At 44.3% G+C, this 72,089-nt stretch overlaps 1 long non-coding RNA gene across 1 annotated transcript; it reads right to left on the bottom strand.

Annotated features, from left to right (window-relative positions):
• Positions 1–18,509: 18,509 nt before the first annotated feature.
• Positions 18,510–63,140, bottom strand: LOC141198554 (uncharacterized). Its single transcript, XR_012270487.1, has 4 exons — positions 63,067–63,140; positions 60,994–61,061; positions 20,586–20,655; positions 18,510–18,581 (listed from the first exon to the last, which is right to left on the bottom strand). It is a non-coding gene; the product is annotated as an uncharacterized lncRNA (long non-coding RNA).
• Positions 63,141–72,089: the final 8,949 nt, after the last annotated feature.

The raw sequence follows: 72,089 nt of genomic DNA, 5'->3' as shown, positions 1-72,089 counted from the left end.
TTCGAATTCTGACAATCTGAGGGTCATGTTGCAGGTAGTGCAGCAAGAAGGCACCCATGTGTCTTGCGCATCTAGGAGCCCCAAAATTATTTTCCGGGCTAGATGCAGCTAAAAATTATTATTAATTTGAAAGCTGGTGGAGCTTAGTATAGATGGCCTAATAGAATCAGTACTGCAAACTGCTATAAAGCAAAAATAATTTTACAGTGAAGATAGAGATAAACATGATTAGTAATAATTTGAAATCTGGTGGAGCTTAGTATAGATGGCCTAATAGAATCAGTACTCCACACTGCTACTATGCCCAAAATTATTTTCAAGGCAAGATACAGATAAAAATGATAATTAATTTGAAAGCTTAAAACGGTTGGTGAGGTGATTTTACCAAATCCTCAAGCTTTTACTCTCCCCAGGATGACACAGGGCTAGAAAAGTCCTTGCTGATGCATGATGTGTTCATCTTTATGAACCTGAGTCTGTCTACATTGTCAGCGGACAGCAGTGTGCGCTTATCTGTCAGCACAACACCAGCAGCGCTGAACACATGTTCAGAGAGAACAAAAATTATTATTTATTTGAAATCTGGTGGAGCTTAGTATAGATGGCCTAATAGAATCAGTACTGCAAACTGCTACAAGGCCAAAATTATTTTACAGGCAAGATGCAGATAAACATGATTATTAATAACACTGGTGTACAAAAAAAAAAAAATTCTGGCATGGACTTTAAGAACAGTTTTAGACTAATTTGAGGGTGCTGAATTCAAATCTGATCTTATAATTTCTCTATCACATCACGTTTTTGCGCTATAGGTATATAGCCCATTTTCAATAATTCCAAGAAAAATAATAAGTAGTGTATGAAAAGTGCCGTTTTATACGGTTCACTAAGGTAAATTTAGTTTTCATTTAGTCTCCCAATAAATGTGAGAATATCTTTGCTTTCTTTGAACATGCATAATTCCCATTTGTTATGATAATAAAGTAAAAAAACAGTTTTCAAACACCCTTGTTTTCTGTGCTACTGGGACAGTAGAGCTACAGCAGAGCATTGGGTGAAAACTGAATGGCCTCACCGACAGAGTTTGGCACCTGGCGATAAGAATGTCATCCATGATTCACTAGTGGATAGAAAGAACATTGTCTTTCCTCCCTTGCACATAAAACTTGGATTGATGAAGCAGTTCGTCAAAGCTCTCAATCACAGTGGAGAATGCTTTAACTATATATGTTCAACTTTTCCAGGTCTTAGTGAAGAGAAGAAAAAGGCTGGAATATTGTATAATAAGAACACTTATGAGAGACCCAAACTTTATCACATCAATGAATGAGACAGAAGAAAGAGCTCGGAATGCATTTTGTAATGTGGTGCAGAATTTTCTAGGGAATAAGAAAGCAGACAACTATGAAGAGATTGTGGAAGAGCTACTAATGAGTCTGCAAAATCTTGGATGTAGAATGAGTACCAAGATTCACTATTTAAACAGCCATTTGGACTTTTTTCCAGAGAACCTTGGGGATGTGAGCGAGGAACAAGGGGAGCGTTTTCATCAGGACATTAAAACAATGGAAGAACGGTATCAAGGCCGGTGGGACTCACATATGATGGCTGACTATTGCTGGAGCTTGATGAGAGACAACCCAGAAGCTGTACATCACAGATCAGCCAAGAAAAGAAAGTTCAAATAACTGCCATTTTCCATTCATCTGTGTGCCATATATATGTGTTTTTATATTTTGTAATTTAATTTTGTAAGTATATTTGATTTGCTGTACACAGACTTTGTAATTTGTTATTCCTTGATTAAAAATATACAAAATGTAGTAACGAAAATCATGAGGTTTTTATCAAGAAACATTCGATAGGATTAATTTCCATCAAAAATATCTCGAAATCCTGATGTGATAGCCAAAAACGGAGTTCGTATTAGTAATCAGCAGCCAAAATTGACTTAAAATATGTTTTAAAACCTTTTGACAGAAAAACTGCATTGACCAGTGTAATTTTAAATCTGGTGGAGTTTAGTATAGATGGCCTAATAGAATCAGTACTGCACAGTGCTACAAGGCCAAAATTATTATACAGGCAAGATACAGATAAACATGATTAGTAATTTGAAATCTGGTGGAGTTTAGTATAGATGGCCTAATAGAATCAGTACTGCACAGTGCTACAAGGCCAAAATTATTATACAGGCAAGATACAGATAAACATGATTAGTAATTTGAAATCTTAAAACAGTTGGTGAGGTGATATTAACAAATCATCAAGCTTTTACTCTCCCCAGGATGACACAGGGGTAGAAAAGTCCTTTCGGATCCATGATTTGTACATCTTTATGAACGTGAATCTGTCTACATTATCAGTGGAGAGCCGCGTGCGCTTATCTGTCAGCACACCACCAGCAGCGCTGAACACACGTTCAGACAGAACGCTGGCTGCGGGGCATGACAAGATCTCCAAGGCATAAGTGGCGAGCTCCGGCCATTTATCCAGATTGGAAGCCCAAAAAGAGCAAGGGTCCAGTGACACAGTCATGGCTTCAATGTTTACTTGGAGATACTCCTGTACCATCGTCTCTAGGAGTTGACTATGTGTCAGACTTCTTGTCTCCTGTGGCCTTGCAAAGGATGGGCTAAAAAAGTGGTGAAATGATTCCGCAAAATTGATGTTACCAGCAGATACTGTGTTTCTGTTACATTTTGAGTGCTGAACACTCGACGGTCCCACAGTTGGCAAGTTGGAACTGTGAGATTCACTACGTGCACCACTGGTGTTTTGTGGAAAAGCACATGTAAGATTCTGCAACAGTCTCTGCTGATACTCCTGCATGCGTGCATCCCTTTCTATGGCAGGAATAATTTCTGCAAATTTACTTTTGTACCGGGGATCTAATAGTGTGGCAACCCAGTAGTCAGGATTATTTCTAATTCTCACAATTCGAGGGTCATGTTGCAGGTAGTGCAGCAAGAAGGCACTCATGTGTCTTGCGCATCCAGGAGCACCAAGTCCCTGTTGTGTTGGTGGCGAGGTAACAATCATGCTTCCTTCCTCTGCCCTCTCTCCCCAACCTCGCACAACAGAAATGTGATCAAGGTCTCCCTCATCTGATGAGTCTTCCATCAGTTCGTCCTCCACTTCTTCCTGGGCTCCTGCACATTTCTCACTAGTTTGGCTGCTACCATGCGCCCTGCTAAAACCATCTCCCCCACCCTCACATGCCTGCCGCCTTGGTGCTGCCGACCGTCTGGACTTTGCAGATGTTAGCCCTTCCGCATACAACTCCTCCTCCTCTACTTCCTCCACCTCCTCTTGAGCCACCACCTGACTCCGAATTCTGTTTAACATGTGCTCCAGCATGTAAATCACCGGAATAGTCATGCTGATAATGGCATCGTCAGCACTAAACATCTTCGTCGCCATTTCAAAACTGTGCAGAAGGATGCATAGGTCCCTGATCTGAGACCACTCCTCCAGCGTGATTTGCCCCACCTCTGGATCTCGTTGGCCCAGGCTATACGTCAGAACATATTGCACCAGGGCATGTCGGTGCTGCCACAGTCGCTGCAACATGTGCAGAGTTGAATTCCACCGGGTAGGCACATCGCATTTTAGCCTGTGAAGTGGCAGGCTCAACGACTTCTGTAGAGATGTAAGTCGCTGAGCTGCGGGATGCGAACGGCGGAAGTGAGCACACAGCGACCGTGCCCTCTGCAGAAGGCTATCTAGTCCGGGATAGTGGCCTAAAAATTGCTGGACACCAGGTTCAACACGTGAGCCATACAAGGCACGTGTGTGACATTGCCCCGGCGAAGGGCCGCACTGAGGATTGCAGCATTGTCGCACACGGCCTTCCCTGGTTTCAGGTCCAGTGGAGACAACCATTCATGAAACTGGTTCTCCAGAGCTGACCACAACTCCTCAGCTGTGTGACTCACATTTCCCAGACATTTCAAAGTAAAAACCGCCTGATGACGTTGAGCCCTGCTGCCAGCATAGTAAGGAGCTGTGCAGGATCCCTTCTGCGCAGTTAGAAAGCTTGTGGCATGACCAGACAGGCTTTGGGTGCAGGTGGAGGACCGAGAGGAGGTTGAGGAGGCAGAAGCAGTGGAGGAACTTCGAGATAAAGAGGATTGACGCACAACTCGTGGGGACGGCAAGACTTGGACAGCAGCCCCTTGTCCTGCTGTCACCATAGTTACCCAGTACCCAGTCAGCGACATGTAACGCCCCTGTCCATGCCTACTCGTCCAAGTGTCTGTGGTGAAATGCACCCTGTCACACACAGAGTTTCTCAAAGAAGCGGTGATGTTGTGTGCGACATGCTGGTGGAGTGCAGGCACACCTTTCTTTGAGAAGTAGTGCCGACTGGGCATCTGGTACTGGGGCACTGTGATGGGACATAAGGTCTCGAAAATCCTCTGTGTCCACCAGGCGGAAAGGCAGCATTTATGTAGCCAAGAGCTTGCAGATGGTGAAATTCAACCTCTTAGCTTTCTCATGGCTAGGAGGAAATGGTCTTTTACTTGTCCATGTGAAGCCCAGCTGTGCTTGGCATCACAGACCCAGAAGGGTGTATTGAAGGACTCCTCCACAAGAGGCCCCCATAACCATTCACACATCTGCACCTTCCACCTCAGACCACCAGAGGGAGCTCCTTAGGGAGATATATAAGGGAAGGTGGGGCCAGGCAGCCGTTAGTCTGTCAGAGTCTGGTTTAGCAGTGAGTCCAGTGCAGTCTGAGACGTGTTACCTCAGAGGACAAAAGCCTGTTCCAGCTCCTGCATTCTACCCTGCAGTGGAGCTTATCCAGATCAAGACTCGGTGTAGCTCAGTGAGGTGAGCTGTAGGTGTGCCGGCGCCATAAGATCGGTGAACCGCGGCACGCTGCCGTTTGTGTGAGTAGCCTATCGAGGGCTCGAGTAGGCCGAAGGCAAAGGAGTAGAGAGTTAGTTCATAGGGGAGCAGAGGAGCTTAGCTGGCTCACCCCGAGAAGAAGAATTTACTGGACACCGGGTCCGAAGCTTGCCGAGAACTCCACGACCCAGCAAGATAAACCGGAATCCCTGGAGAACTACAGGTCCCAGGATAGCTAAAGTGCTGATACGTACCAGAGTCAGGAGACACATAGGCCCCGTAGGTTGGGAGCGTGCACTCCAAGAGAAGGCCCTACCACAAGGTCAGCCAGCGCAGGACAGAGACAAAGTTAGGCCTAGCTCCAGGCAGGTCAGAAACTTATTATGCAGAAGCCAGAACCAGGAGGCCCAAAACCTGCTCATTGGGGAGGATCTGGACATACACCCTTCACCCTACAGTGCTCCGGGGAGTGCCTGAAATTCCACCAGTAAAAGGTACTGAAGTGACTATCGTGTCCGTCCCTGTTCTTGCTCTGGCCCAGAGTAGTCTCTCTATCCTGCATCCCCGTTCCTATACTGCCCTGAGGCCCAGCTCTAACTGTGGAGAGCTATACCATCAAGCTGCCTTATCATCAGCCTCAGTAGACTGCGCAGCGCTGGTGATCCTCACCAGAAACCACAGGTGGCGTCACAAACTCTTTCTTTTATAAACTTTACAAATATCAACCCCTTTTTAGGAGAGACCCCAGGGTACGGGCCCGGGAGCCGACCACCGCGACATCCCTAAAGGCCAGGCCAAAGGCCCGGGTACCGAGTTATCCCCAGTCCCCTGGGTGCCACATCCACATCTGAGGGACCGAGGGCTGGCTGTTGTGCTTAGACGGGGTTGAGAAGGGTGTCCCCGGCAAACTGCCGGTCTGTGAGGAAGATGCAGGCGGACATGTTAGGTTGCCTTGATCCAAAGGTGGTGCTATCGATGTCGGAGAGCGCTCAACACCAGCTGGTGTTTCCACCTCCAAATAAAATGATGACCTGACAATCACACTGGCTGTTGCGGGTAAAGAGGTGGCCGGTCTGCGTCCCAAAACAGGTGTGACTGCTGTCCCCCCAGTCACAGAGGATGAAGAGGCTGCGGATGCACAAGATGTGGCTGATGGTGGTTGGCCCAGCCGGCTAGGCCGCATTGTAGCACAGTGAGCTTCCCACTGCAACTTATGCTTCATATCCATGTGCCGGTTCATGTATGAAGTACTCAAACTATGTATTTTTTGGCCTCTACTTAGCTTTTTCTGACAAATGTTACAGATAACACGAGTTGGGTCATTCTTATCGATCTGAAAAAATGCCCAAGCTATGCAAGGCTTAGCACCCATGCGACCTGAAGAGCCACTACGACTTGTGGTCAGAGGCAGAGTTGTGTTTGAGGATGCAGTTGTTGACGTGCTTCCAGTACTACGTCTCTGTCCAGGAAGGCGCAACCTGACCTCGTCGTCACTAGCATCCTCCTCCACCTCCTCTGCTGACCTCATCGACTGGCTGACTGTGGGTTGACAGTAAGTGGGATCTCCAACCTCGTCATCATCACCCTGTGTGTTCTCACACCAGTCGTCCTCAGAGTCAACCTCTTCCTGCCCTGGCAAAAATCTCAAGTTGTCGTTCCAATCAGGTATTTGAGTCTCATCATCGCCTTCCTCATTCTCTCCACCAACAGGAGATACAGTTTGGGAACGAGGGTCTACATTATGGTTGAGGTGGAGGAGAGCCCACTTGAAGGAGCACTTGATATCCGTTGAAGCACCTGCTGTTTTTGTGCCTCATCTGGAATTTGTAGCGATTGGCGTGGCCGTAAGAAAGGGATCTTATCACATTGTCCACTAAAAGAAGTAGACATCTTAGTTTGGCTGGAAGATGGTCTTTCTTCTGCAGATGTTACTGTTGCTTTAACACCTACCCCACGGACACAACCTTTTTTTCCCTTCCCAACACACCTATTCCCCTTTCCACCATCAGCAGGCCTTTTTCCACTCATTTTGGTGGTTAACTAATTGACAACTCTGGAGTTGTTTGCACAAAAAAACAATGGATGGGAACCGAGCAGAGCTGAGTGGCCAAACTGTTGTATTAGCCCAAAAGTATTGGCTGGGTTAGATGCAGTAAAACAATTTTATTACATACACAGGTGGTGGAGCTTAGTATAGATGGACTAATAGAACAAGTCCCACACACTGCTATAAGCCCAAATTTTTTTTCAGAGCTAGATGCAAATAAAAATTATTTTTAATTTGCAACCTGGTGGAACTTAGTATAGATGGACTAATAGAACAAGTCCCACACACTGCTACAAGCCCAAATTTTTTTTCAGAGCTAGATGCAGCTAAAAATTATTTTTAATTTGCAACCTGGTGGAGGTCAGTATAGATGGACTAATAGAACAAGTCCCATACACTGCTACAAGCCCAAATTTTTTTTCAGAGCTAGATGCAGATAAAAATTATTTTTAATTTGCAACCTGGTGGAGCTTAGTATAGATGGACTAATAGAACAAGTCCCACACACTGCTACAAGCCCAATTTTTTTTTCAGAGCTAGATGCAGATAAAAATTATTTTTAATTTGCAACCTGGTGGAGGTTAGTATAGATGGACTAATAGAACAAGTCCCACACACTGCTACAAGACCACATTTTTTTTCAGAGCTAGATGCAGATAAAAATTATTTTTAATTTGCAACCTGGTGGAGGTTAGTATAGATGGACTAATAGAATGATGCTATGCCCAAAAGGTTTTACTTGGCTAGGTGCAGTAAAAAAATTTGTATTCTATACACAGGTGGTATAGCTTGCAACACAGATAGGCTACTCCACTGACTAACACACACTGCAAGAGGCCAAAAAGGATTTGCTTAGCTAGATTTAGCCAAATGCTGTGAAAAAAACTTGCACAGCACTGGCACAGACCTGCCTAGCAAAAAGTCCTAGGAAATGCTGTAACCTAGTCCACAAAAGGACTGCAATTACAAGTAGACCCTACTCCCAACCTATCTATTTAAGAGCACAGACCTGCCTGATAAAAGTCGTAGGAAATGATGTAACCTAGTCCTCAAAAGGACTGCAATCACAACTATCCCCTACTCCCAAGCTATCTGTAGATTTGTGCGAAAATTGGCTTGAAATGAACACTCAAAGTATAGCGCACACAGCAACAGCGGTGCCGTCTAACACGCAGCTGCAGCAGTGAGAAAATGGTGGCTACGTGGAAAATGGCTGGGTCTTATAGGGCAAGGACATGTGACATACACTGCCAATGACACATGCCTTTGCTTGTGTGAAAAAAGCAGTTCGCTCCGTGTGTGCGCTGCTGATAGGCTGACAGATTGCATCTCCCCACTGTAAATGGGGGAAAGAGAAAAAAAAATGGAGATCTTCATTATTTCTGCAGAGATCCATCCCCTGCCCCTCCCCCCGCCCCGCTGTACACTCAAACTGCGTATTAACATTAATTTTCAGCATTACTGAGAAAAAATCCAGTTATGATTTTGGTGCACGAACAGTTATGGAACATAACCTCGAACAGCCGGATTTTTTTCAAATTGTTCGTGTTCGCCGAACGGCTCGAACACTGCCCAAAACAGCTCGAATTTGAGATTGGCGAACAGTTCGAGTCAAACACCGCTCATCTCTAGTGATAATATTAATATATTATAATAAATGTAATTAATATGTTGATATGAATATTGAGCAGAATTCATATCTGTCTATTGGTTCGTTCTCCGCAACAGTCATGGTCTCTCATGTGATCTCTTTGGAAAATTAATTGCCCACCCTTGCCTTAGATAGTAATAATGCCCCCTGTGTGCCGATACTGAATAATAATGCCACCATCTATGCCTGATAATAATAGTGCACATGGGGTTTCTTACAATAATAATATTGCAGCTCATGGTATGCAAGGGGCTTATATTAATATGGGGTCTACCAGTAGATACATAGGGGGAGAGGGTTAATAAGAGGCTTTAATACAGAGCCCAGACAGGCTGTACTATAACAGCAGGTGAAAGGGGGAGGTAAGAGGAGGAGCAGGCATTCTGACGCTTAGGCTTGAAGGGGAATAGAGCCTGTAATAACACAGCGGGGCAGGCGGAGGGTTGTGTTTATTAGGAGCTTAGACCCGGCTGCTGCATTCAATGACACTTTACATAAAAATGTGTTCCAGCGATGAGACCGGAGGGGGCGTCAGTGCGCATTGGGAGGCACGCGGCGCTCCAGCGAGAGGTTTCCTCCCCATACAGATACCAGAAGGTCCATGCTTGAAACGCACAGTGGGCTCCAATAGGGGGCGCTGTTTTATGGATCTCATCAAGTATTTATCACATCATAGGTCCAGATTGGTTCCCATAATGGCTAGGCAACAAGACAACAGGGAATATAGGTGTATAGATATATTATAAATATAGAGGATGTATTAATATAGTGTAAATGTACCAGATATAATCGATGCACACACAAAGGAGAATCATTTAACCCTGAATCAATATTCAGTGCAGCCAAGATTAAAAGTATAGATAAAGAAAAGAAGTCCGTCCAAATGGCCGACTATGCCGTATAGAAGAGCGCAGCCACAATTGGCCTACACACTGTATGGTGATAGTCTATGTAATAGGGCCATACTGAATAGTGATCACACTATAACAATAGGCCATTCGATAATAAAATCCATCTAGTCTCTCGTTGAATGATTTTCTTATCCCAGTCGACCAACCTCGCTGGTAAAGGGACCACGTGTATAACGTATGCCCATATAGACGGCTTGGGAGGGAGGGCTGATCCTTCTGACAGATTCCCTTTAATCTTATAAGGAGACGCAGAGGGGCACTATTATTATTATAAGGAGACCCAGAGGGGCACTATTATTATTATAAGGAGACCCAGAGGGGCACTATTATTATTATAAGGAGACCCAGAGGGGCACTATTATTATTATAGGGAGACCCAGAGGGGCACTATTATTATTATAAGGAGACCCAGAGGGGCACTATTATTATTATAAGGAGACCCAGAGGGGCACTATTATTATTATAGGGAGACCCAGAGGGGCACTATTATTATTATAGGGAGACCCAGAGGGGCACTATTATTATTATAAGGAGACCCAGAGGGGCACTATTATTATTATAGGGAGACCCAGAGGGGCACTATTATTATTATAAGGAGACCCAGAGAGGCACTATTATTATTATAAGGAGACCCAGAGGGGCACTATTATTATTATAGGGAGACCCAGAGGGGCACTATTATTATTATAAGGAGACCCAGAGGGGCACTAATATTATTATAAGGAAACCCAGAGGGGCACTCTTATTATTATAAGGATGCCCAAGGGGAACTATTAATGTGATAAAGAGACCTAAATGATCATCCTAATAAATTGGTATCACGGGGAGTAGTAAATTTAGATTTTCTCCAATGGTAGGCAGGGTCATATTTGTAATAGAGACCCTCATCTTTGAAAGTGGGTGTGGGAGAGTAACATGGGCCTGTGTGCGTCCTATGCCAGAGCTGGGCGCAGCCCCTAGTCCGGCCCTGTTCCCTCAGTAAAGATACTTCTTTTAGCCCCTAACACGGTACAAAGATATACATTGTCTTTTAGCCCCGGAATATGACTTTCTTATTGATACAAAACACTGTAATTTTTATTGTGTGGAATAGATATAAATAATTTATGTAACAACATAATAATACTCTAACTGCTCAGAAGAGTAAAGCGTCCATAGTTCTATCATCCATGTCTGCATATGGTACCGATGCTCAGCCTATATTGTTGCCTCCTTAAGGGATGCTAGGCAACTTCCTTATAAGGTAAGCTGCCCCTTTAAGAGTAGAACACAAGATTCCATTATGACATCACAATTAACCATCACTATTTCTACAAGTGATTACACTCTAGTTGTCACTTTGACTTTCCGGTGTCATTGTTGTCGGTGTGATAAGCCATATAGCTAGTCATATACAGACTGCGCTTGGATTTACTGGAAATGTCTGGAATTCCTCCAGACAGACTTCAGGTGTTAGCACTACTCCAGGGGATTCTTGCCACCTATGACCCTGACTTTGTGCTACCACTACCCGATGGCGTCCTCAGCTTCACTTACCGGCTGGTAATGGAGCTTGTGAGAGATTGCCTGACCAAATACAAACGAGGTCATATAAGCTCAGAATATCTTGAGCATTTACAGAAGAACATATGGACATTAGTACAACAGGTAAATAGCAGACAATCTGCACAAATCATATAGTAATAATGGAAAATAATAATGGAATATAAGTTTAACCTGTACCAAATACCCAGATAAGAATAGCCGGGGAGCAGTAATAGGGAATACAGGCTACATGACAAGGGAGAGGGTGATATCTACAGGGTTATTGGGAGGGTTGTGGAGGTAGGGGGGAATTGGATTGGTTAACCAATTATGGACCACAGAGTTTTCAGTTGTTATGCCTTCATTTTTTCCTCACTTTCTTTCAAGAGCCATAAATTTGTTATTTTTCCATTGCCATAGACATGTGAGGGCTTGATTCTTTTGCAGGACAAGTTGTAGCTTTCAGTGGCTCCATTCTATTTACCATACATTGTACTGAAACAAGGGAAAAAAATTCCAAGTGAGATGCAATGGTTCTTTGTGTCGCTATATTCAGGGACCCATAACATTTTAGTTTTCTGTCGATTGGGATGAGTGAAGATTTGAGTTTTGCAGTGAACTTTGTGTACATAGAGTGTCATAGAATCATAGATTCTATGGGTGTTTTGATTGTTTATTATTAATGTTTTTAAGTGAAATGAGAAGACAAAAAAAAACCACAAATCCAATTTTTTTTCCTCTTTTCGGTGTTTATTGATCGTATTAATTAATTCCCTATCTTAAAAGATCAGACTTTAACAACCGCATCAATATCAAATATGATCATTAATTTTTTCCTTTCTTTATTTTAAATGGTGAAAAGAGGAGTGATTTGAACTTTTATATTTTTAACATTTTTTTAAATCTTTTCTTCTTTATTTTTAAATTTTTTTTTTCGTTCCCTTAGGGGACTTAATCCTGCAAATCGCTCATACTATATATTGCAATACTACAGTATTGCGCTATATAGTGAAAATCTTGATCTCCTCTGGAGCTCAGCCTATAGCTAAGCTTCACAAGGAGGACCGTGGTTTCAGCAACGGAGGTCTTCAGCAGACCCCTGGTTGTCCTAGAAATGCATTAGACCCTTGTGATCGCCTTGTGGAGGGCCGATGAAAGCAAGAGTGCTCAGGCATCGGTGCATGCACAATTGAAATGATACTGTCACAGACTGACAGCTTTATTTAAATGGTTAACAGAAGAATTCTGCGTTGTCCACGGTTTTTAGGGACAGATGCTGGCTATTTCATATACGCATGTTTGGGGAGCTCAGCTCCTGAGCCCCCTCCACATGTGAGGACCCTTCCAGGACGTGAATAACCCGTACATTTGCGGGAAGGAGTTGAGGAGCTGGGTTACAGGGGGACAATAAAAGGAAGAAGGTAGGAGTTTCACGTTCCAGCATCCAACCAGCCCTTATAAAGAGATGGGAGGAAAGTTTGAAGGCTGGCACTTGATAAGTAGAGGTTTTGGGACGGTCACAGCGGTGGGGGATAGGTTTGGGTCAGAGTCTTGATAAATGTGATGTCCTTTGGACGGAGGTTACTGTTGGGGGAATAGTGACTTTGGTTACATCTCAATATAACTAGTGGACTTCGGTCCTGTGAGGATAGTGGTATTAATGTGGGATATTAATGCCTTAACCCTTGTGTCGGTGTGGTGTCGGTGTGGTGCGGCTAGGGTCTAACTCTTAATTAGGTGTTGTTTTTCTTCTGGTTTAAAGCCTATTAGATATCTACTGTATATAATTGTGGGGCTATCATTGTTGCAGTCACCCCGCGTTTTGAGTTGGAGTCTGCTGTGGCCATTTTACACAGGTCACAAGCAGCCATGTGTCTTATATACATACATTGGGTATGGAGGGAGGACGTGGGGATTTAAAGGTTTACAAGCGACCGGATCCCTCGTCAGTTGTCATGTAGTACTTGTAGTGTAGATAGCATAAGTAACATGGTGATATAAATGGCCTCCTCCGTTTTGCTTTTTCTCTCATGATTTTCCTTTCTTCTTTGTTTTCATCTCTATAGGCTGAAGAAAAATCCCAAAGTGGAGAATTGGCCTTTATTAAACAACTGGCCCAAAATGTCCTGCTTGTACTGGAGTATCCGGCCTACTCAGTGGAGCGCCTGGTAAGGATCTATCATCTTCTACATCTCATGTCCTTGTTGTCTGATCTTCTCCAGATCACCAGCCATATAGCAGAAGCTCAGGTTCATGATGGTGGAGGCCTCCCTGTCCTCTCCAGGCAGACACAGGTTTCCATCTCATGTCATTGTTCTCTGATCTTCTCCAGATCACCAGCCATATAGCAGAAGCTCAGATTTATGATGGTGGAGGCCTCCATGTCCGCTCCAGGCAGACACAGGTCTACATCTCATGTCCTTGTCTCATCTTCTCCAGATTACCAATCATATAGCAGAAGGTCAGTTTCATGATGGTGGAGGCCTCCCTGTCCTCTCCAGGCAGACACAGGTCTACATCTCATGTCCTTGTTGTCTCATCTTCTCCAGATTACCAATCATATAGCAGAAGGTCAGTTTCATGATGGTGGAGGCCTCCCTGTCCTCTCCAGGCAGACACAGGTCTACATCTCATGTCCTTGTTGTCTGATCTTCTCCAGATTACCAGCCATTTAGCAGAAGGTCAGATTTATGATGGTGGAGGCCTCCATGTCCACTCCAGGCAGACACAGGGTATTTTATGGCCACCTGTCCCTTTGGTTTCATCATCTGTGAGGACAGTCTGTACTCAGTGGTGCGGAGTTTGTATTTCCGCCTGTGTCTTTGTATAAGGGGGATATCTCCTATAATATAATAGTGTCTGTGCAGGGTCCGGCTTGTATCACGTCCCCTACATCTGCTGCAGTGTAATCATCATGGACATAATATAGAAGAGAGACGTTCCTGCATCTTCAGCTTTTATTTCCCTGCAGTTTCTATGTCTTAATGTCATTTCTTATTCCTTTTTAGGCCACGATCGGATCATTGAACCTGGGGAGAAATCCTTGTAAGAGCGACTATAAACCGATCAAACTGATCAGCAGTGGAGCCTTTGGGTGAGCTTTACTTTGGTATTATATATATTTCCCAGGGCTCCTTATGACGATGTCTCTGCGTCCTTCCCATGTTATGTTCCCATGGACAAATTATGAGTTCACATTACGGTCCACATCTATCTGTCACTATTCAGGTCAGTTAGGATGTGACGTGGATGAGGACCCCCCATTGGTGATCATTTGTGGAGTGTTATTTTATGTATTTATAGACATGGTTTTCTAGTGATGGCCCCACATTAATCATTAATACAGGAGATCATTTGATGAGATCTATAGATAGATTGTTAATAAGAATTTATAGTAAATCATGTTTTTTTCTCCTCTCCAGGGCCGTCCACTTAGTTCGCCATAAAGATACAAACCAAGTCTGCGCTATGAAGAAAATGGACAAGGAGAACCTGAAAAAGCCAAAGAGGCTTGAATGGGCCTTTCTGGAGAGGGACATCTCAGCATTCGCAGATTGTCCCTTTGTGGTCTCCACGTTCTGCTCCTTTCCTACTAAACTTCATCTATGTATGGTCATGGAGTATGTACCAGGTAGGACACATCCATTGTATCTATATCCAGCCCACGTCTGCTTAATCCTAGCACCTATATATGACCACAATGTGCCCACATGGACGGTTACATGTCCTCTTTGCAATTATTATAAGTCATCTGTTACCAAGATGCCTGAAAAACCATTGATCTCTATGAAAGTCCCCCAGTATGTCCTCGCTGAGCACGGCAGCAATTTCCACTATGGGTAAAAGGAAGATTTGTCTTTTTGAAGAGTTTTTATAGATAAGAACGTTCACAGAGAAAAAAATTAGAGGCTCGTAGATGAGGCTCTGTCTCTATGTATAGGGTCTATCTGCAGTATACAGTATACGCACTACATTATACAGTATATATAGACCATCCTGTCCCAATGTCTCCGCCTTTTTCACATTCCCACTCATCATGTGTAATTTACATTGTAACAAACCCTCAGTTCTCATATTTGCTTTCTCCTGTAGGAGGTGACTGTGGTACCCTTCTAAAGCACAGGGGTCCTTTACCAGTCCTCTTGGCCCGTATGTACATTGCGGAAACGGTCCTTGCTGTGGAATACCTGCACAGCTATGGTGTGGTGCACAGAGATCTGAAGCCTGAGAAGTAAGTGACCCCTCTAGCATATTAGAGGGGAAGAAAGTTAGAGTTTCTTATACAGTCTGTGGGTTATTACTTGGTGCTGACACCATCTTTTCTTTCACAGCCTCCTGATAACATCAACAGGACATATTAAGGTCACTGATTTTGGGGTTTCAAAACTCGGCCTCATGAGACCAAACTCAGACTTCTACAAGACTCCAACTAAGGACATCACCAAAGAGTTCCTTGATAAAGAGGTAGGCTTTACTTACAGGGTCTTGTACTTTACAGATCTCATCTTTCTCCTTCTCTGATTTATAATTTCTCTAGAAAAACATTTCCACTGATGTTATGTGTCGCAATTATATTTATTGATCATCATCTCCTTTTTCTGTTGGTTTCCAGACTGCTGGCACCCCTACTTACATGGCCCCAGAAGTTATCCTAAAGATAGGCTATGGAAGGCCTGTTGACTGGTGGTCAATAGGGATCATCCTATATAAATTTCTATTTGGATATCCACCATTTACAGGGGCTTGCAGAAGGAATATTTTACACAGTATCATCCAGGGTAAGTAAAATAATCTGAATGCTTGTGATGTCACTGTTATTTGACTTGAATAGTTCTGTAGTTTTTTCTAGCTTTGTTAAGGAATTTTTTTTTTATGAAAATAAATGAAGAGGTTTTATTTCTTATAATATTTGCTTTTTATATAACAGATGATATACCTTGGAGATGTAATTACTTTCCTCCAACTAATGCTCGAGGCATCATCACTCAACTGCTCAGAAAAATTCCAGCACTGAGACTTGGAACAGGTAATATTAATAGTATTATCAATGAATTATTACAGCGTGAATAGACAAATGATGGGTTCCATGAGGATCAGCACTGAGGTTCTGTACTCTACCTACTTTTCTATTACCCATTCTTCATGCTATAATGTTCAATATATTTCCTTTATGTCGGCTCTGTTACATCTTCAGTTCAGATTAACATAAATTCTACAGATATGGAGCAGTTTCTCTGACAATGACTGTATCACTTTCTTTCTTGTCTTCCTTTTCCAGGAGGCGCAAATGAGATCAAAATTCATCCATTTATGCGTGACTTAGACTTTGACAACCTTTTAAGTCAGAAGCCCCTGTTCGTTCCTGACCTAAAGTCAGATGAGGACACCCGCTACTTTATCAGTAAGTAAAATGAGACGTCATCTGCAGAAAACTGACGTGTGTCTTGTCTTTCATTTTATGTCAAAATCAGTTCCCATCATTATTAGTGATAACATGGTGACTGTCTGGGTATTATACTAATAATCTCTAATAACACTTGTATTTTTTAGCTCGAAGTAGCAGCTTCAAACATATGAATTCAGATGAGGGGGACACAAGTGAGGACAATGACTGGCCAGAAATCAAAAACTTTGCATCAACTTATCAAAGGTCTTCTAAAGTAAGTATGTGGCTAATAAAATGTATGAAACCTATAATTACAAAAAAAAATTAAATATATCTATTTTATATTTCTTTATCTGTTTTAGCTATATATCACCAATACTGGGATGATGACCAATATAGAGCCTATGTCACCTCCACAGTGTTCCCCAGAGAACAGTGATGGAGGCAATGAAGAGCCTATGTCACCTCCACAGTGTTCCCAAGAGAACAGTGATGAAGGCAATGAAGTGCCTATGTCACCTCCAGGGTGTTCCCCAGAGATCAATGAAAAACGCTCAGAAATGTGAGTAGATTATTATTATTATGAGATTTAGTCCTGATATATGTCGGATCCAAATACAAGATACGAGTAACACAAATCTAAATCTAGCATCCACCACCCCATGACTACACAATCTCTGTGGGTCTTACTTGTGATAACTTCAATAACAGCTGATTGTTGCGACCAACCATTCATTTCCAACTCACTACAGGCCAATATTACTAATTAGACTCCATTCTTGCTGGTAAAATGTGGTCTTGAGCAGGATATCTCCTCTATGTTGTCCTAATTGACCTAACAGACAGGTGTTCTTCCGTTATTCTATTGTTTTTTCCTTGTAATTTACGTGTCTTTTTTCTACCAACAGGCAGAAAGAATCTTCCCCTTCCAAAACTGTTGGAGACAATCAGTGTTTTACTGCTAAAAACAGTGAGTCATCCTCGCCCTCATTGTCAGGTATGTACAGGTTTATAGGCCATCCAATTATAGCCTATGATCCAAAATTTAAATATTAAGGCTCTAAAATTACTTCCTTTACTCTTTCTGCTCCCCTGAGTATTCTATTTTTTGTTTTGTTAAAATCCCCCATACGGTTCCAGAGTTATGGGCCTTTGTAATTAGTGGTAATTTTTATTCTTTACAAAGGGGTGGTGTTCACAGGATCCTCTGGGGCGTGCCCTTAGGTTACCACGCCCACATGATAAAGACCATAATAATTAACACTAAATAAAAAGTCCCATATCTCTACAACCGTACTGTGGATTTTAGGAAAACAAATATCAGAATACTCAGGGGAGAAGCCGACATAAAATAAGAGCGAATCTTGGACACTTTTGACCTGGTGATGGGTCTTCTTTAAAGTTACAATGAAGTTTTATCTAACTGATTATATAACACTGTGGCTTGCTGAAAGTAATGTCATATTAATATGGGGACATGGTTCTTTGGGGAGACACCACTGGAACCCAGAAAAGCTACAGGTTCATATTAATCAGTTGCATAACTCTATAAAGATACAAAGCTCATCTTTTAGGAGTTTATAATCAACATTTTTTTCTGGCTTTTTGATTAGAATCTCCAGTTCAGAAGAGAAGAAAATATTTTCGAACACTGAGAAAACAACTAAAAACAGAGAAAGTTGAAGAGGGGGAAACTAGGCGAGGTAAGTGTGACGATAATCTCCATGTTGTATGACGTCAGTGAGAAGAAGTCATGTGGAGCAGATGTTATCCGTCAGTGGTGGGATTGTCACATGTATGATGGCTGACAATGATTCTGCTCCTCTGTATGATGAGATTCCTCTAACGTCATGTTACAGTGACACCACAGTAGTGTCCTCTAATATGGAGTCCCATTACTTACATCAGTTTTACATCTTTTCTCCTAGGTTCTCTCTTCCGCCGGATGATAACATCCTGCCGGCGTGGATTATCCAGGGCTGCTCGTGCTGTCAGAGAAAGCTGCATTTTTGGCTGCTGCCACCAACGCACCATTGACATCTCGAGGACAGAAAACCCCCAAATCTAGCGCTCTGAAGAAACTACAGCACATCCACCATTAATGCTGTACCTGTATGGAAGGAGTTGTACCACCTACCTGTGGCCTCCTGACCAGCAAGAGACACGTGCAAAAGTTGAAGGCTCCTCCAAGAACTTGTCTTCATCCTTCCATGCAATTTTAATTCAAAGAAATAAAAAATTAAAATTGTTTAATGTCTTTTCGCATTTAATTGATTATTACTGACTTTTATGGTATATTAATACTATACCTCATATATAGTATGTCTGAAGGGTTAGATCCCAAACTGGAGAATAGCGGTTCTATGTCTCCCATTAATCCTCTAAACTCTGGCCAAAAATGGAGGAGATGACCAGAGATTCTGTTATTCCTAAGGGTACGTACACACAGCACCTTATAGACACCAGCATACCCACTGATTTTTTATTTTATAAGAAGACACTTAAGGAAAACATCAGTGTTTTTGTTAACTACATATAAAATAGTCAGCGGCTTCCAAACAGAAGCCACCAGCAGAATGAACCAATCACTTTCTTTAACCACTTCATAATTTTCAAAGCTGGAAGCGGATAAAAGAAGCTGAAAAAGACTGAAAAATACACAATGCACAGCAAGTTGTTTTTATATTGCAGTGCATATGTTCAATCATTTACATTTTATCTAGTGCTTTTCATGAGGGATCCAGGTGGAATCCACCTGAAGAAGACATTGTTTGCACATTACGAAGAGTGGCAATTAGTGTTGAGTGAGCACTAAAATGCTCGGGTGCTCGAAGCTCGGGCCGAGCTCACCGTGATACTCGGGTGCTCGAACCGAGCAACGAGCTCAATGTTAGTCTATGGGAGACCCGAGCATTTTTGCGGCGGCACCCCCGACAGTCTGTAGAAAGCCTAAAAAGTGCCCAAAACGATAGTGACAGTGCTCAAATGACATGGGGACAGCATGGGGATCGCCCCAGGAAGCATTTCAGACCCCCAGGTCACTGCTGTCAACAGCGCCGGACTGGGGTGTCTGGGGTCCACCAGGGACATTGACTCCAGGGGCCCACCCACCCTTCAGCTATTTGCAAATACCTGTTAGCCGTTATACCCATTATATTGGCCGCTTCTGCCCATCACTGTGCGCTCACCAGAAATGCGATGTACAATTACTGTAGTTTGCATTAAAGGGTTTTTATTGGTGAAAACAAGTTATCAGCGATGCACAGGTTGGGAAGGTGATTACTTATTTATTGGTGGAATCAGCACTGTCAGAAGATTGTGGCACTTTGAGTATTTGGTGAGATTTTTACCTCTGTATTTATAAGACAAAACCAGGAGTGGAGCAATCCGAGGTAATGTTTTATGAATTTCTCACCCACTCCTGGTTTTGTCTTATAAATACAGAGGTGAAAATCTCACCAAATGCCAACTTGCTTTCTCTGGTGAACCTTTCCAACTGCATCTCTGCTGCTGTGTAATAGTCACAGGGCAGGGAGGGGTTAAACATCCAAGTATTTAATATCTATTGGAAATAAAGAGGTTTCCCCTTATTGATATCAGATAAAACAAATGACCAACCACAATCCACTCTACCAAGACCAATATTACCAGATAGAAGGCAGAAATACCACCACACCGTGACCAGATCACATATTACCACCACATAGTGCCCAAATAATGCCACATACAAGGCACAAATACCGCCACACCATGACCAAAGCACATAATACCACCACATAGTGATCAAATGCTACCAGATACAAGGTATAAATACTGACACACCATGAGACCACATATTACCACCACATAGTGACTGAATAATACCACATACAAGGGACAAATATCGTCATGTCATGACCAAAGCACATAATGCCACAACATAGTGACAAATAATGCTAAAATAATAAAAATGTAAAAAAGCTCTGTATATTGGGTCAGTGTACAGGTTATACAGTGATCACCAGTGATATTATACACAGGAGCTCTGTATATAGTGTACAGGTTATCAGTCATCACCAGTGACATTATACACAGAAGCTCTGTATATAGTGTCAGTGTACAGGTAATGCAATGATCACCATTAATATTATACACAGGAGCTCTGTATATAGTGTCAGTGTGTGTGTATAGGTAATACATATACTCAACATAGGTAATACACATACTCACCAGTGATGTCTCTAGGTGAAGTTCTTCATCTGCAGACCGATATATCCCATCTTCTATGCAGGACTTATCTCTGCAGAAAATAACATAGTTAGCTATAACTGATCACTTCCAGAGCACAATCCACACTTTTCCCAAGATTTCTACACTGCATGAAATGACAAAAAAAGAAACATAGCGCCGCACTACACAGTAACAGTGCTCCAGTGTCATTCTGTGCCTGCTCATCTGTCAGCAGACATATTTCTCTGATGGCAAAGATGTAGCAGAGCTGAAGACAGAAGACCCATGGATTACGTCGGAGCGAGGATTTTTTTTTATTAAAGATAGAGTCCCTTAGGCTACGTTCCTGCTTTTATGCGGCGCTTTAGACCGCTCGCGTAAAAGAAGTGCCAAAGAAAGCTGGAAACGCCTTTCAGCAAAAGCTATGGATTTTGCTGAAAAGCGTTCAGATGCCGCGTTTTGCCACGTATTTTTGCGCGGGCGCTTTTACTGCAAAAGCGGCCGCGCAAAAAGAATTGACATGCCAATTCTTGGCGTTTTTTTCGGCGCGCTTTCCCCATAGGCTACATGTTAACATGCCTCGGGAAAAGCGCGCTGAGAAAAGCGCAACGTCGGCATGCAGTAGAGATTTTTTGCGCCGCGTATGAACGGAGCCTAAATGGGTTTTGTGTTTTATTTTTAATTAAAAAAAAATTTCTGTGTTTTTTTTCTATTTACTAGAAATTCATGGTGGCCATGTCTAATTTGGCGTGACAACATGAATTTCGGGCTTAGTACCGGCTGATAATACAAAGCTGGCCTGGTACTAACACTATTATTACCCAGGGTGCCACTCACCACCAGGGCCGCTGGAAGAGCCAGGTAAAGCGCCTGGAAATTTTCAGGGGTGGCTGCGGGCTGCGATTTTCAGTGTGGGGGGCCAAGAACACTTGGGCCTTACCATGCTGAGAATCCCAGCCCCCAGCTCATTTGTTTTATCTGGCTGGCAATCAACATATGGCAGGAGCACACACCTTTTCCTAAAAAAAAAAATATTTTAAATAAGTTTAAAACAAATATTCGGCTTCTCTGTCTTTTGATCGGCAGCCAAGGTAAAGCCAGGCAGCTGGGGGTGGCAGTACGTAGCTGTCCGCTTTATCTGCGGTGAGAATCAAAAATTCTGCAGAGCGCTACACCGTTTTTAAAAATGATTTCTTTTCACACTTCTATATGTCACAGACCCAACAGCCAATCACACATGCTGTCAAAGAGGATGGGCGTCTGTGATTGGCTGTTTGAGTAATCTACAATCAGCCCATACATTCTAGTATGGTACTATGTATGGGCTGCTTTCAGGTTACTCAAGCAGCCAATCACAGAAGCCCGTTCTCTGTGTCAGCGGCTGTGATTGGCTGTTGGGACTGTCACTCATATAGAAGTGTGAAAATAAATAAATAATAAAACAAAAATACAGCGCTCCGCAGAATTTTTGATTCTCAGCGCAGATAAAGCAGACAGCTACGGGCTGCCATCTCCAGCTGCCTGGCGATCAAAAGTCAGGAAAGCCCAATGTTTTTTTAAATTATTTAAAAAAATAATTAAAAAAAAAATACGTGGGTTCCCGCCATATTTTGATCGCCAGCCTGGTAAAAACCAGGCAGCTGGGGGCTGGGATTCTCAGCATGGTAAGGCCCAAGCATTCTGGGCCCCCCACGCTGAAGACGGCAGCCCGCAGCCACCCCTGGAATTGGCGCATTCATCATAGCACCATTTCCAGGCGCTTTATCCGGCTCTTCCAGCGGCCCTGGTGGGGGTGGCACGCTGGGTAATAATGGGGTTAGTACCAGCTTTGTATTATCAGCTGGCAGTAAGCCTGAAATTCATGGCGTCACGCCAAACTAGACATGGCCACCATGAATTTCTAGTAAACAGAAAAAAACACATGTAGGGACTCCATCTTTAATAAAAAAACAAAATCCTCGCTCTGACGTAATCCACGGATCTTCTGTCTCCAGCTCTGCTACATCTTTGCCATCAGACAAATACCCCTGCTGACAGAGATGAGCAGGCACAGAATGACACTAGAACACAGTTGTCAGAGAAGTGCTCAGCTGGCCTCCAGCCGCCGACCATGTTTTCCTGTGCGTTGCAAATAATGCATACTTTCAAACACATGCCTATTTTTGCAATGCAAGTCTACAGTACATTGCGTCTGCGCTGATTTACAACGGATCCGTTGTAACGCACAGTATAAACGCAATGTTAACCCAGCCTAACAGCAGCGAGAAGGGGAGACGGAGCCCTGGAGACCGCCAAGTCAGTCTACTGGTGGTACTATCATGCCCATTGCCCAGTATGTCCTCCCAGCCTTTGTGGTATTATTATGCCCATTGCCCAGTATGTACTGCCAGCCTCTGTGGTACTATCATTCAAGCTCACATGGCATGTCCTGCCAGCCAGCCACTGGTGGTAGTAGTACTAGCATGATAGTACCACAAAGGGCCAGCTCCAGGTTTTTCTGGGCCCTGGGAGAAAGAGTCTCAGTGGGCCCCTTTAACACATACCACGATTCATGATGCACAGATACCGCAGAGAATTATAAGTATAGTACAATGCAAAGATTTCACTTCTTATATTACATGAGTGATATCTATTGTAAATTCTATAATAGCTCAGAAACCGGCGAATCGCTCCACACAGTATACTGGCCTCCAAAAAGTGCTCCATACAGAATACTGGTCCCCATATAACGCTCCATACAGAATACTGGTCCCCATATAACGCTCCATAAAGGATATTGGTCCCCATATAATGCTCCATACAGAATACTGGCCCCCATAAAATGCTCCGTACAGAATACTGGCCCCCATATAACGCTCCATACAGGATACTGGTCCCCATATAACGCTCCACACAGTATACTGGCCCCCAAAAAATGCTCCATACAGAATACTGGCCCCCATATAATGCTCCATACAGAATACTGACCCCATATAACGCTCCATACAGAATACTGGCCCCCATAAAATGCTCTGTACAGGATACTGGCCCCATATAAAGCTCCATGCAGGCTGTTCCCCCCACATAATGCCCTATGCAGGCTGTTCCCCCCCTTATAATGCCCCATGCAGGATGTCACCCCCCTCCATATAATGCCCCATGCAGGATGTCACCTCCCCCATATAATGCCCCATGCAGGATGTCACCTCCCCCATATAATGCCCCATGCAGGATGTCACCCACCCCATATAATGCCCCATGCAGGATGTCACCTCCCTCCATATAATGCCCCATGCAGGATGTCACCTCCCCCATATAACGCCCCATGCAGGATGTCACCCCCCCATATAATGCCCCATGCAGGATGTCACCCACCATATAATGCCCCATGCAGGATATCACCCCCCCTCTCTTTAAAATGCCCCATGCAGGATGTCACACCCCCCTTTTATAATGCCCAATGCAGGATGTCACCCTTCTCTTTAAAATGCCCCATGCAGGATGTCACCGCCCCCATATAATGCCCCATGCAGGATGTCACCCCCCCATATAATGCCCCATGCTGGATGTCACCCCCCATATAATGCCCCATGCAGGATGTCACTCCCCCATATAATGACCCATGCAGGATATCACCACCCCACCCATATAATGCCCCATGCCTCCATACATTAAATAAATAATCGAATACTCACCTCACTCCTCCTCACCTGTTGCCGCTGCTCAGGTCTGGACTCCAGCGCCGCAGGATGTCACCCCCCTCCATATAATGCCCCATGCAGGATGTCACCTCCCCAATATAATGCCCCATGCAGGATGTCACCCCCCATATAATGCCCCATGCAGGATGTCAACCCCCCTCTTTATAATGCCCCATGCAGGATATCACCCCCCTCTCTTTAAAATTCCCAATGCTGGATGTCACCCCCCTCTTTAAAATGCCCCATGCAGGATGTCACCCCCCATATAATGCCCCATGCAGGATGTCACCCCCCCATATAATGCCCCATGCTGGATGTCACCCCCCCATATAATGCCCCATGCAGGATGTCACTCCCCCATATAATGCCCCATGCAGGATATCACCCCCCCATATAATGCCCCATGCCTCCATACATTAAAAAAAATAATAATCAAATACTCACCTCACTCCTCCTTACCTGCTGCCGCTGCTCAGGTCCGTACTCCAGCGTCGCCGGCGTCTTCCCGCTCTGCGCTGCCTGTGATGGCTCAGGGGAGGGCGCGGTGGAAAGACGTCACCGCACCCTCTGACCTGATATGTCACAGGGACCGCAGAGCAGAAATACAGCGGATCTGCGGAGGCAGGAGGAGAGGTAAGTATCCGGCTGCTGGGCCCTGAGCAAGCGGGGGAGAAGGGCGGGCGCTGGCACCGCTCTCCTCCACCCATAGCCCGATTCATGCTTAGTATGTCCTGCCAGCCTCCTTGGTACTTTCATGCCCACCCAGCATGTCCTGCCAGCCACTGGTGGTAGTACATGCTGCTAGGCATAGTAACAGTAACGAGAGGTTGGCAGCAGGACAGGCTGGGCAATGGGCATGATGATAATCATGCCCATTGCCCAGTAGCATTTACTGACAGCCTCGGCCAGGGGTCCTCTCAGTCACCCCTCCCCCCTATCCCTTCCTCCCCTCCCGGCCCCTGCTTTTCATACTCATGCGTCGAGATGAGCTGCAGGCCTGCAGCCGCTGCCAGGGGCGACGGCGATTCCGTCCTCCACAGCGCGCACAGGAAGCAGTCCCAGGGCGATGATGTCATCGCCCTGAGACTGACCTCCTGGGCACGCGCCTGCAGAGGCGGCAGAGGGGCACTGCGGCAGCAGGCAGAGCAGGGAGACCGGTCTCCTTGCTGTGCTGCTGCAGAGGGCCCATCACTAATCATATTGGCAGTGCTGCCTATCTGATTAGCGAACCGGGGGGTCCTCTGTTCTCTGTACAGGGCCCAGTGGGTGTGAGGGCGGGGCTTAGGGGCATGGCCATCGGAACCCGGAGCGCACCGGGGGTTTTCCTGATCATACGGTGGGCCAGTACGCCCCTGCTCATAAGGGCACACACTGTGCAATTATCTGAGATTCTAGCGTGACCTCCGCAGGGAGGATGAGAGTGATACGTGGTGCAGAATACGTTGGTCTATAAGCAGGCATGCAATACATGGGGTGCAGAGAAAAAGGTTGCACTTGGGTCACGACCTGACTAAGGAGGCACGGTACCGTGTGAGGCTTATTCTCTTAGCTCCCCCGCCAACAATTTATATACAAATAAGATATTATACAGTGCTACATTATACAAGGTATAAAGGATGGTGCCCACATAAGAGTGCCATTCTTTAGCAACAAAATAACAGTGCCACTCAGAGCCAAAATAAATACGGCTATATAGTGTTCTCAAGATAGCACAATAGATTGCTCAAATAAATACTGTCATACAGTGCTCACATATTAACACTATGAAATGCCCAAATAAACACCACTTTACAGTTCTCACATGTTATGACCATACAGTGCCCAAATAAATACTACATTACAGTGCTCACATATTAACACTATGAAATGCCCAAATAAACACCACTTTACAGTTCTCACATGTTATGACCATACAGTGCTCAAATAAATACTGTCATACAGTGCTCACATATTAACACTATGAAATGCCCAAATAAATACCACTTTACAGTTCTCACATGTTATGACCATACAGTGCCCAAATAAATACTACAATACAGTGCTCACATATTATCAAAATACAAGGCACAAATAAATAGTACCGGACATTGTTCACATATTATCACTATACAGTTCCCAATACATAATCTAACAGTGCTATACAATGGCTAACTAAAAATACAATATTTAGACTGAGTCATGGTCATAACCTTGTCAATCATTCCTGGCACCAATATAGAAGCGGGAGGCTGATGGGACCCATGTGTAAATGCCCTGGGAAATGTCTGTGCTTCATATGAGGGCATCAGCACTATTATTTTGGGAGGCCTTGTTTCAGGGTTTAGATTGGGCCCAGTTACTTGCTGGCCACCTTCTTCGGAACGGCTCTCCATCACCCCTCACCACAATTCAGTAGACCCATACCAGCTATTACTGAAATTATTGATTGCCAAGTGTAACAGCGGAAAATAAATTATTGAAAAAAAATAAATAAATAAGCACGATGCTCCCCGATCCTCTGGGCGGCATGTAGACTTCTTTTTATAATTTTATAAACTTGTGTATTTATAGATTTGATGTCATTAATCATTAATGGTCCATTACTTATTATTCCTCTATGTAGTCCTTTCTCCAGCTCCGGTGTTATATACTTATTTTATATAAAAAAAGTTCCAGTTATTAGCTAAGGCTGAAAATAAATAAAGTTTTAGAGTCAGTAAAATATAAAAGCGGTATTTTATATTGGGATTTCTTATAGCAAACTCATCTTCTGCTTGTGAGTGCACGTTGCTATATAAGGACGCAGCCACCCAACCAACCCGAACCAAAGACACCCCAGTGACAGCCACATAGTCACTATATAGCTCTCACTGGCGGTAAACTGACCGTTTTAGGCAGCGGATGCAACCAAAACTCACTCATGTACTTGAAATCCCACCTACCCAGTTTTTTCATTGACTAACGTGGGCTAGGTTTCAACCACATCAGAAAAAGGTGATGAGTGAGCACATATATAATAGGTATCCGTTTGATCCCATGATCTAATATTGGCGATGCCAGGGGTTCTAGGGGAAGGAGAGGCTGCTCACACTGCTGTCCACCCTGTCTGATCTAATAATGAAGATACCAGGGGTGCAGCGGTAAGAAGAGGCTGCTCACACTGCTGTCCACCCTATCTGATCTAATAATGAAGATACCAGGGGTGCAGCGGTAAGAAGAGGCTGCTCACACTGCTGTCCACCTGTCTAATTGATCTAATACTGGAGATACCAGAGATCCTGAGGTAAGAAGAGGCTGCTCACACTGCTGTCCACCATGTGTATTTGATCTAATACTAGAGTTACTAGGGGTGTTGAGGTAAGAAGAGGCTGCTCACACTGCAGTCCACTATGTGTATCTGATCTAATACTAGAGATACCAGGGGTGCAGAGGTAAGAAGAGGTTGCTCACACTGCTGTACACCTGTCTAACTGATCTAATACTAGAGATACCAGGGGTGCAGAGGTAAGAAGAGGCTGCTCACACTGCTGTCCACCATGTCTTTCTGAGCTTATACTAGAGATACCAGGGGTGCAGAGGTAAGAAGAGGCTGCTCACACTGCTGTCCACCATGTGTATCTGATCTAATACTGGAGATACTAGGAATGCTGAGGTAAGAAGAGACTGCTCACAGTGCTGTCTACTCTATCTATCTGATCTAATACTGGAGATACCAGGAGTGCTGAAGTAAGAAGAGGCTCTTCACACTGCTGTCCACCATGTCTATCTGATATTATGCTGGAGATACAAGCAGTGCTTAAATAAGAAGAGGCGGCTCACACTGATGTCTACCCTGTCTATATGATCTAATACTGGAGATACCAGGGCTATTAAGGTACGAAAAGTCTGCTCACACTGTTATAGGTTATCTCTAAGTCATATCAGGAATATTCCTATGGCACATGCTCACAAGTTTCTGTGCTAATATTCTAGGACAGGTTTCTGTGTAACAAGACACTGACCATATTAATTGTGTAGTGTTTACCTCCCTAAACAAAAAATCTAAAATTGCTAATTAAAGGTATTTATAAATGTATTCATTAAGATTCCATTTAGTTATTTATTTTTTTCTATTCCCAGAGAGCCCCGTTAAGGAAAAATTGCAAAACAATGAGATACATTTCTCAGAGTCCTATTTTATATATCCATATACTGTATGTGATACTGAGTTTGTATGTTTTCCCCGTATTCTTGTGGGTTTCCGCTGGGTTCTCCGGTTTCTTCCTACACTCCAAAGACATACTGATAGGGAATTTAGATTGTGAGCCCCGATGGGGAAAGTGTCGATAATGTCTGTAAAGCGCTGCGGAATTAATGGTGCTATATAAGTGAATAAAATAAATCAAAATAAATACTAGAGTAAAATAAGAGAAGCCAAAGAAGGCGGGGATAATAAAAGTGACGGTGCACTTGTGTAGAGCTTGAGTAAAGTACCTATATGCAGGCCTGGCGTCAGAACCCAGCGCACCCGGGCAAGTGCTGGGGCCCTAAGGAGATGGATGGGCCCACTTACCGTCGGGCACCCCTGCGCGCTATGGGACCCGTGAGCGGTGCGGTGCCGGTGCCAGCGCCCGCCACCCACCCCCGCTTGTTCAGGGCCCCTCTCCCCGTGCCTCCGCACCATCTCTGGTCTCTTCCGCGGCTGCTGCACTGTGACGTCTCAGGCCAGAGGATGCGGTGATGTCTTTACACCATGCTCGCTCCAGATCCATGACAGCGCAGAGCGGGAAGACGCCGGCGATGCTGAAGAGTCTGGAGCAACGGCAGCAAGTGAGGAGAGGTGAGTACTTGATTATTTTTTTTATATGTATGGAGTCATGGGGAATTATATGGGGGGGGGACAAGTGACATTCTGCATGGGGCATTATATGGGGGGAACAAGTGACATCCCGCATGGGGCATTATATGGGGGGGGACAGGTGACCTCCTGCATAGGACATTATATGGGGGGACAGGTGACATCCTGCATGGGGCATTATATGGGGGGGAGGTGACCTCCTGCATAGGACATTATATGGGGGGAGAGGTGACATCCTGCATGGGGCATTATATGGGGGGAGAGGTGACATCCTACATGTGGCATTATATGGGGGGAGAGGTGACATCTTGTATGGGGCATTATATGGGGGTGAGACGTTAAATCCTGCATGGGGCATTATATGGGGGGGAGAGGAAGAGATGGAGGAGAAAGAGCAAGTGAGAGAGAGGAGAGAGTGAGAGAGATGGAGGAAAGGGTAAGGGAGAGAGATGGATGAGACAGAGATATGGAGGAGAGACAGATGGAGGAGACAGAGCAAAGGAGGAGAGAGAGAGAGGGAGGAGAGAGAGAGAGGGAGGAGAGAGATAGAGGGAGGAGAGAGAAAGAGATGGAGGACAAAGAGCAAGGGAGAGAGAGATTGAGAAGAGAGAGGAGAGAGTGACAGAAATGGAGAAGAGAGCGAGGGAGAGAGATGGAGGAGAGAGAGAGATAGAGGAGAGAGAGATGAAGGAGAGAGAGATGGAGGAGAGAGAGATGAAGGAGAGAGAGAGAGGGAGGAGAGAGAGAGGGAGGAAAGAGAGAGAGGGAGGAGAGAGGCGGGAGGAGAGAGATAGAGAAAAGAGAAGGAGGGCGGAGGGAGAGTGAGATTTTTCCATCTCAAAAGTTGGATTTCACAATGATTTCAATGGGGTCCATGTACTGGATCAAGTTCGGGTACAGTTTTGGTACCCGAACCAAACTTTGGACTAAAGTTCAGTTGGCTACCAAAACCTGAACTTCCACGGGTCTGCTCATCCCTTGTCATGCTAGGTATGGGAAGAAAACAGCGTACGACAACGGGAAAAGGGGGAAAGCCCAGAAACTAGGGAAAGGGGGAGTGGAGACCCCTAAGCAGATCTAACAACACCATGACTCCCTTATCGTTCTTAAATAGGTTCCACACCTATCGCCAAGCAGGATACCTTAGCCCTGGCTGACCCTAGAGCTAGGCCCTAGGTAGGGAGGGGGAGGAGTTAGCACTAGTCGGCCCCACTGCAACTAAAGACAAACAAGGGAAACAGACAAGGAGATACACTTAGCTTTGAGGAGACACCAGAGAGAACACAACTACAATCCATAAAGGAACTCCAAGAAGAATATCGCTGACTGCTAGAACTCCAGACCTGAACAGAGGAATTTACTCTATCACCAGCAACTCTCTTGAGAAACTGAGTATATTTAAAGATCCAGAAAGGGTGTGTTAATTAGCAGGCGATCGTGGAGATCACCGCTGGGTGCTAGAGTGGGAGGGATGATGAAAGGATCAAGAAGGTGTCTGCAAGGCCAAGTGCAGCGACCTTCTACAGCCGGATCCAGAATGACTGTATGTCAAGCCTGACACACCCGTGACATCCCTAGTTCCTAATCCTTTAACTGGTTGGGATGCAATACTACATTTCACCTCTAGTAGCCACTAGTGAAAAATTTGATTACCTGTCACAATCACAATAATAGTCGATCATTAGTGATCCAGTTCTCAATCTACGTCCCATTAGTTTACACAGTCTGTAAAATTGCCCTCCAGGAGGAGACTGGTATCTTTGTCCTGCCTACCACTGTTCTCCTACACATGTGCAGACTTCCATTTCTTAAGGGGACTTATTTTCAGTCAATGTCTATGGCACCTAGGTTTTGTAAATGCCTCCCCCATCCCCCATATCAATCTGTGGTTTTGCAACCACTGAGTTCCAATACTGTGCTATGGTCCACAGTTACAAATGTCTTTATAATAATTCCGATTGTTGGATGTCAGTTGATGTTGAACCCCACCGGTGAAGAGGTCAATATAGTAAACCTGGAAAACCCCTACAATGCATCAAGTTTATGGCTGCTAATTGTCATCATGTAGTTGATGGCGAAATATAACAGGTACAGTCTAGGGGTACGGGAGACATTTGAGCTGATAAAAGCTGAGTGTGCATGGTGATAGATAGCGGCTCTGTAAGACTAAACTTACCTTGTGGCCGGAGTCTGTAGAGCAGAGTTACTGTACATGTCCAGACTCTCTGACCAGGTCTATGCAAAAGTATGAAAAGTGATATAGCAATGTGAAATTCAGGCCAACACTCCCTTTTTCCATAAAAGTCAGCACTTTATTTAATCCATATAAACACAACCAAATTTAAGTGGCTTCGTACAAAAATAGCACATGAAAAATGTACAAATGCCATCAGCAAAACGTACTTCAACCAGACGGCAACGCGTTTCTGAGCTCTACGTTTCTTAGTTTGAGCCTGAAAAATTCCACAATACTTAACACAGGATATCTGAGTTCGCAGATTCGTAACACTCAGGTTAAAATGTGCATAGACAAAATATATAGATAAAACCTGTAAAAACCACAATGTGGATAATGCGGATAAACGAACCATACAATAAAGTAAAAACAGGAGCCGAGGCTGTAAGTGCGGGGATTTCTGTGCTTGGGGATCATACTCGATACTGGATAAATTGAGATGTTTTGAAAATGTTGTATCCATTATTTTATCATTTGCAGATCACTAACACGTCTCTCCGACCTGTGATTTCCATAGTTCCACGACTTTTCCGTCTTATGCTCAGAGGTCTAGTATTAACCCCTTTACCCCCAGGGTGGTTTGCACGTTAATGACCAGGCCAATTTTTACAATTCTGACCACTGTCACTTTATGAGGTAATTACTCTGGAACGCTTCAAATGGATCCCGCTGATTCTGAGACTGTTTTTTCGTGACATATTGTACTTCATGATTGTGGTAAAATTTCTTTGACATCACTTGCGTTTATTTGTGAAAAAATAAGAAATTTCGTAAAAATGTAGAAAGTTTTGCAATTTTCAAAATTTTAAATTTTATGCCCTTAAATAGAGATATGTTACACTAAATAGTTAATAAATAACATTTCCCACATGTCTACTTTACATCAGCACAATTTTGGAACCACATTTTTTTTTTTTAGGGAGCTATAAGGGTTAAAAGTTGACCAGCGATTTCTCATTTTTACAATTAAATTTACAAAAACACTTTTTTAAAGACCCCATCACATCTGGCGTGACTTTGAGGGGCCTTTATGATAGAAAATACCCAAAAGTGACACCATTGTAAAAACTGCACCCCCCAAGGTGCTCAAAACCACATTCAAGAAGTTTATTAACCCTTCAGGTGCTTCACAGTAATTTTTGGAATGTGGAAGAAAAAAATTAACATTTAACTTTTTTCACAAAAATGTTACTTTAGACCGCAATTTTTTTTATTTTCGACTTTTTGAATGTAAAATTTGCTTGAAAAATTAGCGGACACCATGTTGCGTTTGGGGAGCCCCCGATGTGCCTAAACAGTGGAAACCCCCCACAAGTGACACCATTTTGGAAACTAGACCCCTCAGGGAACTTATCTAGGTGTGTGGTGAGCACCTTGAACCCCCAGGTGCTTCACAGAAATTTATATCATGGAGCTGTAAAAATAACATTTTCACATTTTTCCAACAAAAATGTTTTGCAGACCCCAATTTTGCATTTTCATAAGGGTAACAGGAGAAATTGCACCACGCGATTTGTTGTGCAATTTTTCCTGAGTAAGCCGATACCCCATATGTGGGGAAAAAACACTGTTTGGGCACACGGCAGAGTTCGGAAGAGAAGGAACGCCATTTGACTTTTTGAATGTAAAATTTGCTTGAATTAGTGGACGCCATGTTTCGTTTGGGGAGCCCCTGATGTGCCTAAATAGTGGAACCCCCCCCCCAAGTGACTCCATTTAGGAAACTACACCCCTGAAGGATTTTATCAAGGGGTATAGTGAACATTTTGAACCCAGAGGTACGACACAGAATTTGAAAACATTAGGTCATCATATTGAATAAGTTGTCATTAGTCTTGAGTGCAAGTGCTCGCTACTTGAGTTTGCATCGGGTACTCAGGTATGGACCATGTATGGCGGGTGCTCAAGTGACATGCTCGAGTCCCCGCCCGCATGTTTCATGGTTGTTAGTCACCCAAATAAAAACATGTGGGGATCGCTTGTGCATGACAGGCAGTCCCAGCAAGGTTTTTTTGGCTATATAAAAGCTGCAAAACATTTGAGGCGGAGACTTGAGCATGTCACTCGAGCACCCGCTATACTCGGTGCATACCCGAGCACCCGATGCAAACTCAAGTAGCGAGCTCTTGTGCGCAACATTAGTCGCCATATAGACAGTATTTTTTTCTTTACTTCTGAAAAAATCCCAACCCCAACCCTAATACAACCACAACCCTAGCCCAAACTCAACCTTAGCTCAACCCTAACCCTAGCCCAACCCTAACCCTAGCTCAACCCTAACCCTAGCTCAACCCTAACGCAACCCTAACCCTTGCCCAACCCTAACCCAATCCTAGCCTAACCATAGCACAACCCTAACCCTAGCCCTAGTACAACCCTAACCCTAGCACAACCCTACCCATAGCTCAATGTTACCCCTAGCCCAACCCTAACCGTAGCTCCACCCTACCCCAACACTACCCCTAGCCCCACCCTAGCTCAACCCTCACCCTAGCCCAACCCTAACCCTAGCCCAACCCAAACCCTAGCACAACCCTAACCCTAGCCCAACCCTAACCCTAGCACAACACTAACCCTAACCCTAGCACAACCCTATCCCTAACCCTAAAGTTTATTTTTTACGCCATTCCTCGTGCGGTATAAGTGATTAGACAACTTTATTTTTCGGGTCGGTGCAATTACAGGGATACTAGATTCATATCAGGTTTTTATGATTGAGAGCTGTCACACACTAAAAAACCCTTTTTTTTTTGCAAAGACTAGTTTTTGCATCGCAATTTTTTGAGAGCTATAATTTTTCCATATTTCGGCCGACAGAGTCATGTGATTTTTTTTTTTTTTTTTGTGGGACAAGTTGATGTTTTTATTGGTACCATTTTTGGGCACATTTCATTTTTTGATTGCTTTCTATTTCGATTTTTGGAAGGCAGAATAAACAAAAACCAACAATTCACGAATTGTTTTTTGGTGTTTTTTTATGCCGTTCTATGTGTCGTCAAATTGATAAGGAAGCTTTATTCTTCGGGTCAGTACGTTTACAGCGGTACCACAGTTATATTTTTTTTCACGTTATGGCACTTTTACTCAATGAAAACTATTTTATAGAAAAAAGAATTGTTTATGCATCGCTAGAGAGCTATAAATGTTTTATTTTTCTGCCGTTGGAGCTGTATGGTGGCTTGTTTTTTGCGGGATAAGATGACGTTTTCAGCGGTACCATTTTTATTTACATTTGTCTTTTTGATCTCGTTTTATTCCATTTTTTGTTTGGTGGTATGATGATAAAGCATCGTTTTATGTTTTGTTTTTTATTTTATTTTTTTACCCTGTTCACTAAAGGGGTTAACTTCATCACCATCCCTGTGCTATGCAGCCTGTCAGCGCTGCACAGGGAAAAGTTACTTTGGTCACACGTGGCGCATGACCAAAGCAACTTCCTGCCTTCTGATGACCCGGATGTTGTCATGATGACATCGGGTCACCATGACAACATCTGGGACCGGACTCAGACGCTGCGGGATGCCGGCAGAGAAGGTAAGTATCGCGCTAACCTCCTCTTGCCACCAGAATGCTGCGATCGATTTCAATCACAGCATTTCTGGGGTTAATGTGCAGGGAGCGGTGCGGGACCGTTCCTTGCACATAGCACCGGGTGTCAGCTGTGACAATCAGGTGGATGACTTGATATCACGACCTCCCCAGGAAAAAGACAATAGGCTCTAGCTACAGAGACCTTCAAACTCTCTGTGTCACTCCCCCTACTGCACCCCTGGTGGAGCCCAAGTCTCCATCCCTGTTATTTCCCAGCTAAGAGCTCCCAAAACTAAAATGGGCCATATGTTCTTACTGGACAGTCCTAGGGAGCCCGTTCTGGTGTCATTGGACCCAGCCGGGCCCCTGCTACGCATGGATGCTAAACATCAGAGTCCTAGGGGCCCCTGCAAGGCTGTGCTGGGTATCTCCTTTCCTTACGCTGGACTATGTTTAAAACTAGGGTTACAATCCGCATCCCCTCAGGTCTATTTTGTGTATCACTGAGATGAATCTTTTCCCCATAACTCGCTGTTGAATTATGTTTCTTGAATAGGCACATGGCGTCAGGGGAAGGGACATCCTGTGTAGCTTGCAGCTGCTGTGAGAATTCTCACTCTTCGCTTCTTCAGCTCCTTCCTTTGCAAGCTGCAGTGTCAAATTTTCATATGTGGAGCTTCGTAAAACCCGCCTGCCAGTGCACAGTGATCGACAGGGGTTTACCTTGAATATCTTCACACCATTGTTCCCTGTAAAAAACAGAAAATAAATAAGCTAATTTATACTCACCTAACACCTAATCCCAGAAGCCGCTGTCAACTGTAAAACAGCAAAAATAAAAAACAACCATATCCCTCACCTATCCAAAGTGATGAAATAATCCGTAGTGTCCTACGATGATCTAGATGACTTATACTAGTATAATTTTCAAACGGTGCCACTCCATAATGTACACATACTACAATGTGAAGAGTGGCAACTATTGACCGTATAATGGCAAAATCGCAAGATAAACATAAACAACCGAAGCAACCACGATCAAAGGCCGATCTACATCATAAAAAATTGTTTTATTAAATATTCAATTTTGTTAAAAATGATCACATGCAGATAATTGGTGCAAAAAATGGTGCAAAACAACATACAGTGTGTAAAAAAATTCTGCCGCTATATGGGACACGCAGGACCCAAATTGTACAGCCTAGTAGATATTAAGTGATCATCCAAGTAGCATAGTATTTATACACAGGCCAATGTGACCCGATTAGTAAAAAGGCTCATATAGTCAAAGTTTGTTAGGTCAGAGAAACAGACAATGTTAATACATTCCTCAAAATAATATTACGGGTATAATGAGCCACCATATATATATTTACATGTGTATAACAACAGTATATATATGTGTCAACAGTATATAGACATACAATATATTGTACATGACAACAGGCTCACACTGACACAAGTAATGTGTAGCAATCAGCTGCCGTGAGAGAGTTCACAGGAGTTCATCAGCTGATGAAACCCGGTAACCTCACTTACGGCACCGCCGCTGCGTGAGAACTGTCTCACGCCGTAGCGGTGCCGTAAGTGAGATCACTGGAGCTCATCAGCTGATGAACTCCTGTGAACTCTTTCACGGCAGCTCAGCGCTATACACTGCAGGAGTGATTACACAGCGGCGTCTGCTCTGTAACAGCAGGCATAGGCTGATGGGAGTAGTACTCTCATCAGCTGATGCCTGTGACCTGTGGTAAGCTTTTTACGACTGGTCACAGTCACAGCTGCGGGCTCACACTGTCATCTGACAGAGTGAGCCCGTAGTTCTAACCGATCAGAGCCCCTTTTTCCCACGCTGTCATCTGCGTGGGAAACCATGGATGTTCGGGGGCCCCATTCATATGAATGGGGTCCGTGTTCCGGGTCAAGTACTGTTCTGGAAACCGAACCAAACTTTTAATAGATATTCGGATATCCACGGGTCCGCCCATCACTAGTAAATAATCCTACCAAGTTATGACCACATAATGCCACCACATAATGCTAAAATAATGCCACCATACTGATCATTACCATCATGACTGTACTAAGACCAATATTACAATCAATACCACAATATGAGACAATAATCAATAAATACAGCCAGATCATAACAACATATCACCAACATGTACTGTAGTGATAATATACCATACTGATTATTAACAGTATAAACACTGATATTATCACTGTGCAGCAACCATGTAGTGGTATAATTGCATATATCAATTCCAGTGCTCTGCATACTATATACAGTACAGAAAAATCTTTAAATGAGAAGGTGTGTCCAAACTTTTGGTCTGTACTGTATGTGCATAGTGTGCTGGTAATTGTACAAATATATGTATATTAAGTCATCTACCATCTCTCTGATCATAATTGTTCACTTTCCCTTTTCTTTTTCATTCAGCCCACACCACCATAACCACTTCTTCCATCCATGACTTGTAATTCACGTTACCTCATCGCGTCTGCTGCATGGAGAGTCAGGGTGTTGGAGACCGGAGCAGCACACCCGGGGAACAGGAGCGAGATGAGTATGTTTTTTCTGCATGTATATATGAGTCTATGTGGGGGCTCGCACTGTATATACAAAGGCTACGTGGTGGCTCAAACTGTATTTAGGAGGCTATGTGGAGCTCACACTGTATACAGGAGGCTATGTGCGGCCTCATACTGTATATAGGAGGCTATGAGGGTGCTCACAGTATATGTAGGAGGCTATGATGGGGCTCACAATGCATATAGGAGACTATGTGGGGGGCTTATGCTGTATATGAGAAAATATGTGGGGGCTTATACTGCATATAGGAGGCTATATGGGGGCTTATACTGTATTTAGGAGGCTATGTGGGGGCTCATACTGTATAAAGGGACTATGTGGGGCTCATACTGTTTATGTAGGGCTGCGTGGGGGTTCATACTGTATATAGGAGGTTACCTAGGGCTCATACTGTATATAGGGAGGCTATGTGTGGGCACATACTGTATACAGTATATGGGGTTATGTGGGGTTCATACTGTATATAGAGTGGCTAAGTGAGGGCTCATACTGTTATAGGAGGATATGTGAGGCTCAACCTCTATATAGAGAGGCTATGTGGGGGCTCACACTGTTTATAGGGGGCCATATGGGGGCTCATACTGGATATAGGAAGCTATGTGAGGGTCATACTGTTTATAGGGTCCATGTGGGGGCTCATACTGTTTATAGGAGGAATTGTTCAGGCTCATACTGTTTATAGGAGGATATGTGAGAGCTCACACTCTATATAGAGAGGCTATATGGGGGCTCATACTGTTTATAGGGGGCTATGTGGGGGCTCATCATGTAAATAGGAGGCTATATGAGGGCTCATATTGTATGTAGAAAGTCTATGTGGAGGCTCATACTGTATATAGGGGACTATATGGGGACTCACACTGTATATAGAGGGGCTATGTTGGTCTTATATTATATGTAGGGGGCTGTGTGTGGGCTCATACTGTATATAGGGGCAGTTTTCAGGCTTATACGGTAAATAGGGGAATGTCAGCAAACTTAAATATTAAGTGAAAATTAGAGTTGAGCCACCCCCGTAAGGTTCGAGTTCGGTTCGTCGAACGCCCGTATGTTCGCCGAACTGTTCGTCGAACTGTTCATGGAACACCGTCGAACACCGTTAAAACCAATGGCAGGCAAACAAAAACACATAGAAACACATAGAAAACACATAGAAAACACATAGAAAACACATAGAAAACACTTCAAAGGTGTCCAAAAGCTGACAAACTGCTCAGAAGACACAACTAACACATGGAAAAGTGACAAGTACATATAGTCATGCAAAAAGAAAAGAGGTTGAGGAGTAAAAGGAGGGTGAGACACAGATATAGGCATGTAATGCCCTTCTAAAACCAAAAAAGTGCGAAGCTGACACGGCCAGTCCGTTCTTGCCCATGCGACCTCCGTGTCGCCGGGTTTGTGCCAGAGCTGCGGTGGACCCTGATGGCCAGCCCCCTTCTCCCAATACTGGTGCCTGTCCGCTGGTGGGTCGAGCGAGCCCCCCTGCGGTGGAGGCAGGTCTAAGCTTTTTAATTTAAATTGTCTCTCTAATTTGAATGAGTACACTATAAATCCTTTTACAAGGATCAATTGGAAGGCAAGTCTGATGCCAGCAGCCGCGGGAATTACAGCTCCAGTAGCGTCCACTAAAGCTGCTGCAGTTAAAAAGCTTTTATAAGGATCGAGCTTGGCGGTCCACTTCAAGGCGTCCTACCGCCAGTCCCAGCCCCTGTGGCTTGGGGTGCCTCCCGATGCTCTTCACTGAGTGTCCCGGGGGCCCGAAGCATTTCCTTTGAAAAAATTAAAGTGTCCAAACTACAGGTGGTGTAGCTTGCTTAACAGCCGGGATAATCCGCTGACTAGCAGACACTGCTACTAGGCACAAAGTATTTCCTGGGCTAGATGCAGTTAAAATTTTGTAATTAGATACTCTCGTTAGATGCTGAGAAAGCATTCCATAGAGTCTCCTGGCATGCCTGGCCCTCACAGGGTATCAAATACTTAGGAATTCCTATTCATAGAGACCTCTCCCGTCTATGTTATCTTAATTTTGGGCGCTTTATTGAACAACTCCATACAGACCACGGTTGGCAAGTTAGAACTGTAAGATTCACTACGTGAACCACTGGAGCTTTGTGGAAAAGCACATGTACACTGTGTTCCAAATTATTATGCAAAAAGTGTTTAGGAGTGATAAGGTAAGAATTTTTTTGTTTGTCAGTTAAACTCATTGATGGTGATGTGTGTCAGGGCTCTTTATATCACTGTATGCAATTGCAGACACCTGTGCTAACTAGTTTGGCAGGTGTGTCCAATGAAAGGCAAGACTACTTAAGAAGGCTGTCCCACATTATTAAGCAGCCTACATTTTCTGCCAAAATGGGAAAGAAAAAGGATGTGTCGGCTGCTGAGAAGCAACAAATTGTGGAGTGTTTAGGTCAAGGCATGACTACATTCAACATTGCCAAGACACTTCATCGTGATCATTGCACAATCAAGAAGTATGTAGCTGATTCACAGAACACACGTGTGCGTGCTGATAAGGGAAAATTGAGGACTCTTTCCTACAGGCAATTACGTCAGGTTAAAAGAGCAGCGGCAAAAAAGCCTTGTCATAGCCGCAGACAAGTTTTTGAAGCTGCTGGTGCCTCCAACGTCCCCCGAACAACAAGATGCAGGGCCCTTCAGAGGTTTGCAGCTGTGCATAAGCCATCCTGTTGACCTCCTCTATCCACTGTACACAAGCAGAAACAGCTCCAGTGGGCCAAACAATACATGAAGACTGACTTCAAAACTGTTTTATTCACCGATGAGTGCTGTGCAACGCTCGATAGTCCAGATGGATGGAGTGGAGGATGGCTGGTTGATGGACACCCCATGCAAACATGGCTACGGCGCCAACAAGGAGGAGGTGGAGTAATGTTTTGGGCTGGAATCATGAGGAGAGAGATTGTCGGCCCCTTTAGGATCCCTGAAGGGGTAAAGATGAACTCCATGATGTATGTGGAGTTTCTCAAACAGCACTTCCTGCCATGGTTCAAGAAGAAGAACCATGTATTCCACAGCAAGATCATTTTCATGCATGATAATGCACCGTCTCATGATGCACATAACACATCTGCATCTCTGGCTGATATGGGCATAAAAGGGGACAAACTTATGGTGTGACCTCCATGCTCCCCTGACCTCAAACCCATTGAGAACCTCTGGAGCATCATCAAAAGGAGTGTCTATGATGGCGGGAGGCAGTTCACATCTAAGCAACAGCTCTGAGAGGGTATTCTGTTCTCATGCAAAACAATTGAAGCAGAAACCATCCAAAACCTGACAAATTCAATGGACGAGAGAGTTCAGAAGCTCCTTTCGAACAAGGGGTCCTATGTGCAAATGTAACATCACCTAGAATAAAGCTTTGAGTTGAAAACTGTTTGATTTAAGTTTCTAATAACCTGCTAATGCTTATAATTTCAAAAATGACCATTTTTTTGTTCTTTATTAAAATGAAAAGGTTGATCGAAGAGTGTGGGGGATCTAAGAGTGTGGCAACCCAGTAGTCAGGATTATTTCGAATTCTGACAATCTGAGGGTCATGTTGCAGGTAGTGCAGCAAGAAGGCACCCATGCGTCTTGCGCATCTAGGAGCCCCAAAATTATTTTCCGGGATAGATGCAGCGAAAAATTATTATTAATTTGAAAGCTGGTGGAGCTTAGTATAGATGGCCTAATAGAATCAGTACTGCAAACTGCTATAAGGCCAAAATTATTTTACAGGGAAGATAGAGATAAACATGATTAGTAATAATTTGAAATCTGGTGGAGCTTAGTATAGATGGCCTAATAGAATCAGTACTCCACACTGCTACTATGCCCAAAATTATTTTCCAGGCAAGATACAGATAAAAATGATAATTAATTTGAAAGCTTAAAATGGTTGGTGAGGTGATTTTACCAAAATCCTCAAGCTTTTACTCTCCCCAGGATGACACAGGGCTAGAAAAGTCCTTGCTTATGCATGATGTGTTCATCTTTATGAACCTGAGTCTGTCTACATTGTCAGCGGACAGCCACGTGCGCTTATCTGTCAGCACAACACCAGCAGCGCTGAACACACGTTCAGAGAGAACAAAAATTATTATTAATTTGAAATCTGGTGGAGCTTAGTATTGATGGCCTAATAGAATCAGTACTTCAAACTGCTACAAGGCCAAAATTATTTTACAGGCAAGATACAGATAAACATGATTAGTAATAATTTGAAATCTGGTGGAGCTTAGTATAGATGGCCTAATAGAATCAGTACTGCAAACTGCTACAAGGCCAAAATTATTTTACAGGCAAGATGCAGATAAACATGATTATTAATAACACTGGTGTACAAAAAAAAAAAAATTCTGGCATGGACTTTAAGAACAGTTTTAGACTAATTTGAGGGTGCTGAATTCAAATCTGATCTTATAATTTCTCTATCACATCACGTTTTTGCGCTATAGGTATATAGCCCATTTTCAATAATTCCAAGAAAAATATAAGTAGTGTATGAAAAGTGCCGTTTTATACGGTTCACTAAGGTAAATTTAGTTTTCATTTAGTCTCCCAAAAAATGTGAGAATATCTTTGTTTTCTTTGAACATGCATAATTCCCATTTGTTATGATAATAAAGTAAAAAAACAGTTTTCAAACACCCTTGTTTTCTGTGCTACTGGGACAGTAGAGCTACAGCAGAGCATTGGGTGAAAACTGAATGGCCTCAGCGACAGAGTTTGGCACCTGCCGATAAGAATGTCATCCATGATTCACTAGTGGATAGGAAGAACATTGTCTTTCCTTCCTTGCACATAAAACTTGGATTGATGAAGCAGTTCGTCAAAGCTCTCAATCACAGTGGAGAATGCTTTAACTATACATGTTCAACTTTTCCACGTCTTAGTGAAGAGAAGAAAAAGGCTGGAATATTGGATGTACCTCAAATAAGAACACTTATGAGAGACCCAAACTTTATCACATCAATGAATGAGACAGAAGAAAGAGCTCGGAATGCATTTTGTAATGTGGTGCAGAATTTTCTAGGGAATAAGAAAGCAGACAACTATGAAGAGATTGTGGAAGAGCTACTAATGAGTCTGCAAAATCTTGGATGTAGAATGAGTACCAAGATTCACTATTTAAACAGCCATTTGGACTTTTTTCCAGAGAATCTTGGGGATGTGAGCGAGGAACAAGGGGAGCGTTTTCATCAGGACATTAAAACAATGGAAGAACGGTATCAAGGCCGGTGGGACTCACATATGATGGCTGACTATTGCTGGAGCTTGATGAGAGACAACCCAGAAGCTGTACATCACAGATCAGCCAAGAAAAGAAAGTTCAAATAACTGCCATTTGCCATTCATCTGTGTGCCATATATATGTGTTTTTATATTTTGTAGTTTAATTTTGTAAGTATATTTGATTTGCTGTACACAGACTTTGTAATTTGTTATTCCTTGATTAAAAATATACAAAATGTAGTAACGAAAATCATGAGGTTTTTATCAAAAAACATTCGATAGGATTAATTTCCATCAAAAATATCTCGAAATCCTGATGTGATAGCCAAAAACGGAGTTCGTATTAGTAATCAGCAGCCAAAATTGACTTAAAATATGTTTTAAAACCTTTTGACAGAAAAACTGCATTGACCAGTGTAATTTTAAATCTGGTGGAGCTTAGTATAGATGGCCTAATAGAATCAGTACTGCACAGTGCTACAAGGCCAAAATTATTATACAGGCAAGATACAGATAAACATGATTAGTAATTTGAAATCTGGTGGAGCTTAGTATAGATGGCCTAATAGAATCAGTACTGCACAGTGCTACAAGGCCAAAATTATTATACAGGCAAGATACAGATAAACATGATTAGTAATTTGAAAGCTTAAAACGGTTGGTGAGGTGATATTAACAAATCATCAAGCTTTTACTCTCCCCAGGATGACACAGGGGTAGAAAAGTCCTTTCGGATCCATGATTTGTACATCTGTATGAACGTGAATCTGTCTACATTATCAGTGGAGAGCCGCGTGCGCTTATCTGTCAGCACACCACCAGCAGCGCTGAACACACGTTCAGACAGAACGCTGGCTGCGGGGCATGACAAGATCTCCAAGGCATAAGTGGCGAGCTCAGGCCATTTAACCAGATTGGAAGCCCAAAAAGAGCAAGAGTCCAGTGACACAGTCATGGCTTAATGTTTACTTGGAGATACTCCTGTACCATCGTCTCTAGGCGTTGACTATGTGTCAGACTTCTTGTCTCCTGTGGCCATGCAAAGGATGGGCTAAAAAAGTGGTGAAATGATTCCGCAAAATTGATGTTACCAGCAGATACTGTGTTTCTGTTACATTTTGAGTGCTGAACACTCGACGGTCCCACAGTTGGCTAGTTGGAACTGTGAGATTCACTACGTGCACCACTGGTGTTTTGTGGAAAAGCACATGTAAGATTCTGCAACAGTCTCTGCTGATACTCCTGCATGCGTGCATCCCTTTCTATGGCAGGAATAATTTCTGCAAATTTACTTTTGTACCGGGGATCTAATAGTGTGGCAACCCAGTAGTCAGGATTATTTCTAATTCTCACAATTCGAGGGTCATGTTGCAGGTAGTGCAGCAAGAAGGCACTCATGTGTCTTGCGCATCCAGGAGCACCAAGTCCCTGTTGTGTTGGTGGCGAGGTAACAATCATGCTTCCTTCCTCTGCCCTCTCTCCCCAACCTCGCACAACAGAAATGTGATCAAGGTCTCCCTCATCTGATGAGTCTTCCATCAGTTCGTCCTCCACTTCTTCCTGGGCTCCTGCACATTTCTCACTAGTTTGGCTGCTACCATGCGCCCTGCTAAAACCATCTCCCCCACCCTCACATGCCTGCCGCCTTGGTGCTGCCGACCGTCTGGACTTTGCAGATGTTAGCCCTTCCGCATACAACTCCTCCTCCTCTACTTCCTCCACCTCCTCTTGTGCCACCACCTGACTCCGAATTCTGTTTAACATGTGCTCCAGCATGTAAATCACCGGAATAGTCATGCTGATAATGGCATCGTCAGCACTAAACATCTTCGTCGCCATTTCAAAACTGTGCAGAAGGATGCATAGGTCCCTGATCTGAGACCACTCCTCCAGCGTGATTTGTCCCACCTCTGGATCTCGTTGGCCCAGGCTATACGTCAGAACATATTGCACCAGGGCTTGTCGGTGCTGCCACAGTCACTGCAACATGTGCAGAGTTGAATTCCACCGGGTAGGCACATCGCGTTTTAGCCTGTGAAGTGGCAGGCTCAACGACTTCTGTAGAGATGTAAGTCGCTGAGCTGCGGGATGCGAACGGCGGAAGTGAGCACACAGCGACCGTGCCCTCTGCAGAAGGCTATCTAGTCCAGGATAGTGGCCTAAAAATTGCTGGACACCAGGTTCAACACGTGAGCCATACAAGGCACGTGTGTGACATTGCCCCGGCGAAGGGCCGCACTGAGGTTTGCAGCATTGTCGCACACGGCCTTCCCTGGTTTCAGGTCCAGTGGAGACAACCATTCATGAAACTGGTTCTCCAGAGCTGACCACAACTCCTCAGCTGTGTGACTCACATTTCCCAGACATTTCAAAGTAAAAACCGCCTGATGACGTTGAGCCCTGCTGCCAGCATAGTAAGGAGCTGTGCAGGATCCCTTCTGCGCAGTTAGAAAGCTTGTGGCATGACCAGACAGGCTTTGGGTGCAGGTGGAGGACCGAGAGGAGGTTGAGGAGGCAGAAGCAGTGGAGGAACTTCGAGATAAAGAGGATTGACGCACAACTCGTGGGGACGGCAAGACTTGGACAGCAGCCCCTTGTCCTGTCACCATAGTTACCCAGTACCCAGTCAGCGACATGTAACGCCCCTGTCCATGCTTACTCGTCCAAGTGTCTGTGGTGAAATGCACCCTGTCACACACAGAGTTTCTCAAAGAAGCGGTGATGTTGTGTGCGACATGCTGGTGGAGTGCAGGCACACCTTTCTTTGAGAAGTAGTGCCGACTGGACATCTGGTACTGGGGCACTGTGACGGGACATAAGGTCTCGAAAATCCTCTGTGTCCACCAGGCGGAAAGGCAGCATTTATGTAGCCAAGAGCTTGCAGATGGTGAAATTCAACCTCTTAGCTTTCTCATGGCTAGGAGGAAATGGTCTTTTACTTGTCCATGTGAAGCCCAGCTGTGCTTGGCATCACAGACCCAGAAGGGTGTATTGAAGGACTCCTCCACAAGAGGCCCCCATAACCATTCACACATCTGCACCTTCCACCTCAGACCACCAGAGGGGGCTCCTTAGGGAGATATATAAGGGAAGGTGGGGCCAGGCAGCCGTTAGTCTGTCAGAGTCTGGTTTAGCAGTGAGTCCAGTGCAGGCTGAGACGTGTTACCTCAGAGGACAAAAGCCTGTTCCAGCTCCTGCATTCTACCCTGCAGTGGAGCTTATCCAGATCAAGACTCGGTGTAGCTCAGTGAGGTGAGCTGTAGGTGTGCCGGCGCCATAAGATCGGTGAACCGCGGCACGCTGCCGTTTGTGTGAGTAGCCTATCGAGGGCTCGAGTAGGCCGAAGGCAAAGGAGTAGAGAGTTAGTTCATAGGGGAGCAGAGGAGCTTAGCTGGCTCACCCCGAGAAGAAGAATTTACCGGACACCGGGTCCGAAGCTTGCCGGGAACTCCACGACCCAGCAAGATAAACAGGAATCCCTGGAGAACTACAGGTCCCAGGATCGCTAAAGTGCTGATACGTACCAGAGCCAGGAGACACATAGGCCCCGTAGGTCGGGAGCGTGCACTCCAAGAGAAGGCCCTACCACAAGGTCAGCCAGCGCAGGACAGAGACAAAGTTAGGCCTAGCTCCAGGCAGGTCAGAAACTTATTATGCAGAAGCCAGAACCAGGAGGCCCAAAACCTGCTCATTGGGGAGGATCTGGACATACACCCTTCATCCTACAGTGCTCCGGGGAGTGCCTGAAATTCCACCAGTAAAAGGTACTGAAGTGGCTATCGTGTCCGTCCCTGTTCTTGCTCTGGACCAGAATAGTCTCTATATCCTGCATCCCCGTTCCTATACTGCCCTGAGGCCCAGCTCTAACTGTGGAGAGCTATACCATCAAGCTGCCTTATCATCAGCCTCAGTAGACTGCGCAGCGCTGGTGATCCTCACCAGAAACCACAGGTGGCGTCACGAACTCTTTCTTTTATAAACTTTACAAATATCAACCCCTTTTTAGGAGAGACCCCAGGGTACGGGCCCGGGAGCCGACCACCGCGACATCCCTAAAGGCCAGGCCAAAGGCCCGGGTACCGAGTTATCCCCATTCCCCTGGGTGCCACATCCACATCTGAGGGACCGAGGGCTGGCTGTTGTGCTTAGACGGGGTTGAGAAGGGTGTCCCCGGCAAACTGCGGGTCTGTGAGGAAGATGCAGGCGGACATGTTAGGTTGCCTTGATCCAAAGGTGGTGCTATCGATGTCGGAGAGCGCTCAACACCAGCTGGTGTTTCCACCTCCAAATAAAATGATGACCTGACAATCACACTGGCTGTTGCGGGTAAAGAGGTGGCCGGTCTGCGTCCCAAAACAGGTGTGACTGCTATCCCCCCAGTCACAGAGGATGAAGAGGCTGCGGATGCACAAGATGTGGCTGATGGTGGTTGGCCCAGCCGGCTAGGCCGCATTGTAGCACAGTGAGCTTCCCACTGCAACTTATGCTTCATATCCATGTGCCGGTTCATGTATGAAGTACTCAAACTATGTATTTTTTGCCCTCTACTTAGCTTTTTCTGACAAATGTTACAGATAACACGAGTTGGGTCATTCTTATCGATCTGAAAAAATGCCCAAGCTATGCAAGGCTTAGCACCCATGCGACCTGAAGAGCCACTACGACTTGTGGTCAGAGGCAGAGTTGTGTTTGAGGATGCAGTTGTTGACGTGCTTCCAGTACTACGTCTCTGTCCAGGAAGGCGCAACCTGACCTCGTCGTCACTAGCATCCTCCTCCACCTCCTCTGCTGACCTCATCGACTGGCTGACTGTGGGTTGACAGTAAGTGGGATCTCCAACCTCGTCATCATCACCCTGTGTGTTATCACACCAGTCGTCCTCAGAGTCAACCTCTTCCTGCCCTGACAAAAATCTCAAGTTGTCGTTCCAATCAGGTATTTGAGTCTCATCATCGCCTTCCTCATTCTCTCCACCAACAGGAGATACAGTTTGGGAACGAGGGTCTACATTATGGTTGAGGTGGAGGAGAGCCCACTTGAAGGAGCACTTGATATCCGTTGAAGCACCTGCTGTTTTTGTGCCTCATCTGGAATTTGTAGCGATTGGCGTGGCCGTAAGAAAGGGATCTTATCACATTGTCCACTAAAAGAAGTAGACATCTTAGTTTGGCTGGAAGATGGTCTTTCTTCTGCAGATGTTACTGTTGCTTTAACACCTAACCCACGGACACAACCTTTTTTTCCCTTCCCAACACACCTATTCCCCTTTCCACCATCAGCAGGCCTTTTTCCACTCATTTTGGTGGTTAACTAATTGACAACTCTGGAGTTGTTTGCACAAAAAACAATGGATGGGAACCGAGCAGAGCTGAGTGGCCAAACTGTTGTATTAGCCCAAAAGCATTGGCTGGGTTAGATGCAGTAAAACAATTTTATTACATACATAGGTGGTGGAGCTTAGTATAGATGGACTAATAGAACAAGTCCCACACACTGCTACAAGCCCAAATTTTTTTTCAGAGCTAGATGCAAATAAAAATTATTTTTAATTTGCAACCTGGTGGAGCTTAGTATAGATGGACTAATAGAACAAGTCCCACACACTGCTACAAGCTCAAATTTTTTTTCAGAGCTAGATGCAGCTAAAAATTATTTTTAATTTGCAACCTGGTGGAGGTTAGTATAGATGGACTAATAGAACAAGTCCCACACACTGCTACAAGCCCAAATTTTTTTTCAGAGCTAGATGCAGATAAAAATTATTTTTAATTTGCAACCTGGTGGAGCTTAGTATAGATGGACTAATAGAACAAGTCCCACACACTGCTACAAGACCACATTTTTTTCAGAGCTAGATGCAGATAAAAATTATTTTTAATTTGCAACCTGGTGGAGGTTAGTATAGATGGACTAATAGAATGATGCTATGCCCAAAAGGTTTTACTTGGCTAGGTGCAGTAAAAAAATTTGTATTCTATACACAGGTGGTATAGCTTGCAACACAGATAGGCTACTCCACTGACTAACACACACTGCAAGAGGCCAAAAAGGATTTGCTTAGCTAGATTTAGCCAAATGCTGTGAAAAAAACTTGCACAGCACTGGCACAGACCTGCCTAGCAAAAAGTCCTAGGAAATGCTGTAACCTAGTCCAGAAAAGGACTGCAATTACAAGTAGACCCTACTCCCAACCTATCTATTTAAGAGCACAGACCTGCCTGATAAAAGTCGTAGGAAATGATGTAACCTAGTCCTCAAAAGGACTGCAATCACAACTATCCCCTACTCCCAAGCTATCTGTAGATTTGTGCGAAAATTGGCTTGAAATGAACACTCAAAGTATAGCGCACACAGCAACAGCGGTGCCGTCTAACACGCAGCTGCAGCAGTGAGAAAATGGTGGCTACGTGGAAAATGGCTGGGTCTTATAGGGCAAGGACATGTGACATACACTGCCAATGACACATGCCTTTGCTTGTGTGAAAAAAGCAGTTCGCTCCGTGTGTGCGCTGCTGATAGGCTGACAGATTGCATCTCCCCACTGTAAATGGGGGAAAGAGAAAAAAAAATGGAGATCTTCATTATTTCTGCAGAGATCCATCCCCTGCCCCACCCCCCGCCCCGCTGTACACTCAAACTGCGTATTAACATTAATTTTCAGCATTACTGAGAAAAAATCCAGTTATGATTTTGGTGCACGAACAGTTATGGAAGATAACCTCGAACAGCCGGATTTTTTTCAAATTGTTCGTGTTCGCCGAAGGGCTCGAACACTGCCCAAAACAGCTCGAATTTGAGATTGGCGAACAGTTCGAGTCGAACACCGCTCATCTCTAGTGAGAATATTAATATATTATAATAAATGTAATTAATATGTTGATATGAATATTGAGCAGAATTCATATCTGTCTATTGGTTCGTTCTCCGCAACAGTCATGGTCTCTCATGTGATCTCTTTGGAAAATTAATTGCCCACCCTTGCCTTAGATAGTAATAATGCCCCCTGTGTGCCGATACTGAATAATAATGCCCCCATCTATGCCTGATAATAATAGTGCACATGGGGTTTCTTACAATAATAATATTGCAGCTCATGGTATGCAAGGGGCTTATATTAATATGGGGTCTACCAGTAGATACATAGGGAGAGAGGGTTAATAAGAGGCTTTAATACAGAGCCCAGACAGGCTGTACTATAACAGCAGGTGAAAGGGGGAGGTAAGAGGAGGAGCAGGCATTCTGACGCTTAGGCTTGAAGGGGAATAGAGCCTGTAATAACACAGCGGGGCAGGCGGAGGGTTGTGTTTATTAGGAGCTTAGACCCGGCTGCTGCATTCAATGACACTTTACATAAAAATGTGTTCCAGCGATGAGACCGGAGGGGGCGTCAGTGCGCACTGGGAGGCACGCGGCGCTCCAGCGAGAGGTTTCCTCCCCATACAGATACCAGAAGTTCCATGCTTGAAACGAACAGTGGGCTCCAATAGGGGGCGCTGTTTTATGGATCTCATCAAGTATTTATCACATCATACAGTGCTGGCCAAAAGTATTGGCACCCCTGCAATTCAGATAATACTCAGTTTCTTCCAGAAAATGATTGCAATCACAAATTCTTTGGTATTATTCTCTTCATTTAATTTGTCTTCAATGAAAAAAACACAAAAGGAATTGTCCTAAAGCCAAATTGAATATAATTCCACACCAAACCTAAAAAAGGGGGTGGACAAAAGTATTGGCACCCTTTGAAAAATCATGTGATGCTTCTCTAATTCATGTAATTAACAGCACCTGTAAATTACCTGTGGCACCTAACAGGTGTTGGCAATAACTAAATCACACTTGCAGCCAGTTAACATGGATTAAAGTTGACTCAACCTCTGTCCTGTGTCCTTGTGTGTACCACATTGAGCATGGAGAAAAGAAAGAAGACCAAAGAACTGTCTGAGGACTTGAGAAACCAAATTGTGAGGAAGCATGAGCAATCTCAAGGCTACAAGTCCATCTCCAAAGACCTGAATGTTCCTGTGTCTTCCGTGCGCAGTGTCATCAAGAAGTTTAAAGCCCATGGCACTGTGGCTAACCTCCCTAGATGTGGACGGAAAAGAAAAATTGACGAGAGATTTCAATGCAAGATTGTGCAGATGGTGGATAAAGAACCTCGACTAACATCCAAACAAGTTCAAGCTGCCCTGCAGTCCAAGGGTACAACAGTGTCAACCCGTACTATCCGTCGACGTCTGAATGAAAAGGGACTGCATGGTAGGATACCCAGGAAGACTCCACTTCTTACCCCGAGACATGAAAAAACCAGGCTGGAGTTTGCCAAAACTTACCTGGGAAAGCCTAAAACATTTTGGAAGAATGTTCTCTGGTCAGATGAGACAAAAGTAGAGCTTTTTGGGAAAAAGTATCAACATGGAGTGTACAGGAAAATAAAAGAGGCATTCAAAGAAAAGAACACGGTCCCTACAGTCAAACATGGCGGAGGTTCCCTGATGTTTTGAGGTTGCTTTGCTGCCTCTGGCACTGGACTGCTTGACCTTGTGCATGGCATTATGAAGTCTGAAGACTACCAACAAATTTTGCAGCATAATGTAGGGCCCAGTGTGAGCTGGGTCTCCCTCAGAGGTCATGGGTCTTCCAGCAGGACAATGACCAAAACACACTTCCAAAAGCAATATAACATGGTTTGAGAGAAAGCACTGGAGACTTCTAAGGTGGCCAGCAATGAGTCCAGACCTAAATCCCATAGAACACATGTGGAGAGATCTCAAAATGGCAGTTTGGAGAAGGCACCCTTCAAATATCAGGGACCTGGAGCAGTTTGCCAAAGAAGAATGGTCTACAATTCCAGCAGAGCATTGTAAGAAACTCATTGATGGTTACCGTAAGCGGTTGTTCGTAGTTATTTTGGCTAAAGGTTCTTCAACCAAGTATTAGGCTGAGGGTGCCAATACTTTTGTCCGGCCCTTTTTTGGAGTTTTGTGTGAAATGATAAATGATTTGGTTTTTGCTTCATTATCTTTTGTGTTTTTTCCTTGCAAGCAAATTAAATGAAGAGAATAATACCAAAGAATTTGTGATTGCAATCATTTTCAGGAAGAAACTGAGTATTATCTGACAGAATTGCAGGGGTGCCAATACTTTTGGCCAGCACTGTAGGTCCAGATTGGTTCCCATAATGGCTAGGCAACAAGACAACAGGGAATATAGGTGTATAGATATATTATAAATATAGAGGATGTATTAATATAGTGTAAATGTACCAGATATAATCGATGCACACACAAAGGAGAATCATTTAACCCTGAATCAATATTCAGTGCAGCCAAGATTAAAAGTATAGATAAAGAAAAGAAGTCCGTCCAAATGGCCGACTATGCCGTATAGAAGAGCGCAGCCACAATTGGCCTACAAACTGTATGGTGATAGTCTATGTAATAGGGCCATACTGAATAGTGATCACACTATAACAATAGGCCATTCGATAATAAAATCCATCTAGTCTCTCGTTGAATGATTTTCTTATCCCAGTCGACCAACCTCGCTGGTAAAGGGACCACGTGTATAACGTATGCCCATATAGACGGCTTGGGAGGGAGGGCTGATCCTTCTGACAGATTCCCTTTAATCTTATAAGGAGACGCAGAGGGGCACTATTATTATTATAAGGAGACCCAGAGGGGCACTATTATTATTATAAGGAGACCCAGAGGGGTACTATTATTATTATAAGGAGTCCCAGAGGGGCACTATTATTATTATAGGGAGACCCAGAGGGGCACTATTATTATTATAAGGAGACCCAGAGGGGCACTATTATTATTATAGGGAGACCCAGAGGGGCACTATTATTATTATAAGGAGACCCAGAGGGGCACTATTATTATAATAAGGAGACCCAGAGGGGCACTATTATTATTATAGGGAGACCCAGAGGGGCACTATTATTATAATAGGGAGACCCAGAGGGGCACTATTATTATTATAAGGAGACCCAGAGGGGCACTATTATTATTATAGGGAGACCCAGAGGGGCACTATTATTATTATAGGGAGACCCAGAGGGGCACTATTATTATTATAAGGAGACCCAGAGGGGCACTAATATTATTATAAGGAGACCCAGAGGGGCACTAATATTATTATAAGGAGACCCAGAGGGGCACTCTTATTATTATAAGGATGCCCAAGGGGAACTATTAATGTGATAAAGAGACCTAAATGATCATCCTAATAAATTGGTATCACGGGGAGTAGTAAATTTAGATTTTCTCCAATGGTAGGCAGGGTCATATTTGTAATAGAGACCCTCATCTTTGAAAGTGGGTGTGGGAGAGTAACATGGGCCTGTGTGCGTCCTATGCCAGAGCTGGGAGCAGCCCCTAGTCCGGCCCTTTTCCCTCAGTAAAGATACTTCTTTTAGCCCCTAACACGGTACAAAGATATACATTGTCTTTTAGCCCCGGAATCTGACTTTCTTATTGATACAAAACACTAATTTTTATTGTGTGGAACAGATATAAATAATTTATGTAACAACATAATAATACTCTAACTGCTCAGAAGAGTAAAGCGTCCATAGCTCTATCATCCATGTCTGCATATGGTACCGATGCTCAGCCTATATTGTTGCCTCCTTAAGGGATGCTAGGCAACTTCCTTATAAGGTAAGCTGCCCCTTTAAGAGTAGAACACAAGATTCCATTATGACATCACAATTAACCATCACTACTTCTACAAGTCATTACACTCTAGTTGTCACTTTGACTTTCCGGTGTCATTGTTGTCGGTGTGATAAGCCATATAGCTAGTCATATACAGACTGCGCTTGGATTTACTGGAAATGTCTGGAATTCCTCCAGACAGACTTCAGGTGTTAGCACTACTCCAGGGGATTCTTACCACCTATGACCCTGACTTTGTGCTACCACTACCCGATGGCGTCCTCAGCTTCACTTACCGGCTGGTAATGGAGCTTGTGAGAGATTGCCTGACCAAATACAAACGAGGTCATATAAGCTCAGAATATCTTGAGCATTTACAGAAGAACATATGGACATTAGTACAACAGGTAAATAGCAGACAATCTGCACAAATCATATAGTAATAATGGAAAATAATAATGGAATATAAGTTTAACCTGTACCAAATACCCAGATAAGAATAGCCGGGGAGCAGTAATAGGGCATACAGGCTACATGACAAGGGAGAGGGTGATATCTACAGGGTTATTGGGAGGGTTGTGGAGGTAGGGGGGAATTGGATTGGTTAACCAATTATGGACCACAGAGTTTTCAGTTGTTATGCCTTCATTTTTTCCTCACTTTCTTTCAAGAGCCATAAATTTGTTATTTTTCCATTGACATAGACATGTGAGGGCTTGATTCTTTTGCAGGACAAGTTGTAGCTTTCAGTGGCTCCATTCTATTTACCATACATTGTACTGAAACAAGGGAAAAAAATTCCAAGTGAGATGCAATGGTTCTTTGTGTCGCTATATTCAGGGACCCATAACATTTTAGTTTTCTGTCGATTGGGATGAGTGAAGATTTGAGTTTTGCAGTGAACTTTGTGTACATAGAGTGTCATAGAATCATAGATTCTATGGGTGTTTTGATTGTTTATTATTAATGTTTTTAACTGAAATGAGAAGACAAAAAAACCCCACAAATCCAATTTTTTTTCCTCTTTTCGGTGTTTATTGATCGTATTAATTAATTCCCTATCTTAAAAGATCAGACTTTAACAACCGCATCAATATCAAATATGATCATTCATTTTTTCCTTTCTTTATTTTAAATGGTGAAAAGAGGAGTGATTTGAACTTTTATATTTTTAACATTTTTTTAAATCTTTTCTTCTTTATTTTTAAATTTTTTTTTTCGTTCCCTTAGGGGACTTAATCCTGCAAATCGCTCATACTATATATTGCAATACTACAGTATTGCGCTATATAGTGAAAATCTTGATCTCCTCTGGAGCTCAGCCTATAGCTAAGCTTCACAAGGAGGACCGTGGTTTCAGCAACGGAGGTCTTCAGCAGACCCCTGGTTGTCCTAGAAATGCATTAGACCCCTGTGATCGCCTTGTGGAGGGCCGATGAAAGCAAGAGTGCTCAGGCATCGGTGCATGCACAATTGAAATGATACTGTCACAGACTGACAGCTTTATTTAAATGGTTAACAGAAGAATTCTGCGTTGTCCACGGTTTTTAGGGACAGATGCTGGCTATTTCATATACGCATGTTTGGGGAGCTCAGCTCCTGAGCCCCCTCCACATGTGAGGACCCTTCCAGGATGTTAATAACCCGTACATTTGCGGGAAGGAGTTGAGGAGCTAGGTTACAGGGGGACAATAAAAGGAAGAAGGTAGGAGTTTCACGTTCCAGCATCCAACCAGCCCTTATAAAGAGATGGGAGGAAAGTTTGAAGGCTGGCACTTGATAAGTAGAGGTTTTGGGACGGTCACAGCGGTGGGGGATAGGTTTGGGTCAGAGTCTTGATAAATGTGATGTCCTTTGGACGGAGGTTACTGTTGGGGGAATAGTGACTTTGGTTACATCTCAATATAACTAGTGGACTTCGGTCCTGTGAGGATAGTGGTATTAATGTGGGATATTAATGCCTTAACCCTTGTGTCGGTGTGGTGCGGCTAGGGTCTAACTCTTAATTAGGTGTTGTTTTTCTTCTGGTTTAAAGCCTATTAGATATCTACTGTATATAATTGTGGGGCTATCATTGTTGCAGTCACCCCGCGTTTTGAGTTGGAGTCTGCTGTGGCCATTTTACACAGGTCACAAGCAGCCATGTGTCTTATATACATACATTGGGTATGGAGGGAGGACGTGGGGATTTAAAGGTTTACAAGCGACCGGATCCCTCGTCAGTTGTCATGTAGTACTTGTAGTGTAGATAGCATAAGTAACATGGTGATATAAATGGCCTCCTCCGTTTTGCTTTTTCTCTCATGATTTTCATTCTTCTTTGTTTTCATCTCTATAGGCTGAAGAAAAATCCCAAAGTGGAGAATTGGCCTTTATTAAACAACTGGCCCAAAATGTCCTGCTTGTACTGGAGTATCCGGCCTACTCAGTGGAGCGCCTGGTAAGGATTTATCATCTTCTACATCTCATGTCCTTGTTGTCTGATCTTCTCCAGATCACCAGCCATATAGCAGAAGCTCAGGTTCATGATGGTGGAGGCCTCCCTGTCCTCTCCAGGCAGACACAGGTTTCCATCTCATGTCATTGTTCTCTGATCTTCTCCAGATCACCAGCCATATAGCAGAAGCTCAGATTTATGATGGTGGAGGCCTCCATGTCCGCTCCAGGCAGACACAGGTCTACATCTCATGTCCTTGTCTCATCTTCTCCAGATTACCAATCATATAGCAGAAGGTCAGTTTCATGATGGTGGCCTCCCTGTCCTCTCCAGGCAGACACAGGTCTACATCTCATGTCCTTGTTGTCTGATCTTCTCCAGATTACCAGCCATTTAGCAGAAGGTCGGATTTATGATGGTGGAGGCCTCCATGTCCACTCCAGGCAGACACAGGGTATTTTATGGCCACCTGTCCCTGTGGCTTCATCATCTGTGAGGACAGTCTGTACTCAGTGGTGCGGAGTTTGTATTTCCGCCTGTGTCTTTGTATAAGGGGGATATCTCCTATAATATAATAGTGTCTGTGCAGGGTCCGGCTTGTATCACGTCCCCTACATCTGCTGCAGTGTAATCATCATGGACATAATATAGAAGAGAGACGTTCCTGCATCTTCAGCTTTTATTCCCCTGCAGTTTCTATGTCTTAATGTCATTTCTTATTCCTTTTTAGGCCGCGATCGGATCATTGAACCTGGGGAGAAATCCTTGTAAGAGCGACTATAAACCGATCAAACTGATCAGCAGTGGAGCCTTTGGGTGAGCTTTACTTTGGTATTATATATATTTCCCAGGGCTCCTTATGACGATGTCTCTGCGTCCTTCCCATGTTATGTTCCCATGGACAAATTATGAGTTCACATCACGGTCCACATCTATCTGTCACTATTCAGGTCAGTTAGGATGTGACGTGGATGAGGACCCCCCATTGGTGATCATTTGTGGAGTGTTATTTTATGTATTTATAGACATGGTTTTCTAGTGATGGCCCCACATTAATCATTAATACAGGAGATCATTTGATGAGATCTATAGATAGATTGTTAATAAGAATTTATAGTAAATCATGTTTTTTTCTCCTCTCCAGGGCCGTCCACTTAGTTCGCCATAAAGACACAAACCAAGTCTGCGCTATGAAGAAAATGGACAAGGAGAACCTGAAAAAGCCAAAGAGGCTTGAATGGGCCTTTCTGGAGAGGGACATCTCAGCATTTGCAGATTGTCCCTTTGTGGTCTCCACTTTCTGCTCCTTTCCTACTAAACTTCATCTATGTATGGTCATGGAGTATGTACCAGGTAGGACACATCCATTGTATCTATATCCAGCCCACGTCTGCTTAATCCTAGCACCTATATATGACCACAATGTGCCCACATGGACGGTTACATGTCCTCTTTGCAATTATTATAAGTCATCTGTTACCAAGATGCCTGAAAAACCATTGATCTCTATGAAAGTCCCCCAGTATGTCCTCGCTGAGCACGGCAGCAATTTCCACTATGGGTAAAAGGAAGATTTGTCTTTTTGAAGAGTTTTTATAGATAAGAACGTTCACAGAGAAAAAAATTATAGGCTCGTAGATGAGGCTCTGTCTCTATGTATAGGGTCTATCTGCAGTATACAGTATACGCACTACATTATACAGTATATATAGACCATCCTGTCCCAATGTCTCCGCCTTTTTCACATTCCCACTCATCATGTGTAATTTACATTGTAACAAACCCTCAGTTCTCATATTTGCTTTCTCCTGTAGGAGGTGACTGTGGTACCCTTCTAAAGCACAGGGGTCCTTTACCAGTCCTCTTGGCCCGTATGTACATTGCGGAAACGGTCCTTGCTGTGGAATACCTGCACAGCTATGGTGTGGTGCACAGAGATCTGAAGCCTGAGAAGTAAGTGACCCCTCTAGCATATTAGAGGGGAAGAAAGTTAGAGTTTCTTATACAGTCTGTGGGTTATTACTTGGTGCTGACACCATCTTTTCTTTCACAGCCTCCTGATAACATCAACAGGACATATTAAGGTCACTGATTTTGGGGTTTCAAAACTCGGCCTCATGAGACCAAACTCAGACTTCTACAAGACTCCAACTAAGGACATCACCAAAGAGTTCCTTGATAAAGAGGTAGGCTTTACTTACAGGGTCTTGTACTTTACAGATCTCATCTTTCTCCTTCTCTGATTTATAATTTCTCTAGAAAAACATTTCCACTGATGTTATGTGTCGCAATTATATTTATTGATCATCATCTCCTTTTTCTGTTGGTTTCCAGACTGCTGGCACCCCTACTTACATGGCTCCAGAAGTTATCCTAAAGATAGGCTATGGAAGGCCTGTTGACTGGTGGTCAATAGGGATCATCCTATATAAATTTCTATTTGGATATCCACCATTTACAGGGGCTTGCAGAAGGAATATTTTACACAGTATCATCCAGGGTAAGTAAAATAATCTGAATGCTTGTGATGTCACTGTTATTTGACTCGAATAGTTCTGTAGTTTTTTCTAGCTTTGTTAAGGAATTTTTTTTTTCTGAAAATAAATGAAGAGGTTTTATTTCTTATAATATTTGCTTTTTATATAACAGATGATATACCTTGGAGATGTAATTACTTTCCTCCAACTAATGCTCGAGGCATCATCACTCAACTGCTCAGAAAAATTCCAGCACTGAGACTTGGAACAGGTAATATTAATAGTATTATCAATGAATTATTACAGCGTGACCAGACAAATGATGGGTTCCATGAGGATCAGCACTGAGGTTCTGTACTCTACCTACTTGTCTATTACCCATTCTTCATGCTATAATGTTCAATATATTTCCTTTATGTCGGCTCTGTTACATCTTCAGTTCAGATTAACATAAATTCTACAGATATGGAGCAGTTTCTCTGACAATGACTGTATCACTCTCTTTCTTGTCTTCCTTTTCCAGGAGGCGCAAATGAGATCAAAATTCATCCATTTATGCGTGACTTAGACTTTGACAACCTTTTAAGTCATAAGCCCCTGTTCGTTCCTGACCTAAAGTCAGATGAGGACACCCGCTACTTTATCAGTAAGTAAAATGAGACGTCATCTGCAGAAAACTGACGTGTGTCTTGTCTTTCATTTTATGTCAAAATCAGTTCCCATCATTATTAGTGATAACATGGTGACTGTCTGGGTATTATACTAATAATCTCTAATAACACTTGTATTTTTTAGCTCGAAGTAGCAGCTTCAAACATATGAATTCAGATGAGGGGGACACAAGTGAGGACAATGACTGGCCAGAAATCAAAAACTTTGCATCAACTTATCAAAGGTCTTCTAAAGTAAGTATGTGGCTAATAAAATGTATGAAACCTATAATTACAAAAAAAAATTAAATATATCTATTTTATATTTCTTTATCTGTTTTAGCTATATATCACCAATACTGGGATGATGACCAATATAGAGCCTATGTCACCTCCACAGTGTTCCCAAGAGAACAGTGATGGAGGCAATGAAGAGCCTATGTCACCTCCAGGGTGTTCCCCAGAGATCAATGAAAAACGCTCAGAAATGTGAGTAGATTATTATTATTATGAGATTTAGTCCTGATATATGTCGGATCCAAATACAAGATACGAGTAACACAAATCTAAATCTAGCATCCACCACCCCATGACTACACAATCTCTGTGGGTCTTACTTGTGATAACTTCTATAACAGCTGATTGTTGCGACCAACCATTCATTTCCAACTCACTACAGGCCAATATTACTAATTAGACTCCATTCTTGCTGGTAAAATGTGGTCTTGAGCAGGATATCTCCTCTATGTTGTCCTAATTGACCTAACAGACAGGTGTTCTTCCGTTATTCTATTGTTTTTTCCTTGTAACTTACGTGTCTTTTTTCTACCAACAGGCAGAAAGAATCTTCCCCTTCCAAAACTGTTGGAGACAATCAGTGTTTTACTGCTAAAAACAGTGAGTCATCCTCGCCCTCATTGTCAGGTATGTACAGGTTTATAGGCCATCCAATTATAGCCTATGATCCAAAATTTAAATATTAAGGCTCTAAAATTACTTCCTTTATTCTTTCTGCTCCCCTGAGTATTCTATTTTTTGTTTTGTTAAAATCCCCCATACGGTTCCAGAGTTATGGGCCTTTGTAATTAGTGGTAATTTTTATTCTTTACAAAGGGGCGGTGCTCACAGGATCCTCTGGGGCGTGCCCTTAGGTTACCACGCCCACATGATAAAGACCATAATAATTAACACTAAATAAAAAGTCCCATATCTCTACAACCGTACTGTGGATTTTAGGAAAACAAATATCAGAATACTCAGGGGAGAAGCCGACATAAAATAAGAGCGAATCTTGGACACTTTTGACCTGGTGATGGGTCTTCTTTAAAGTTACAATGAAGTTTTATCCAACTGATTACATAACACCGTGGCTTGCTGAAAGTAATGTCATATTAATATGGGGACATGGTTCTTTGGGGAGACACCACCGGAACCCAGAAAAGCTACAGGTTCATATTAATCAGTTGCATAACTCTATAAAGATACAAAGCTCATCTTTTAGGAGTTTATAATCAACATTTTTTTCTGGCTTTTTGATTAGAATCTCCAGTTCAGAAGAGAAGAAAATATTTTCGAACACTGAGAAAACAACTAAAAACAGAGAAAGTTGAAGAGGGGGAAACTAGGCGAGGTAAGTGTGACGATAATCTCCATGTTGTATGACGTCAGTGAGAAGAAGTCATGTGGAGCAGATGTTATCCGTCAGTGGTGGGATTGTCACATGTATGATGGCTGACAATGATTCTGCTCCTCTGTATGATGAGATTCCTCTAATGTCATGTCACAGTGACACCACAGTAGTGTCCTCTAATATGGAGTCCCATTACTTACATCAGTTTTACATCTTTTCTCCTAGGTTCTCTGTTCCGCCGGATGATAACATCCTGCCGGCGTGGATTATCCAGGGCTGCTCGTGCTGTCAGAGAAAGCTGTATTTTTGGCTGCTGCCACCAACGCACCATTGACATCTCGAGGACAGAAACCCCCCCAAATCTAGCGCTCTGAAGAAACTACAGCACATCCACCATTAATGCTGTACCTGTATGGAAGGAGTTGTACCACCTACCTGTGGCCTCCTGACCAGCAAGAGACACGTGCAAAAGTTGAAGGCTCCTCCAAGAACTTGTCTTCATCCTTCCATGCAATTTTAATTCAAAGAAATAAAAAATTAAAATTGTTTAATGTCTTTTCGCATTTAATTGATTATTACTGACTTTTATGGTATATTAATACTATACCTCATATATAGTATGTCTGAAGGGTTAGATCCCAAACTGGAGAATAGCGGTTCTATGTCTCCCATTAATCCTCTAAACTCTGGCCAAAAATGGAGGAGATGACCAGAGATTCTGTTATTCCTAAGGGTACGTACACACAGCACCTTATAGACGCCAGCATACCCACTGATTTTTTATTTTATAAGAAGACACTTAAGGAAAACATCAGTGTTTTTGTTAACTACATATAAAATAGTCAGCGGCTTCCAAACAGAAGCCACCAGCAGAATGAACCGATCACTTTCTTTAACCACTTCATAATTTTCAAAGCTGGAAGCGGAGAAAAGAAGCTGAAAAAGACTGAAAAATACACAATGCACAGCAAGTTGTTTTTATATTGCAGTGCATATGTTCAATCATTTACATTTTTATCTAGTGCTTTTCATGAGGGATCCAGGTGGAATCCACCTGAAGAAGACCTTGTTTGCACATTACGAAGAGTGGCAATTAGTGTTGAGTGAGCACTAAAATGCTCGGGTGCTCGAAGCTCGGGCCGAGCTCACCGTGATACTCGGGTGCTCGACCCGAGCAACGAGCCCAATGTTAGTCTATGGGAGACCCGAGCATTTTTGCGGCGGCACCCCCGACAGTCTGTAGAAAGCCTAAAAAGTGCCCAAAACAATAGTGACAGTGCTCAAATGACATGGGGACAGCATGGGGATCGCCCCAGGAAGCATTTCAGACCCCCAGGTCACTGTTGTCAACAGCGCCGGACTGGGTTGTCTGGGGCCCACCAGGGACATTGACTCCAGGGGCCCACCCACCCTTCAGCTATTTGCAAATACCTGTTAGCCGTTATACCCATTATATTGGCCGCTTCTGCCCATCACTGTGCGCTCACCAGAAATGCGATGTACAATTACTGTAATTTGCATTAAAGGGTTTTTATTGGTGAAAACAAGTTCTCAGCGATGCACAGGTTGGGAAGGTGATCACTTATTTATTGGTGGAATCAGCACTGTCAGAAGATTGTGGCACTTTGAGTATTTGGTGAGATTTTTACCTCTGTATTTATAAGACAAAACCAGGAGTGGAGCAATCCGAGGTAATGTTTTATGAATTTCTCACCCACTCCTGGTTTTGTCTTATAAATACAGAGGTGAAAATCTCACCAAATGCCAACTTGCTTTCTCTGGTGAACCTCTGCAACTGCATCTCTGCTGCTGTGTAATAGTCACAGGGCAGGGAGGGGTTAAACATCCAAGTATTTAATATCTATTGAAAATAAAGAGGTTTCCCCTTATTGATATCAGATAAAACAAATGACCAACCACAATCCACTCTACCAAGACCAATATTACCAGATAGAAGGCAGAAATACCACCACACCGTGACCAGATCACATATTACCACCACATAGTGCCCAAATAATGCCACATACAAGGCACAAATACCGCCACACCATGACCAAAGCACATAATACCACCACATAGCGATCAAATGCTACCAGATACAAGGTATAAATACTGACACACCATGAGACCACATATTACCACCACATGGTGACTGAATAATACCACATACAAGGGACAAATATCGTCATGTCATGACCAAAGCACATAATGCCACAACATAGTGACAAATAATGCTAAAATAATAAAAATGTAAAAAAGCTCTGTATATTGGGTCAGTGTACAGGTTATACAGTGATCACCAGTGATATTATACACAGGAGCTCTGTATATAGTGTACCGGTTATCAGTCATCACCAGTGACATTATACACAGAAGCTCTGTATATAGTGTCAGTGTACAGGTAATGCAATGATCACCATTAATATTATACACAGGAGCTCTGTATATAGTGTCAGTGTGTGTGTATAGGTAATACATATACTCAACATAGGTAATACACATACTCACCAGTGATGTCTCTAGGTGAAGTTCTTTATCTGCAGACCGATATATCCCATCTTCTATGCAGGACTTATCTCTGCAGAAAATAACATAGTTAGCTATAACTGATCACTTCCAGAGCACAATCCACACTTTTCCCAAGATTTCTACACTGCATGAAATGACAAAAAAGCAACATAGTGCCGCACTACACAGTAACAGTGCTCCAGTGTCATTCTGTGCCTGCTCATCTGTCAGCAGACATATTTCTCTGATGGCAAAGATGTAGCAGAGCTGAAGACAGAAGACCCATGGATTACGTCGGAGCGAGGATTTTTTTTTATTAAAGATCGAGTCCCTTAGGCTACGTTCCTGCTTTTATGCGGCGCTTTAGACCGCTCGCGTAAAAGAAGTGCCAAAGAAAGCTGGAAACGCCTTCCAGCAAAAGCTATGGTTTTTGCTGAAAAGCGTTCAGATGCCGCGTTTTGCCACGTATTTTTGCGCGGGCGCTTTCACTGCAAAAGCGGCCGCGCAAAAAGAATTGACATGCCAATTCTTGGCGTTTTTTTCGGCGCGCTTTCCCCATAGGCTACATGTTAACATGCCTCGGGAAAAGCGCGCTGAGAAAAGCGCAACGTCGGCATGCAGTAGAGATTTTTTGCGCCGCGTATGAACGGAGCCTAAATGGGTTTTGTGTTTTATTTTTAATTAAAAAAAAAATTTCTGTGTTTTTTTTCTATTTACTAGAAATTCATGGTGGCCATGTCTAATTTGGCGTGACAACATGAATTTCGGGCTTAGTACCGGCTGATAATACAAAGCTGGCCTGGTACTAACACTATTATTACCCAGGGTGCCACTCACCACCAGGGCCGCTGGAAGAGCCAGGTAAAGGGCCTGGAAATTTTCAGGGGTGGCTGCGGGCTGCGATTTTCAGTGTGGGGGGCCAAAAACACTTGGGCCTTACCATGCTGAGAATCCCAGCCCCCAGCTCCTTTGTTTTATCTGGCTGGCGATCAACATATGGCTGGAGCACACACCTTTTTCTAAAAAAAAAATATTTTAAATAAGTTTAAAACAAATATTCGGCTTCTCTGTCTTTTGATCAGCAGCCAAGGTAAAGCCAGGCAGCTGGGGGTGGCAGTACGTAGCTGTCCGCTTTATCTGCGGTGAGAATCAAAAATTCTGCAGAGCGCTACACCGTTTTTAAAAATGATTTCTTTTCACACTTCTATATGTCACAGACCCAACAGCCAATCACAGATGCTGTCAAAGAGGATGGGCGTCTGTGATTGGCTGTTTGAGTAATCTACAATCAGCCCATACATTCTAGTATGGTACTATGTATGGGCTGCTTTCAGGTTACTCAAGCAGCCAATCACAGACGCCCGTTCTCTGTGTCAGCGTCTGTGATTGGCTGTTGGGACTGTCACACATATAGAAGTGTGAAAATAAATAAATAATAAAACAAAAATGACAGCGCTCCGCAGAATTTTTGATTCTCAGCGCAGATAAAGCAGACAGCTACGGGCTGCCACCTCCAGCTGCCTGGCGATCAAAAGTCAGGAAAGCCCAATGTTTTTTTAAATTATTTAAAAAAATAATTAAAAAAAAAATACGTGGGTTCCCGCCATATTTTGATCGCCAGCCTGGTAAAAACCAGGCAGCTGGGGGCTGGGATTCTCAGCATGGTAAGGCCCAAGCATTCTGGGCCCCCCACGCTGAAGACGGCAGCCCGCAGCCACCCCTGGAATTGGCGCATTCATCATAGCTCCATTTCCATGCGCTTTATCCGGCTCTTCCAGCGGCCCTGGTGGGGGTGGCACGCTGGGTAATAATGGGGTTAGTACCAGCTTTGTATTATCAGCTGGCACTAAGCCTGAAATTCATGGCGTCACGCCAAACTAGACATGGCCACCATGAATTTCTAGTAAACAGAAAAAAACACATGTAGGGACTCCATCTTTAATAAAAAACAAAATCCTCGCTCTGACGTAATCCATGGATCTTCTGTCTCCAGCTCTGCTACATCTTTGCCATCAGACAAATACCCCTGCTGACAGAGATGAGCAGGCACAGAATGACACTAGAACACAGTTGTCAGAGAAGTGCTCAGCTGGCCTCCAGCCGCCGACCATGTTTTCCTGTGCGTTGCAAATAATGCATACTTTCAAACACATGCCTATTTTTGCAATGCAAGTCTACAGTACATTGCGTCTGCGCTGATTTACAACGGATCCGTTGTAACGCACAGTATAAACGCAATGTTAACCCAGCCTAACAGCAGCGAGAAGGGGAGACGGAGCCCTGGAGACCGCCAAGTCAGTCTACTGGTGGTACTATCATGCCCATTGCCCAGTATGTCCTCCCAGCCTTTGTGGTATTATTATGCCCATTGCCCAGTATGTACTGCCAGCCTCTGTGGTACTATCATTCAAGCTCACATGGCATGTCCTGCCAGCCAGCCACTGGTGGTAGTAGTACTAGCATGATAGTACCACAAAGGGCCGGCTCCAGGTTTTTCTGGGCCCTGGGAGAAAGAGTCTCAGTGGGCCCCTTTAACACATACCACGATTCATGATGCACAGATACCGCAGAGAAATATAAGTATAGTACAATGCAAAGATTTCACTTCTTATATTACATGAGTGATATCTATTGTAAATTCTATAATAGCTCAGAAACCGGCGAATCGCTCCACACAGTATACTGGCCTCCAAAAAGTGCTCCATACAGGATACTGGTCCCCATATAGCGCTCCATACAGAATACTGGTCCCCATATAACGCTCCATACAGGATATTGGTCCCCATATAATGCTCCATACAGAATACTGGCCCCCATAAAATGCTCTGTACAGAATACTGGCCCCCATATAACGCTCCATACAGGATACTGGTCCCCATATAACGCTCCACACAGTATACTGGCCCCCAAAAAATGCTCCATACAGAATACTGGACCCATATAATGCTCCTTACAGAATACTGACCCCATATAACGCTCCATACAGAATACTGGCCCCCATAAAATGCTCTGTACAGGATACTGGCCCCATATAAAGCTCCATGCAGGCTGTTCCCCCCACACAATGCCCTATGCAAGCTGTTCCCCCCCTTATAATGCCCCATGCAGGATGTCACCACCCTCCATATAAAGCCCCATGCAGGATGTCACCTCCCCCATATAATGCCCCATGCAGGATGTCACCTCCCCCATATAATGCCCCATGCAGGATGTCACCCCCCTCCATATAATGCCCCATGCAGGATGTCACCTCCCCATATAATGCCCCATGCAGGATGTCACCCCCCTCCATATAAAGCCCCATGCAGGATGTCACCTCCCCCATATAATGCCCCATGCAGGATGTCACCTCCCCCATATAATGCCCCATGCAGGATGTCACCCCCCTCCATATAATGCCCCATGCAGGATGTCACCTCCCCCATATAATGCCCCATGCAGGATGTCACCCCCCTCCATATAACGCCCCATGCAGGATGTCACCCCCCATATAATGCCCCATGCAGGATGTCACCCCCCATATAATGCCCCATGCAGGATATCACCCCCCCTCTCTTTAAAATGCCCCATGCAGTTTGTCACACACCCCTTTTATAATGCCCAATGCAGGATGTCACCCTTCTCTTTAAAATGCCCCATGCAGGATGTCACCGCCCCCATATAATGCCCCATGCAGGATGTCACCCCCCCATATAATGCCCCATGCTGGATGTCACCCCCCATATAATGCTCCATGCAGGATGTCACTCCCCCATATAATGCCCCATGCAGGATATCACCACCCCACCCATATAATGCCCCATGCCTCCATACATTAAATAAATAATCGAATACTCACCTCACTCCTCCTCACCTGTTGCCGCTGCTCAGGTCTGGACTCCAGCGCCGCAGGATGTCAACCCCCTCCATATAATGCCCCATGCAGGATGTCACCTCCCCAATATAATGCCCCATGCAGGATGTCACCCCCATATAATGCCCCATGCAGGATGTCACCCCCCCTCTTTATAATGCCCCATGCAGGATATCACCCCCCTCTCTTTAAAATGCCCAATGCAGGATGGCACCCCCCTCTTTAAAATGCCCCATGCAGGATGTCACCCCCCATATAATGCCACATGCAGGATGTCACCCCCCATATAACGCCACATGCAGGATGTCACCCCCCCCCATATAATGCCCCATGCTGGATGTCACCCCTCCCCCATATAATGCCCCATGCAGGATGTCACTCCCCCATATAATGCCCCATGCAGGATGTCACTCCCCCATATAATGCCCCATGCAGAATATCACCCCCCCCATATAATGCCCCATGCCTCCATACATTAAAAAAAATAATAATCAAATACTCACCTCACTCCTCCTTACCTGCTGCCGCTGCTCAGGTCCGTACTCCAGCGTCGCCGGCGTCTTCCCGCTCTGCGCTGCCTGTGATGGCTCAGGGGAGGGCGCGGTGGAAAGACGTCACCGTACCCTCTGACCTGATATGTCACAGGGAGCGCAGAGCAGAAATACAGCGGATCTGCGGAGGCAGGAGGAGAGGTAAGTATCCGGCTGCTGGGCCCTGAGCAAGCGGGGGGAGAAGGGCGGGCGCTGGCACCGCTCTCCTCCGCCCATAGCCCGATTCATGCTTAGTATGTCCTGCCAGCCTCCTTGGTACTTTCATGCGCACCCAGCATGTCCTGCCAGCCACTGGTGGTAGTACATGCTGCTAGGCATAGTAACAGTAACGAGAGGTTGGCAGCAGGACAGGCTGGGCAATGGGCATGATGATAATCATGCCCATTGCCCAGTAGCATTTACTGCCAGCCTCGGCCAGGGGTCCTCTCAGTCACCCCTCCCCCCTATCCCTTCCTCCCCTCCCGGCCCCTGCTTTTCATACTCACGCGTCGAGATGAGCTGCAGGCCTGCAGCCGCTGCCTAGGGCGACGGCGGATCCGTCCTCCACAGCGCGCACAGGAAGCAGTCCCAGGGCGATGACGTGTTCGCCCGATGACGTCATCGCCCTGAGACTGACCTCCTGCGCACGCGCCGGCAGAGGAGGCAGAGGGGCACTGCGGCAGCAGGCAGAGCAGGGAGACCGGTCTCCTTGCTGTGCTGCTGCAGAGAGCCCATCACTAATCATATCGGCAGTGCTGCCTATCTGATTAGCGAACCGGAGGGTGCTCTGTTCTCTGTACAGGGCCCAGTGGGTGTGGGGGCGGGGCTTAGGGGCATGGCCATCGGAACCCGGAGCCCACCGGGGGTTTTCCCGATCATACGGTGGGCCAGTACGCCCCTGCCCATAAGGGCACACACTGTGCAATTATCTGAGATTCTAGCGTGACCTCCGCAGGGAGGATGAGAGTGATACGTGGTGCAGAATACGTTGGTCTATAAGCAGGCATGCAATACATGGGGTGCAGAGAAAAAGGTTGCACTTGGGTCACGACCTGACTAAGGAGGCACGGTACCGTGTGAGGCTTATTCTCTTAGCTCCCCCGCCAACAATTTATATACAAATAAGATATTATACAGTGCTACATTATACAAGGTATAAAGGATGGTGCCCACATAAGAGTGCCATTCTTTAGCAACAAAATAACAGTGCCACTCAGAGCCAAAATAAATACGGCTATATAGTGTTCTCAAGATAGAACAATAGATTGCTCAAATAAATACTGTCATACAGCGCTCACATTATCACTATGAAATGCCCAAATAAACACCACTTTACAGTTCTCACATGTTATGACCATACTGTGCTCAAATAAATACTACAATACAGTGCTCACATATTATCAAAATACAGGCACAAATAAATAGTAACGGACATTGTTCACATATTATCACTATGCAGTTCTCAATGCATAATCTAACAGTGCTATTGACGCGCCCCCTGGGCCGTGGGGTACCCGGTGCCGGGACAATAAATGCTGGGGGATGATGTCACAGTGGCGATGACCCGGTCCGTGACCCAGGGCGGTCAATAAAAGGGGTTATTTATAGGGGATTTATAGTGTTTTTATAAAGTTCGTGACGCCACCTGTGGATTCTGGTAATAGGTACCAGCGCTGCTTCAGACCTCTGGGGCGCTTGATAGGGCAGCTGGTTTGGAGTGGCTCCCCACAGGTGGAGCGGGCCCCAGGGCAGTGTAGAATGGTAGGTGGTGATGATGGGGCTTGTAGTGCAGGAGAGATGGCGCAGAGGAAATAACTGACGGAGGCAGTGGAGTCCTGTCATCCGAGTTTACTCACAGTTCTGTTCAAGTTCCTCAGGTACACTGTACGGGTGTCAGCCTCTCGCGTCACACTGCGTATGCCAGACAGGGGTTCAGCACTTCCTCAGGTATATCAGGAGCGCTTGACGGGACCCCGCTTTTGTGTGTTCCTCTCTAGACCGACTTCCCGCGCTGGGTCTTCTCCCTCCTGCCCTGCTCCTTCCAGTAAAGTCTCGAACGGGTACTCCGTGATCCCTCTGGACAACTTGGAGTTCCCGGACCTACTTGGTGCCCTTTTCGGTGACTTAGGTGTGAGAGTACGGCGACTGCACCCTGGAAGTGCAGAAGCCTCCGGTTTTCTGGCTGAGACGTGAAGTACTCGGCCAGTCCGGGGACTGGTTCCCCTCTTGCGGCCCGATCCCTCTGACGCTTGGCAGATTCAGGCGTACGGGTGGCTTCCTGCTCCTTCCATACCCCTGAGATCCCTTTCCTTAATGAAGCCTTCTCCTCTGCTCCCCTCCTGGGCCTTCCTGGCTAGGCCCCACTCTGGAGCAGAGCTCCTGACGAGACTCTGCTCCCCTCCTACTCCTCTTCCACTTACAAAAGACTACTCACTGATCTAAGATGGCTTCTCTTTTTATGTGTTTTTCTAAAGTGCTCCCCTGAACTACGTCCTCCACCCACACGCACTACATGGTACCCAATCTCTTTGGTTCTCCCTTCTGCAGCCAGGGACGGGGCAGCAAATCAGAGTGCATCTTGCCCTTCCAGCCGGCCTGGAGTAGTGTAGTGATGGGTGCTGGTGTTGGGGTCCCGGGCAGTACTCCATCCTTACCTGAGAGAAGGAGATACCACACCTCTGGGTGAGGTGCAGTAACCCTGTGGCGACTGAACCCTCAGGGGCGCCACACTATACAATGGCTAACTAAAAATACAATAATTAGACTGAGTCATGGTCATAACCATGTCAATCATTCGTGGCACCAATATAGAAGCAGGAGGCTGATGGGACCCATGTGTAAATGCCCAGGGAAATGTCTGTGCTTCATATGAGGGCATCAGCACTATTATTTTGGGAGGCCTTGTTTCAGGGTTTGCATTGGGTCCTAGTTACTTGCTGGACACCTTCTTCGAAACGGCTCTCCGTCACCCCTCACCACAATTCAGTAGACCCATACCAGCTATTACTGAAATTATTGATTGCCAAGTGTAACAGCGGAAAATAAATTATTGAAAAAAAATAAATAAATAAGCACGATGCTCCCCGATCCTCTGGGCGGCATGTAGACTTCTTTTTATAATTTTATAAACTTGTGTATTTATAGATTTGATGTTATTAATCATTAATGGTCCATTACTTATTATTCCTCTATGCAGTCCTTTCTCCAGCTCTGGTGTTATATACTTATTTTATAAAAAAAAAAAAAGTTCCAGTTATTAGCTAAGGCTGAAAATAAATAAAGTTTTAGAGTCAGTAAAATATAAAAGCGGTATTTTATATTGGGATTTCTTATAGCAAACTCATCTTCTGCTTGTGAGTGCACATTGCTATATAATGACGCAGCCACCCAACCAACCCGAACCAAAGACACCCCAGTGACAGCCACATAGTCACTATATAGCTCTCACTGGCGGTAAACTGACCGTTTTAGGCAGCGGATGCAACCAAAACTCACTCATGTACTTGAAATCCCACCTACCCAGTTTTTTCATTGACTAACGTGGGCTAGGTTTCAACCACATCGGAAAAAGGTGATGAGTGAGCACATATTTCATAGGTATCCGTTTGATCCGATGATCTAATATTGGCGATGCCAGGGGTCCTGGGGTAAGAAGAAGCTGCTCACACTGCTGTCCACCCTGTCTATCTGATCTAGTAATGGAGATACCAGGGGTGCAGTGGTAAGATGAGGCTGCTCACACTGCTGTCCACCTGTCTAATTGATCTAATACTGGAGATAACAGAGGTCCTGAGGTAAGAAGAAGCTGCTCACACTGCTGTACACCATGTGTTTCTGAGCTAATACTGGATATACCATGGGTGCTGAGGTAAGAAGAGGCTGCTCACACTGCTGTACATCTGTCTAATTGATCTAATACTAGAGAAACCAGGGGTGCAGAGGTAAGAAGAGGCTGCTCACACTGCTGTTCACCATGTCTTTCTGAGTTAATACTGGAGATACCAGGGGTGCTGAGGTAAGAAGAGGCTGCTCACACTGCAGTCCACTATGTGTATCTGATCTAATACTAGAGATACCAGGGGTGCAGAGGTAAGAAGAGGCTGCTCACACTGCTGTACACCTGTCTAACTAATCTAATACTAGAGATACCAGGGGTGCTGAGGTAAGAAGAGGCTGCTCACACTGCTGTCCACCTTGTGTATCTGATCTAATACTGGAGATACTAGGAGTGCTGAAGTAAGAAGAGACTGCTCACAGTGCTGTCTACTCTATCTATCTGATCTAATACTGGAGATGCCAGGAGTGCTGAAGTAAGAAGAGGCTCTTCACACTGCTGTTCACCATGTCTATCTGATATTATGCTGGAGGTACAAGGAGTGCTTAAATAAGAAGAGGCGGCTCACACTGATGTCTACCCTGTCTATATGATCTAATGCTGGAGATACCAGGGCTATTAAGGTATGAAAAGGCTGCTCACACTGTTATAGGTTATCTCTAAGTCATATCAGGAATATTCCTATGGCACATGCTCACAAGTTTCTGTGCTAATATTCTAGGACAGGTTTCTTTCTGTGTAACAAGACAGTGACCATATTAATTCTTTAATGTTTACCTCCCTAAACAAAAATGAGCTAAAATTG

This window comes from Phyllobates terribilis, unplaced genomic scaffold, assembly GCF_046119375.1.
Source record: "Phyllobates terribilis strain yellow unplaced genomic scaffold, ASM4611937v1 Scaffold_97__1_contigs__length_5976380, whole genome shotgun sequence".
Classification (NCBI taxonomy): Eukaryota; Metazoa; Chordata; class Amphibia; order Anura; family Dendrobatidae; genus Phyllobates; species Phyllobates terribilis.
This window is presented reverse-complemented; position numbering and strand designations above follow the sequence as displayed.